Source organism: Tursiops truncatus, chromosome 13, assembly GCF_011762595.2.
Source record: "Tursiops truncatus isolate mTurTru1 chromosome 13, mTurTru1.mat.Y, whole genome shotgun sequence".
Taxonomy (NCBI): Eukaryota; Metazoa; Chordata; class Mammalia; order Artiodactyla; family Delphinidae; genus Tursiops; species Tursiops truncatus.
In genome coordinates, this window is record NC_047046.1 from 13,871,696 (window position 1) to 13,942,268 (window position 70,573).

The 70,573-nt window shown below is 49.9% G+C and overlaps 1 protein-coding gene and 1 long non-coding RNA gene across 3 annotated transcripts; one reads left to right on the forward strand and one right to left on the reverse strand.

Annotated features, from left to right (window-relative positions):
- Positions 1 to 34,108: 34,108 nt before the first annotated feature.
- On the reverse strand, positions 34,109 to 34,899 carry LOC141276145 (uncharacterized). Its single transcript, XR_012325191.1, has 2 exons — positions 34,768 to 34,899; positions 34,109 to 34,195 (listed from the first exon to the last, which is right to left on the reverse strand). It is a non-coding gene; the product is annotated as an uncharacterized lncRNA (long non-coding RNA).
- TBX3 (T-box transcription factor 3) lies at positions 34,191 to 47,936 on the forward strand. 2 transcript variants are annotated; one of them, XM_033836956.2, is made up of 8 exons: positions 34,191 to 35,092; positions 36,760 to 37,027; positions 37,939 to 37,998; positions 38,261 to 38,407; positions 40,362 to 40,438; positions 41,771 to 41,928; positions 43,375 to 44,051; positions 45,891 to 47,936. In XM_033836956.2, the coding sequence occupies exons 1-8, from the start codon at positions 34,704 to 34,706 to the stop codon at positions 46,350 to 46,352; spliced, it is 2,238 nt and encodes a 745-aa protein (XP_033692847.1). In that variant the 5' UTR covers positions 34,191 to 34,703; the 3' UTR covers positions 46,353 to 47,936. The 2 variants fall into 2 exon arrangements, with proteins under 2 accessions (XP_033692847.1, XP_033692848.1); XM_033836957.2 differs by lacking the exon at positions 37,939 to 37,998.
- Positions 47,937 to 70,573: the final 22,637 nt, after the last annotated feature.

Genomic DNA, 70,573 nt, shown 5'->3' on the forward strand with positions numbered 1-70,573 from the left:
TGTGCCTAATAGGCGTCTGGCATTGTTCTAAGTGCTATACATGGACATTCTATTCGATTCTCATTATAATCCCCCATTTTACAGATGATAAGACTGAGACCCAGAGAGGTCACAGGACATCCTCAAAGTCACACAGCTGGGAAATAATAAAATCAACAGATTAAGCAAATAAATACTACCTTTAAAATAAGACTCCCATTAAAGGGGGACTGGAGAGTGGCTGGAAGACACACACGCTCCAAATTCCTCTCCAAGTGCGACAGCGACACACTTGAGCCTATCTGGGCGCTGACAGGTGGAGAGAGTGTTTTGTGCAGCGCTTGGGGAGCACGCAGCGGTTCCAGGAAATTCCCAGCGCATCTACTAAAAGGCACCCAAGAGTCCCCTTTCTTTGAGGAAAACAGTCTCAAGGTCACTGGATGTGTTTGTCCCAATCGGAGGGTCAAAGAGGACAGGTGTGGGGTCAAGTCTGTGCTGCTTATTCTCTGCCCCCTGCCCCTCCACACACACAGATCCACACTCCATCTTCTCTGCTCTGCCCGGTACCCAGGGAGTGACCCCTGCAGACACATTACCAGCTCCTTGCCCTCTCACTTTTGGTTACACTCAGCTTCTGGGCAGCCCTGGCAGCAGCTAGGAGGGAGAGTGGATTAAGAGGTCCTATCGGGGTATCTATTCCCTACCCCTCCCTGAAAGTGACCCGCTGTGACTGGGGCTCACTCTGGAAAGCCCAGCTCCACATTCCAGCCCTCGCTGGTTCCATACACCTCAGCCTGGTCCCTGCAACCCTAAGCGGGGTGACGGTTCCCACTATTGCTGGCCCCAGAGAACTTTAACATCCTTTGTTCGTTTCCTTAACCCTGCTCACCACCACCACCACCCCCTGCCATAAATAGCCCTTGTATCAAACTCCTCCTGGTTGAATTGTCTGGAATGAATTCTGTTTCCTACGAGGACCTTGCCTAATCTAAAGTCAGGGGTGGAACGAATCAGAAGAGAAATCCTGGTTTCTAATGGTCTCTCCAAAACCCATCGCAGGTGAAGTTAAAGTAGAAGAAGTCAAAAGATCTTTCATGGCCTCAGACACCGCTTCTCTCCAGCTTTCTTCAGACAAGCTCAGGCCAGTGTAAAGAACAGGCTAAATCTGGTTGCTGTATCCAGAAGGACCTTAGATCAAATCTTGCCTCTATCACAGCCTGGCTATGAGGCCTTGGACATGCCACTTAACTTCCCTGAGCCTCAATTTGCTCATCTGTACAATGGGAATAATGTCTACCTCATAGGCTTGTTGAATGGACAGGATAGCAGATGGAAAGTAAATCACATAGTACCTAGAACCATCATAGGTGCTCAGTAAATTTCTGGTCTCCTTCTCATCTCCTTTCTCTAACTTCCCTCTTCCTTTACCTAAATTCCTCTCCTTGACCCAATCAGTAAGGAGGCTAGGAAAAAAATAAACAACCATCATCACATCAACACCTTAGGACTGCGTCATGGCTCATGAAGAACTTCCAGGGCTGCTGTTTCATTCCTTCAGGCAAGGTGAAACTCTTAAGAGGTGAAAGGACGCAGCTTACAAGTGTCTCCAGCCCACTGGCTCAAGAACATGCTCGAAGACATCAGCATTTAGATCAAAAAGCCAGAAAAATTAGGATTTCTAGAACCCAGAAAAACCTCAGTGACCCACTCTGATCAGTTACTCGTTGCTCTGAAATAAACCACCCCAAATGCAAAGGCTTCAAAGGATCACGGCATATTATTTCTGGTGGGTGGGCTGGGGCTGAAGAGTCTGAGGGGTGAGGTTCCCCAAGAGGCAACCTCACCATACCTCCTCCATACCTCTGGAGCTCGACGGCAACAGCCAAAGACTGAGACCTGTCTCCTTCACACGTGTTCTCAAAAGTCAGGAGTCCAGTTGTAACTTCTTTCCCTGGCACCTGGACCACGACATGGTGAGAACAGAACTCTTTGAAGGCCCACCCTCAGATGCATGTGGCATCATGTTTACCACATCCTATTGGTCAAAGCAAATCACAGCATCAGCCCAGGTCCAAGGGGATTGGGAGGAGTGGCAAAAACAGTGCAAAGGACTGTGGGAGGAATTTTTGCGAACGTCCTTGAAATCCACCAATCCATCTTCCGGTCCTCCAACAAGGCTGGGATCCCAGCTTTGCTGTCCCTCACTGGTAGCTTCAGTTCACTGGAAAGTCTCATCTCAAATTTTTGCACCTCTGAAGGCCGTGAGGAATTCATCACTGTGACTCATATGGGCAACGCAGCAGTTCAGCCTACAGGCTAATCTCAGTCCACCCTCATCATCACACGACAAACTCGGTGCTTCTCCGTAACTCAGGGGGAGGTTAAACTTCCAGGCAAACAGGTTTTTGAGTCAGAAACCACATAGCTCTCTCCATTTGTAGATGAGGAAACTACAGCCCGGAGAGGTTGAGTGACTTCCCTCAGATGACACAGAGAAAAAGAGAAATTGAACCCAGGGCAGCTCCAGTGTCTAATCTCTTTCTCTCCTCCATTTAAACACTTGAGAATCAGGAAATCACAGTTCTAACTCTGCTCCTCCCATGGGGAGGGAGCCTCGCTTTCCCCCATCTGGCTGGTGAAGTTGGTCCTCACCTCCCCACACCTTTCTCCCAGGTGTGCTGTGAGCACTAATGAGTTCATGTGTCTAAGAGCCTACGGAACCTCGCATGAGATATAATTACAGAGAATTACCATCCACGGTCTTCTGGGAAGGATTCTGTCATGGAGTAGGTAAATAAATTATATCCTGTGGTTCTCCCTTCCCACGGGCTGATTAACTCTTCCAGAGAACGTTCCCCAGTGGTTGAGGTGATGAGCCCCTTTGCCAGCCCAACCTCCCACAACTTGGGGCTCCCTTCTGTCTCCGAAGACACCCTGGGCGGCCCTCAGCCTAGAAACACATCTCCTCTCCCATCTGATTCTTCTCAGGGTGAATCCAAACCCCTTGTAGGAAGCCCACGTGGGTCCCTCCAGCTCCAGCCCCAGGTGAGCAGGGTTCTAAGAGTTAACCATCCTCTGCAGAATTCCTGGGTAAATACCATCCAGGCTGCCAGATTTATTGCCTTTTAATGTCTCCCGTGTGGTTCCATTAGCCCTTCCTTCTGATACCTCTATCTTTTCCATCTGACTTCTCTCCACCCATACTCCATAACCCTGGGTTATGGATTTTCCCATTAACTCCTGCACTGAGGTCTGGGCATAAAAAAATCAATGGGTTCCCCCCCTTACCCATACCCTTCCCCCCCCACCCCGGCATCCAAATATTTACTTAGATCCTCCTTAGCTTTTCCCGAGCATCTCACTGCTTCTCTCATTTTCTCCCACAAGCTGCCACTCTCTCCTCTCCCACTTCTGAGGACTTCTCAGGAGAGCCACGACCACTTGTTAAATTGACCTCTAACTAGGCTGAGTCATCAGCCGCTGCCCTGAACCCCTTCTTTTTGTTTGTTTCAGTTTAGCCAATGCATGCCCTGAGCTACTGTCCCTAACCTAGTTCCCACCGGTTCCACGGCCGGCCACTGACCTCCGTTATGTATAACCTTCCATGATTTGCCTTCGCTGGAGAACACCGCCCTAACTGCTAAGCCCAGAGTTCCACAGCACTAACCTGTCACTTCCTCCCCTTGTGACCTTGGGTAAGTTACTCGACCTCTCTGTGCTTTAGTTTCCCGATCTGTAAACCAGGTGGATGACAGTACCAACTTCCTTGATGGTGGAGGTGGGTGAGGCTAGGTGGGTGATGGTGGAGGTGGGTGTGCTATGCGTCCAGTGTTTGACACAGCACAGGGTAAGTCCTCGACTTACCTTAAGGCTCAATAAATGTTAATCCTCATTATTTGCCAACCAGCCAGGCACTCACGCCCTCACCCTTCCTGGTTCGCACCATCAAACAATTTGCCGTCCTCTAAACACTTTCATACCCCTATGAAATAACACAGAAACACCTTTCTGTGTGCTATTCCCTCCATCTTGAATATATTGCTTTGCCTCCAATCTGACCTGGAGAATTCAGCTCACCTATATGGTCCAGTTCAAAAGTGTCCTCCAAGCAAAGCATTCCTCAATGACCCCAGAGTTCATCATTCCCTCCTTCAAATCTCCACAGCTTTTCATGTTCTGACACTAGAATCTTCAAGACTCAGCCCAAGGATCGCTCACTCTAGAAGTCTTCCCTGGCACTGTGTAGCAGACTCCAAGGGCCTGGCATGTACTTGAATGAATGAATGGTGAATGCAGCCAACTCGCTCTTATTTTCAGTCACCTTTTGTGCTGTTATGTACGTATTTTTCTTTGTTTGTTTCATGTCTTTATTCTTTCCTTCTATACTGGTCTTTTAGACCATTAAGCTGTTTGTCTTAGACTTAAAATATTTTTAACCTGGAGAAATTGTGTTCAACCCCTTCGTTCATTGATTCATTGAACAAAATGTACTGAGTGTCTACTACATGCCTGGAAAGGTTCTGTGCTAGGAACTGGGGATACAATGTGAATCAAACAAAAGGGTTCCTGCGCTCACAGAGCCTTAGGGAGGAAGACAGATAACGACTGAATCATCCCATAAAGGTACAACTCTGATAAGTGCCATGAAGGGTATAGAATAGAGGGTTTATACCTAACCTGCAGGGTCAGAAAAGGCTTCTCAAGAGAAGTGAGCTTTGAGCTGAGATCTGAAGGATGAGTAAGAGTTACTCAGGTGATGAGGGGAACACCCAGAGCCTGTGGAAGAGAAAGTATGGCAAGAAGAAGTGGTGGAAGTCAGAGTATCTTGTATCAGTCAGCTACTGCTGTGAAACGAGCAACCACAAAAACCTCAGTGGCATCACCAAGAAGCATTGGTTTCTCATGTGTTTTCAGATTGGCTGATCTTGGTTGGACTCACCTAGGCTTCTCAGCTTCAAGCTGCCAGTTTGACAGGGCTTAGCTCCCAAACATAGGTTGTGGTCCAGTTGGCTCCATTCATGTGTGTTCACTCTGGGTGGGAGCCAGGCTGAAGGGGCAACAGCTATTCAGGGAAAGGTCTTCAATCAGCGGTAACTGACATACAAGAGGACAAGTGGAAACATACAATGCCTCTTAAGCCCTGGGGTCAGAATTGCCCACTGTCATTTCTGCCCACTTTTTTTTTTATTATTCATTTTTTTTGGAGTATAGTTGCTTTACAATGTTGTGTTAGTTTCAACTGTACAGTGAAGCGAATCAGCTGTACATATACATATATCCCCTCTCTTTTGGATTTCCTTCCCATTTAGGTCACCACAGAGCATTGAGTTCCCTGTGCTATACAGTTGGTTCTCATCAGTTATCTGTTTTATACATAGTAGTGTATGTATGTCAATTCCAATCTCCCAGTTCATCGCACCCTCCCCCCACACCTTGGTATCCATATGTTTGTTCTCTACATCTATGTCTCTATTCCTGCTTTGCAAATAAGTTCATCTGTACCATTTTTCTAGATTCCACATATAAGCAATATTATACAATATTCGTTTTTCTTTTTCTGACCTACTTCACTCTGTTTGACAGTCTCTAGGTCTATCCATGTCTCTGCAAATGGCACAATTTCATTCCTTTTTATCATTTCTACCTGCTTTTGATTGGTTGAGGCAGGTCACATGACCAAGCCCAAGAACCAAGGTCAGGGAAGTTACCTTAATCTTAGATGAGTGAAACCACCAAGACACAAGGCAAAGAGCATGGATACAGGGGCGTGAAGGTTTGGGGTTCAATAATTCAATCTACCACAAGGCAAGAGCAGAAAATAATGACTGAGAACTTGAGACAAATTGAGGTGGAGAAGACCTCGCAGGTCTATTGAGAATTTTTGGTCTTTCTCGTAAGAACAATGGAAAGCTATTGGAAATATATGTAGCGTGACAATGATTTGGACTCTGAAGTCATCCTCTGGCTGCTGTAAGGAAGCAGATTGGACAAGGACACGAAATGATAAAAATTCCACATGTCTGATAGCTTTCAATCCTGCGTGTGTTTGAATGTGTGTGAGCGTGTGTTTATGCCGTTACATTTACACACCCAGTTCTTTCTCGGAGAGGTGATGCCCTAGGATTTATCATTGTACGCATCTGAAGAGCAGCTTATCTGTACATTCACTGGTACAGCAATCCTACTGCTCCATCTCTCAAGCTCCCTGAGATTCACACTTTTACGGCACGGAGAGCCGGAAGATTCCCACGTGTTTTACAAGTGTCGATCTATTTCACTCCCGAGAGGTGTCTCCCTTATTGTTGTGATCACCATCATAACAATACCAGTTTCCAAACATTCTGTACTTTACGTTTGCAGAGGATTTTATCCACGGGCTCCAGGAGATAGGACAGGAAGCTTCAGCCCCGTTTGATAGATGCTGAGGGTCGGAGAGGTTGTCTGGCTGACTTGTTCACCATATCAAGAAGAGATGAATCTGAAGCCAGTTATTTGCACTCAAAACCCATAGCTAGCTTTTCAGCCAGTTCCCCTGTCTGACCTGGTCATGACATTCTGATCAGTAAGTCCAGCCAATGCTGTTTTTCTAAGACTGTTTGACCAGATGGGGCGGCGACTACCCTAAGAGGTAGGTTCAGAAACGGGTCTATACCCAAGTCCCGGGGTTCCTCCAAACAACTACAAACATTCCTGAAAGGCCCTGGCTTCCCTCAGTCAAGAGAAACATCCATCTGAAGGGTAATCAGCCAGAAAAACCTGTTTGCCAGCAAAAGTTCACCATTTTCACAAAGACAGAAAGAGAGGGACTGTGTGATTTGAACAGCCATCAGCCCGAGTGGCAAGGAATCCAGTCTGACTTTCTTGCATCGCTACAGAACCACACTTCAGACTCGATGGCTTAAGTCTGCACTCGGCCCACCCTAGGGAAGAACCATGGTGGGGAGAAAGGATCACACATTGTCGAACACAGAAAACAAGCGTGCACAGCAGGACGGCAAGTTTGCAAGGCTGGGGTGAAGACTCAAGCTGCTTCCCTCTTGTCAGCCTTTTTGAATGGGAGGGCAAGATTTACTGCTAGCATCGGAAGGTGGCTTTTTACAGCCATCGCAAATGGATTGGAGACGGCAGAGCAGTAGACTGCCCTGACCACGGAGGGACTGTAGAAGGCTCGTTTAAAGACCTATCCAGCATCATGGGCACAGTAAAGCAGCGCTCCTTGCCAGCGAAAAGCATGGAGGATTCGGCTGGAACCTTTGGGGGCCAACACCCTTAAACACATAGCCAAATTGCTGAGGGTTTCAAGATGTCAATGTTTTCAGTACAGTTGCTCAGCCTGGCAATTTCTGTCCATTTAGCAAGATCTGTCTGCAGTGTAGGCAAAAGTCTTGAGGTCCAGTTGATGGGGGACTGCATTTATTATTGATAAAGGTGAAGGGAAAATGGCTTGTGTCTGGGTAACACCTGGCCCAACAGATTTACTGTTTACATAGCAGATATTTGTCATTTACCCCGAGCTACCACATGCTACTGTTTCCCTGTGGATTGCCCATTTTTGTCGGGCTTAGTCTCTCTTTTTTGATAGGCTGGTTCCTTACATGTTGAATGAAATATAAATTATTCAAAGACATTCCATGTATATTAATTTATTTAAAAAGGAATCCTGAAAAAATATATTCTGGCATGAATATATTTCACAAAACAAAAGAAAGTGATGCATCAGTCAAAACTATACATACACTTATATATATATATGTATGTATACACACACGTATATTAATATAACTAGGATACATGTCGTTACCATGGTGACTCATGAGGAGAGGAAGTAGGAGAGAGTTATAGGAGAGAGAATTACTTTTCACCCTACCATTTTGTACTTCTTCCATTTGATACCCTGTACATATACACACAACCTACTCAAAAGGAAATAATACTTTTATTTATTTTAACGATATGTATAACATATCGTTATACATATCGGGAACAAAAGGAAAGTGATTATTATTAGAGTTGTTATTAAGCTTTTCTCTAGATTTCAGATTTATCCCATGAGCATTTTTTTTTAAATGTGCTTCTTTATTAATGGGTAATACATCCCTAAATGACACACTTCCAAATAGTTTACAGTTGAAAGTAGGTTCACCTCCAGTTCTGGTTTCCAAGTTCAACTCCCCATAGGACACCAGTGTCTCTAGATAAATATTTATGTGAAAATAATAGTGAAGGTTTTATTTGGAACATGGGTCCCGTGTCAGCTTGGGAAATATGGTGATGAGAATAGGTACGAAAAGGGGTATATGTGTGTGAGGAGGTGAGGGTGAGATGTGTAAATACTTAAAGGTAGTTCGGGCCTGCGGATCGGTACACCCGGGGCAGCCCCACCGTCACCGCTGACGCACCATCAGGCTCAGCTCTGCAGGGGACCAACCCCCATTGCTCTGGAACCCAGGACAAAGGAAAGCTGAGCTGGTCCCCAGCATATGGAGGGCGGGTGGGTGTGAGAGGGTTTGCCTGACAGGGAACCCAAGACTGAACAGCTTCCACTGTCTTCCTTCTGGTTTCTTTTTTTTCCTTCCCCCTCTATAAACAAGTGATTAAAGCCTTGCAAAAGGGCACAGACACACCTTCCCCTCAGCAAGGGAGCCCCTGCCAGATTCCCTAGCCTTAATTCTGCTGTGAACACTCATGGGGGGGAGGGGTGAAGAGTAAATCCCCTCCTTCGAGAAGCAGACCTGAGGGCAATGTGGTTTGTTCAAAATCTCCCGTTGGCTCTGATGGAGTGAGTACTTTAAAATGAAAAGTGAAAAAAACAAAAACAAAAACAATTCGCCTTTCCCTGAGGCAGCTTCCAGTTTGTAAACCTCTCTGCACAGGACCCTCCCAAATGGACACAGCTGTGGCAGAATCTTCCTTTCCTTCTCCCAGCACCGGTGAACAGTTGGGAGGTGGGGGGGGTAGGGGGGAGAGAGACGGGGTCCGATGGATCAACATTTTCAGAGAGTTTCACAGGCTCCTTTTTCATTTGGTTCGCAAGGGGCTTCCTGACTGAATTAAGAAATAAATTCCTTATACCTGAAGCTAACACAATATTGTAAGTCAACTATACTCCCATAAAATTTTTTTAAAAAGAAAGAGAAGGAAGAAATTCCCGATGATGTTGTGCACACCCCTGGATTAGAAACGGGCTGACCACTGAGTACAGGAAGAAATTCCCGGCACATTTGTTTGTAAACGTTATCGCTTTTAATTTCCAGTTGAGTGCAGTTCAATTATATGTCATATGTCAAATTCAACAGAAGAGATATATCATTTGGAAGCGTGAAAATTTAGATAGTGGACGGTGTCTACTCAAACCTTAGCGTTTAGTGATGTGGTGTCCTCTCGAGAAATTTGGGAGTATTTCACATAATAAATGAAGACGAAATGAAAGAAATGAAATATCACTGTTGTGCAAACCCCTAATGAAATAATGGGTCCATCCTACAAACAGTCATCAGCAGCTACTCATAAACCAAGAAGAAAGACAAGTGGGACTTCCCTGGTGGTGCAGTGGTTAAGAATCCACCTGCCAACACAGGGGACATAGGTTCAAGCCCTGGTCCGGGAAGCTCCCACATGCCGTGGAGCACCTAAGCCCATGCGCCACAACTACTGAGCCTGCGCTCTGGAGCCAACGAGTCACAACTAGTGAGCCCATGTGCCACAACTACTGAAGCCTGCACGCCTAGAGCCAGTGCTCTGCAACGAGAAGTCACTGAATAAGAAGCTAGTGCACCACAACTGAGAGTAGACCCCGCTCGCTGCAACTAGAGAAAGCCCGTGTGCAGCAACAAAGACCCAACACAGCCAAAAATAAAAATAAAATAAATAAAATTAAAAAAAAAAAAAGAAAAACAAGTGACATCACAAGTCTTTTGATGCAAGTACACACCACCAGGAATTCCCTGGCTTCCCAGTGGTTAGGACTCTACGCTTCCACTGCAGGGGGCACGGGTTCCATCCCTGGTCAGGGAGATCCCACAAGCCGCACAGTGCGGCCAAAAATAAATAAATAAATAAATAATAAAAGTGAAAAGAATAAAAAGTACATACCACCATCCATGAAGGCGATTTGCCAAAAGAATCGACTCTGAAGCTCATCAAACACCTCTTTCTAACCACTGGTCTATAGGAAATACAGGGGACAGAGAAACACAATAAATGACACTACAGGGATGCAAATGGCAACAGCCAGAATGATTCCATTATTTCTATTGACAATTTTTTCAGGGAAAAGAAATGGGAAGTGGATGTAAGAGATATATAATCAAAAACAATGTAGACACATTGCCTGTAACCTAACTGGAACGAACCAACTGTGATAAAATAAGAAGAATGGAGACAACTGGGAACTACTGAGTACGAACTGGGTATTTCATAAGATTACCCAGTCATTGCTTTTGGGGGGTGTGTGTGTGATAACAGTCTTGTAGTTGTTTTTTAAAATTTTTATTCTTATTTTTTGGAGATACACACCAAAGTATTTACAAATGAAATGATATGGTGTCTGCGTTTGCATTAAAACAATCCAGTGAGGGTACGTAAATGAAACAAGATGGGCCATGAGTTGATAATTATTGAAGTGGTGGTGGGTATACGGGAATTCCTTCTACCAGTTGCTGTACTCTTTTACGTTGGAAATGTTTCAGTAAAAAAAAGTTTGGAGGGAATTCCCTGGTGGTCCAGTGTTTAGGACTCTTCTCTTCCACTGCAGGGGGCGTGGGTTCTATCCCTGGTCGGGGAACTAAGAGCCCACAAGCTGAGCAGCATGGCCAAATTAAAAAGAAAAAAAAAAAATTTGGAGACCGCTAGCCCAGACCATGAAAACCAACAGACATATGACCCTTACTCTGACCAAATGGTGCCAAGGAGAAGGTTGGCTGAGGAAGAGTGAAGAAATCTAATATTTATTGGGTACAAATTCTGTGCCAAGCATTAGAATAAATTCTCTCTCCTGAGTGATTCTGTTTTTCCTTTTCATCCATTGTGGGCAACTGATCTGCTTGGCTCCATTTTATAGATGAGGAAACTGAGGCCCAGAGACCCAAAGTGACTTGCCATACGATGCCAAGACAAGACTAGGTGCTGATGAGCTAGGACATCTAGCCATTAGGATTTTTTTTTTCTTTGTGACCTTGGACAATTACTTTTCCTCTCTGGGCCTCAGTTTCCCCAGTCTTAGAAGACTGAGCTAATGATTCATAGGGTAAAGTTTACTCTTTGGTGTTCTTCTGCCACTCCTCCATGACCTTCCTGTTTCTTCCTTTCTTCTGTCTTCCCAGAAATGTGTCAGAGGCAGCCTGGTATGGAAGAAAGAGAAATTGAGTCCTGGGTTCAAATTCTAATTCTGCCTTATGCAGACCTTGGTAAGTCACTTAACCTCTCTGAGCCTCACCTTCCCCAACAATAAAATAGGGACGAAAATAAGAACTACCTAGAATGATGGAGACGGTGGACAAAGGGTGCCCAGCTCAGAATCCAGGATTGTGTTCAAGTAAATGTGGGTCTCCTGCAGCTGTCTTCTCTCTCACACTTCCTTTAAAAATGAAGCCCCCAGGAATTCCCTGGCGGTGCAGTGGTTAGGACTCCAAGCTTCCACTGCAGGGGGCACGGGTTCGATCCCTGTTTGGGGAACTAAGATCCCGCATGCTGCGTGTGCAGTGTGGCCAAAAAAATAAATAAAAATAAAATAAAAAAATAAAATAAAAATGAAGCCCCCCCATCTTCCATTCACAACTCCCTTTTCTGATTTATTTTTTTCCATATGACTCATCACCACTAAACATTTATTTTTCCTCTTTATTTTGTTTCTCATTATTCTCTCCCACATTAGAAGGTCCTTGGGGACAATTATTTTTATGTGCTAGGCTCGCTGCTATATCCTTAGACCGAGATGCATATGGGCCCTTGGTAAACATTTGCTAAGGAATGAATGAGTTGAGTGAATGGATATTAGAGCCTGTAATGGGACCTTTAGATAAGGTCCACTGTAAGTCAGGAACAGGGCACAGGTCTTGCACAGAGTAGCTGGTCCACAAATACTTTTGTTCTCCTTTTACTGGGACCCCAGAATCTGCTGAGGTCACCTTAGTCAATGTTAAGCTACACTCCATTTACCTGAGGGTGTTCTGACAGTTTCCAGTTTTCGTGTTTCTGGTTATCCCCTAAACAAGCCTCCAAGTGCCTGTCCCAGTAGCTCAGAGTTCTTTGCACTGTATTTCACCGAGGACAGTGGCAGCTACTGTCCTGGGGCCATTTGCAACTTCCCTGATCACAGAGGTTTGACTGAGTGCTTTGTTTAAAGGCAAAAAATGCATCAGCTCAGTGTCTTCACCCTTACGAAGGGGTTACCCAATGCTAAGGTCGGACTTGTCCACAGACCCTTCGGGGCAAAAGAGCTGTGCAGGAGTTATGGTGTTGGTGGAGGGGAAGGGGCAGCGATCTTTTGTCTAGGTGGGAAAGCTGAGGTGTTAGAGGGGGCAGAGCTGCCTAGAACATCACCCCAGAGGTGGGTGTGTAGGATGGAGGCATTGCTGAACACTCTGGGGAGAAAATTCCCTTCTCTGAGCCAAACCGTCCCAAGCCAGACCTCGCTCCCCTCTGGGCCTATTGAGAAATATTCCCTGAGATGTTGATAATGTCTTTCCTTTCTGCCTGAGCTCGTGGGATCTGTAGATTGTGCAGGCTTTCAAAGCCATGGCTCTTTCCCAGGAGAACCTTCCTAAGAGACCAAGAGCCCAATTCATTCCCTCTACACTTCAGCGGTTCTTACCCTGCTGTCCTCCAATGAACTCTTACAGGGGTGTCCCCGAATAGGATTCAGGCATCTATGAACTTGGATGACTCGCAGTGAAATCAGTATTTTCTTCCATTATGAATACAGGTGACCACCCACGGGAACACTCGCACTGGCTATGACTCGGTCACCAAAAGAATCAGAGGTATTTTCATAATCGCGTTACAGGCGTAACTGAGATCCCCAAATGTTGTTTTGCTCATCCCGACTTCAAAGGTACAACATTAGAGCCATGGCTGGATTGTGTGATTTAATGCGTTCCTAAGGAGCATATACGTTACTATATATATTTATTTAGTAACTATGTTACTATTATATTTTTAATATTGCTTTTATTTAAAATTGTAATCCTGTAAAAAGAGAATTCCAAGGTGGTATCCACAGGCTTCACGAGATTGCCCAAGGGCTCTGTGGCCCAAAAAGGTGGTGAAGCCGCTCTTGGTGATGGAGAAAACAAAGGGACGGTTTGAGCCATGATTCTGAGGCTCAGGGAAGAGCAGAGCCTAGAAACCCCAAATCAGAGCACAGGATGCTTGATGCTGCCGTAGCATTAAAAAGCTCTAGGAAAGCATGCTGAGAAGTGCTCCCCAAAGCATCCAAAGGGGTACGAGGGGCTTCCCTGGTGGCGCAGGGGTTGAGAGTCCGCCTGCCGATGCTGGGGACGCGGGTTCGTGCCCCGGTCCGGGAAGATCCCACATGCCGCGGAGCGGCTGGGCCCGTGAGCCACGGCCGCGGAGCCTGTGCGTCCGGAGCCTGTGCTCCGCAACGGGAGAGGCCGCAACAGTGAGAGGCCCGCGTACCGCAAAAAAAAAAAAAAAAGGGGGGGGGGTACGAGGGTGGCAGCTGAACACAGCTTTATATGGAACTAAATCCCCGAGGAAGAGAACCATTCCCCTTTCAATTCTTTTTCGGACCTTCGGACTAAGTCCAGGCTCAGATGAGCGCCCACCTACCTGTCTCGATCACCCTTCTAACAATCACTGCAGCATTAGCAAAGCGAGAGCGAACCTCCAGCTCAGAGCCTTGTAACGTTGCTTTCTATCCACTGCTCGCCATTTTCTGGGTTCCTTCTACTGCTGGGAAGTGAGACACAAGTTTGATTTACGGTATCCAGCTAAAGATTTAATTTTCAACAAGTTAGGTGTTTTGAAAAAGTGAGTAGATGTGGACTTCCCTGGCGGTCCAGGAGTTAAGACTCCGTACTTCCACCGCAGGGGGCACAGGTTCGATCCCTGATCAAGGAACCAAGATCCCGTATGCCACACAGTGCGGCCAAAAAAAAAAAAAAAAGTGAGTAGATGACTGAAAAATATGTTAAGGAAATCACTGTGAAGGTGAAACCAAGGTATATAAAAAGATCTGCCTCCCCAGCCACTCCCAATTTTACCAGTAATGGAATGGAGGCCAGATACTTGCCCAGTGCCTGCTAATTCTCAGGCAAAGTGCTTGGCTTTCCCCTGTGGCTTCTCCGGCAGCCCGTGGTCTGCAGTCTGCTCCCTCCCAGACTCCTAGACCTCTGTGGGGCTGAGGGGAGAAAGTCGGAGACTCAAAGTTCCCAGCAAGGGTGTCAAACATGCCTTCTGAGTGCCCTGGCTCCAGGGTCCCCCGTCCTGAAGGACCCAGCTGAGTGGGCCTTTCATCGGCCTCTGAGAGGTGGCAACAAGTGTTGGGGCAGAATGCCTGCTGCCCACTGCCCCCACTTCTGCGGACCTGGCCAAGCGCTGGGAGGACTGGAAGCAAGATTCCAGAGGCATCTGGATATTATCAGTCACTCAACTGTCTGGCCAGTAGGCTGTGGTGGGGCTGGTGGCAGGGGGCAGAACCTGGCTGGAGGGTAGAGTTAGGAATCCCACACAGATTCCTGGGGCCAGACCCAGCTCCTGCGGGAGGGAGGAGGGTGGCTGTGATGGACCCGCTGCAAACCCTGCACCCTGCCCAGCCCTCATTAGGCGGTAGCACCAAAGGGATCAGACATTCAAATGATGACGTTTGTCTGATAGAGGAAACAGACAAGGCGGGAGGGGGTTGTCAGGTGGTGGGGAGGGAGCGGCACTTGAGGACAGCAACAGGGAAGGGGGGTGCGAGGGGGTGGGCAGAGCTTGCCCTCTGGTCCACTTGAAGATTCCTGCTTCAAAACTAACCCTGATGGCTTCCAGACAAGTCGGCACCGAGGGTCATTTCTGGAGGCTGTAAGTGTTGCCAGTGGCAGCTGTAAGCACAGGTGTAAATCTGTCTGTGCATTCCTCCCCCTCCCCCCTCCCAGCTCTCTGCACCTGAAGCAGGTCCCCTCTATAACCACAAGCCCACTCAGGAGGCCTAAACACACACACACACACACACACACACACACACACACATCCACATGAGCACGCATGCCCACGGTTAATGCTTGGCCTGCCTTGGGGTGTACAAATTTTTTTTTTTTTTTTAGTGCTCCTTTAAAGCAAACTCTATCAGCTGTTTGTTAAAGCGAAGCAAACACAAGCCTTGCAAGAAGACCAAGAAGCAGCAGCAGGAAGAGGAGGAAGAAAAAGGACAAGAAATCCTTTTATTTGCTACCATGAAAATGTCCTTTTAAAATACCTTTCTCAGCAGACCGGGAGGCCAGTAAGGGAAGAAGCAGGGCCAGAGGGAAGATGAGTCCTGGTTTATTTGAACTAGTTGGAGTGATGCTTCGGGGAGGCGGGAAACGTCACCTTAACCAGGCTCCTCTCTAGTATCTAACCCCCTCCTCATCGCTCACCACCCTCCCCTGGTTAAACAAAGATCTGCTTTCCCAGGAGTGGCTGGGGACGTTCCCCATCCCCCCCCACCATCCTCCTCCAGAGGGAGCAGCTGAGAAATTGCATGCACAGCCCCTCTCCATCTCGCCCAGTGCACTCTTGAGAATCTGGAGGACTCTGGCGGAATGTTTCCTCTTCTCGGCCAACTGGACCCTACCAACCAAACCTTCCTTGTGGAGTTGAGGGACTATGTGCTGGGGGGAGGAGAGAGGCTTCCGTGCCTAGCCGACGGCAAAGAGAGAGACACATTGTCTTTTTGCACACTGACTCGGAAGCTCTCAGCCACACATTCCCCCGCCCCTACCCCAAAGGCCTGGTAGGGGGCCCCTGGAAACCCCTAATGAATGATAACTTATCTCCTAAATTGCTGGTATCTGACGCTTCGTATGGTGTGAAAAACATATTCCCTTAAGGCTGGAGGCTACTTCGGGAATTGGTCAGTTGGAGTAGCTCAGTCATGATTGAATGGAGGCATTTATACTGGGCTAGATAATCTTCTAGCAAGTTAAGGCATGTGTCGGGAGAGGGGGCCAGGGCGTGTGGCTGGGCTGCCCCAGACCTCCCTGGGCTATCATTTCCCCACCGTCTCTCTTCTCTCTACTTTGGGGCATTCCTCTTCCATGCCCTTTCCTTCTGTCCCACATTTTCCTCTGTCGTTCGTTCTCTGTGCTTCTAGTTGTTTTTCTCTTTGTCTCCTGAGTTTATCTCTCTGCCTCTCTGCGGGTGGGTAAGGGTCTCTGTCTATCTCTCGGTGTCTGTCTGTCTCCCTCCGTTTTCTCCTTCCTCCCTTCTCCCCAAGTGTCCCCTTTCTCTCTTGCTTTCACTCTCTCCACACTCCCTTTCGTCATCCTTCTCCGTCTCTCCAACTTTCCTTTCTCATCACTCCCCTCCCCCACCCGCTCTCAGGCTTGGAAGGAGTGGTCCCAGTGTCCTCGAGGATTGAGGAAAGGGATGGTGGACTCCTGCTGCTGACTACAAATTGGGCAGCTGCAGTCTGGGCCTCAGAGTCTGGGGTCATCAGCCATACACAGCTGCGCTGAGAGCCACGAGGCATCCAGGACCCCTCCCAGGGGGTCACAGGCAGCCCCCTCCCCATTTACAGAGCTCCTTGCCCCGGGGGCTCTGCCCAAGGACGTTCCAGGCACCCAATCACGTTCCTTCATTTTCCACAAGTGCCATTCCCTCAATAGATCTGACAAACTTTTTTTCTCAGTTCGGGAGATGGAAATGGCCTGGGGCAGATGCGGGGGGCGGGGGTGGGGGTGGAAAAGGCATTGGACCCCAAGTCAGGACACCTGGTCTCCAAGCCCTACTGGGACCTGAACTCCAATGCAAGGGAAGGAAGAGAGCACTGTCTCTCTGGGATCACTTGCGGTTTTGAGATCCTGAGATTTGGGAAAGGAGCCCACAGCGGCACTAAACCTGGATTGGGAGGCTTGAGGAAGGCTCTCACTGTAGGATCAACTTGGGAGGAGGCCAAGGAGCTTTAGGCTGAGCTGGAAACGGAACTGGGTAAGAGAGCAATGCTTATAGAGAGAGGGCTTAATATATGCTAGGTAGTCTTCTAAGAAAAAGAATATGTTCTTAAGGATACTCTAAATATATATAGTATATATTTTTAGTATATATGTGATGTACTAAGTATATATACACTGAGTCAATACTTTTAGTAAATACATATATAATATGTACTAAGTATATACTGATTGTATCTATTATATATAGATAGTTATAGAGAGAGAGAGAGAGAGATTGTTATCTGATAGCTAGAGAGACGGACAGAGAGATTAGGGCGCCCAAACAGCTAACGCTTAACGAGCACTTACTATGTGCCAGGGGTTAGACTGAGTGCTGTACACACGTGATCTCATTTGCTCCTTGCCTTGGTCCTCCTCTATGGCAGGACCTATCATCCCCAGTTTTCAGAGGGGGCAACTGAAACTCAGAAGAGTTAAGGGACTCCTCCAAAGCTCCAGGGCTCTAACAGGCCCCCTTTTAAAGCGCAGTAGCAGGTGTGCCAACACTGTGCTGGAACGCACCTTGTCTGAAGCCGCAAATGTACCAAGGCCAGCAGCAATTACAGCGGAGCGGGCAGCGCCACAGGCAACCAGTCTTCCCCGCACCGGAGCGCGCACCTACTGGCTAGGACCTGGATTGTCCTCGCCTCCAGGTAGCCGGGCACACCCATGCGGCCAGCTGAGCCCCACCAGTCTGTAGGTCGCGCCTGGGGGAGACTGGGGTCGTGGAAGTGGATAACAGTCCTCGGAGAGGGGGAGAGGGAGAGGGCGGGCGGCCGTGGTTCCAGTCTTGACTCCCCTCCACACACGGGAACCGCGGTCCCGCCACCCCCAATCCGTTGGCCATTCCTCCTCTCCCAACTGTTTCGTCTGTCGCTTCTCTGATCCGAAAGGGGCGGAGAAACTGAGGCCCAAAGCAGTTTGCGCCAAACGCGTGCGCCAAGCTCGCCAAGCTCTTGCGTGCGCGCCTGGCAGGGACTTGGCGAGCGGAAACCACAGTCCCTGGCCTCCCGCGAGGGGCAGAAAGCGAATGCCAAGCGCAGCGCGGGCACCTCGGGGCCTTGAGCGAAGCCAAAGTCGGTGAAGCGGGCAAAAGAAGAAAGAAAAAACGCGGTTCCGGACTGCTGTTTGGAACGCAGGCATTCATCGAATCATCCACTGGGGTCTGCTCCTAGGACCCCGTGGATGCGGCTTGGGGAGGGGCTGGGCGGGCGGGCGACGGAGCAGGGAGGGCATGGAATCGGATCGAGTTTGTTTCTGTAGCTCGGATCCTGGCAGTTGGTGGCAGCTGGATGTCAACCCGGCTCCAAGCCTCGAGATGTGAACAGCTACCTGGACAAGTGGAAGAATGTGGGAGAGACTCTGGCCTCAACTTCCGAGTCCGGATTCGAGGGGGAGGAGGAGAGAAACAGAAAGACTGGTGGGTGGGAGACCAAAGTGGAGACTGAGCTCGAAAGACCAAGAAAGAGGGAAAGAAGCAGTCCGAGAGAGATTCGGGCCTTAGCTCTAAGCTGGAGGAGGCAACGCGATTCTGGCGACCCTCTTCCTGTACATAAATATTCGGTGCCAGGCCAGCAGGACCTCTGAAGACCCCCTGAGCTCTTGGCGGGATCAAGGGGCAGGCACCGAACGCCTGGTTCAGGGTGAAACCCTTAGCCGTGCATCCCCTTTGCTGTGCGACTCTAGGAAAATTACTCCACTTCTCTGAGCCCCCAGTTCCACCCCTCTAGTTCAGAAAAAAGCACTGGCACGTGGCACAAAAAGACCTTGAAATAAGTGAGTTTACGATTGGTGTCTCCCCTTCCTTCCCTCCAACAGAGCTGCTTTGGACGGAAACACCGGGATCTTCGCTGCCTGGGTTACCGCAGCGTGACCGGAGGAGGTGCTGGAGGAACAAAGTAAGGCAGGCACACCGCAGGCGCTCAATAGTTGCTTGTGTGTCACAGGCCTGCCTCAGTCCTAAGTCCTCATCGCATGGGGACACGGGTCACGGGTTACCGAAGCCTTTCAAAGCCGTGCATTATCTCAGTGTTTTAACCGCAGCCGGGAGCCCGGATCCTAGGTGACCCAAGGATGAAGAGTCGTGTACCCAGGAACACATAGCAGGCCAAGGGCTCCAAAGCCCGTGTTCATTTCCACCCTGTCTCCCCAAGTCAGCGCTTCTTGGCATCCCCAGCGCCGTTCCCAGACCACCCAGCCCCAGATCTGCTAGGCGGAGGCTGAGGCTTTGGAGGGAGACGTCCCAGACGAAGAACTTGGAGAGAGACGAAGCTGGGAGAGGGGTGGGAAACCCCGAGCAAAGCTCAGGAGAGGGGGCGACGGCAAAGACCGAAAAGGGAAGAGAGAAGCGGAAGGAGGGAGACAGAAAAAGGGAGAGAGACGCGGAAAGCTAGAGCCCGAGGGAGAGCGGGAGCGCGCGAGCCCGCTCCGGGGCGCGGGGTGCTGGGCGCCGGGTGCAGGACAGCCCGAGGCGCCCAAGCCGGGTTCCCCGCCGCGCCCCACCCGGCCCAAAGGGGAGCGCCCCACCGACCAATTTGGCTTGCACAAAACCCGCGCCCCAGGGGTCTTTGCCAGGCCGCTGGGGCTTGATTCATTTCTTGACTAATTAACTGGAAGCTACGTCGCCCCTTCTTTCAGGGCCCAATTAATTCGCCGCGGGCGGTGGGGCGGGGGTCTTGCGGCCGAGGCGCCCGCCTGGAGCCCCTTTGTGAAGGGCTGTCTGGACCATATTGATTCTACATACACACACGTCCCCCTCCTTCCTTCGTACAAAAAAAAAAAAAAAAAAAGTCTTGAAAGCTCTGGATTTCGCAGTTTAAGAAGGTTTGTCAGACTCGGAAACCGCCCTCCCCCCCTCCCCCCCTCCCCCGCCATTGCATTTGCTTCCAGAAGGAAGGGACCAAAGGATCAAAGCAGCTGCAGATCTGCCTGGGAAAGGTTTAAATGGAATGTCTCCTCCCAAAAGGGCAAAGAAGTACAGGAAACAGATCACCCCTCTGTACCTACCGTATGTATGCGCGGTGCACCTACGACCTTGTCGTTAAAAGCCAGACAAGAAGTTAGACCATCCCCAGGTTGAATCTCAGCTCCACGAGGGACTAACTAGCTGTAGGAGCTCGGGCAAATCTGTATGTCTCTGCATGACTCAGTTTCCTCATCTGGGAAATGGACATCATTGAGAAGGCGCCTGCCTCCTCGGATTGCTGTATTTGGTGGGCTGATGTGTGGGAAAGCTCTTAGAACATTATCTTCCTCGTGGGTATTTCACAAATCTTATCTCCAATAAATAGGATTTTTTTAAACAAACCCATTTCGCAGATGAGGAACAAAGGGCTAAGGAGAGCGGACCGGCTGAAAAAAGATGCGGGTGTCTGATTCCAAGGCCGAGAAACTCCAGAACGAAATTTACCAGAGCTTCGAGAGTGCTTGGCGGGCTGGCTGGGTGTGGAGAGCACTCTCCCGACCTAGCGTTCCCAGAGGCTCCCTCGTGTGAGGCTTGAGGCTTCTTCCCGTCCACCTACCCCCATCCTCGCTCCAGTTCGGTAACTTAAGCGGGGGAGCGGGAAACCCTAAATCCCGAAACCTTTTGGGTGCAGCAACGCGGCACCCAGCGCGCAGCAACGAGGGCGATTTCCGAGCGGTCGTCGAAATCGTCGAATCGATTGTATTGACCTCGCCGTGGGTCAGCTTGTCTCTTCTATCGATCAACCCAACGAAGTCTAGGACAAAAATATAGACGGAAGGAAATCACAGCCGTCTTTGGAAAGCTGGTGGGAAGTGGGCTTGCCGTTGTGCGAGGGCGCGTGGGTGACTCAAGGCTGTCCCACCCCCTCGCAGCGAGTCGGGGGAATGAGCTTCTCACCCCACTGCCCTTTATTCGATCACTGATTCATTTTTTAGTTTGTTCTATTTTTAAAACATAGAAACCAAACAAGAATTAAGTTTATTCAATCAAACAACATTTGATGAACACACCGCACGTGCCAGACTGCGCCGGGCACTGGGGTACTGAGGGGAGGAGTCTGCACAGAAACATAAAACCCTGGTGGGGGGCGGTTGTAGAATCTTCTCTGCGGTCACTTTTTAGCAATGCGACCTTGGAGGAGACTCCCTAGCTCTCTGTCCCACAACTTCTGGTCTGTAGAGAGCAGCCATGCTGCTCAGTCCTAGGCTAGGTGTACCTGCTGAAAGGAAAAAAAACGGATCGGAGAGTCTAGAGGTTAGATCCCTCATCACAGCCCCAAGGCAAGGTCGGAGCTGGGACGAGCAGATCTGGGGATGGCCTTTGCAACCTCAGTGGGTATAAACTTCTGCTCCCCCTAAGCCGGCCCAGGATGACCACGCCCGGCCAGGTCAGTAGCGCCACCAGGATTTCCAGGGCTCCCAGACTCTGCCTCTTCCTGGGAGCGAAAATTCACCCAGCCTTCCCTCTCCCCAGAGCGCAGAAGAGCTGGGGGCTGACTTTAGTTCAGCCTTCCTGCCCTAAGACCTGGAGCTTAAGCCCTCTCCCACACCACCCTTCCTGGGCCTTGACTTTCCTCATCTTTAAAATGGGAATTCTCTCTTTTTTTAAAACTGCAGTGAACAAAGCTCAGGACCGTAAGCATCAAGCTGGCGAGGACCCATCTCTTCACCCACGTGTCTCCGGTGTTCAGCAGAGGACGGGGGCAAATAAGCCTCTCGGTCAGTATTTTGTGGGATGACCAAGTGGATGTTTCTATCCACTACACCAAATTTCTCTTCCCACTACCAACTTTGCACTGTCTCGTGTCAGAATCTGTCTGGGGGAGCAGCTAACAAATTTCATGCCGTTTTTTAAAAAGTACTCTTTGGAAGTGGTCACTTGTTTTTTCATGTGCACAGAGAATCCCCTGTAGTTTGATGCCTTCTTTCCCTTTCTTCACTGACTTTCATTCCTATATCAAAAGATTATTTACTGAGCACCTACTAAGTGCCAAGCAGTGGGATCAGAGCTGGAGATGTGATGAGTCCCATCCCTCCAGGAGCTTACAAGGTGGAGAACTAATACTAGACTCTCCTACCCAGGCCATGTAGCCGATTAACTTCTTTGGTTAAGGTTGATTATTTTTGTCTCCTTTCTAGCTCTATAAGAAACTTTGGACAAGATGGCAATGTCTAACACAGTGCCTGGCACACAGAAAGCACTCAGTAAGTGTGGCGTGAATTTATTCTTCCCCAAATTGTAGCCCACAGCTCCTCCTTTGGCTGTGCAAGGGCCAGCCTGAGGTCTTAAGTGCCTTCAGAGAGACACTCCCAAATGAGGACTCTGGCAATGTGCAGTGCCCCAAGTCCCCAAGGAGCCAGAGATCATCCCAGCCCTGAGATTCCCAATTCCAGATGCAATTCTGGTTGGTAAGGCCAGCCACTCAGATTAGACGGAGCATACCTGGGCCGGGGGACCACTAGATTGGCCTTTGCAAAAAGGGACATTGGACGGTGAGGTTCTGCAAACCGTGTACCCTTTCTGCATCTCCATTACCTATCTGGCTGTCCTCCTTTCCAGACCACTCCCCCCAAATGCGAGCGCGCGCGCACACACACACACGCACGCACGCACGCACACACACACCCCTTTCCCAGTAAACAGGAGCTAGTGCAGGTGACACCTAAGAAACGAGGCACTAGTTTGCCCCGAGAACCATCTTTCCCCACATCCCCGTTCTTGTCCAGCCTCTCTTGGTCCAGCTCCCTGATCTGGCGGGGCTCTGGGTGACCCTCTCCCGCTCCAGACTCCAGGAACAGCTCCGGTCTCCTGGTGCATCGGGACTGCCACTGTGATCGCTCAAAACCGAGGTCCCAATCCCGCGCGTCGGCGGAGATTCGCTCAGGCCTTGCGGGGTACAGGAGGACAACTGTCCGCCAGCCTCGTCTCCCCCCAGCGCCATCCAGCGGGCGAGACGGCAAGGGCACCCTGGGCAGAGGTTCCTGGCGAGTCCCTCCCGAAACGAGGTACGGAGGTTTCCAAGCGGGAAGCGGTCCCTTCCTCCAGCCACCCCCCACCTCCAACTTAGGGCACATCTATCTCCTACCCTCCCCAAGTACTCCCCGCATTGCTTAAGGCTGATTCGGGTTCACCCAGCGTTCAATCCCCTCCCACCCCCTTTTATTTATGCCCAACATATGCACTGGACAGGGAAGTTTTTAAAGGAAGGGGGAAAAGGAAAAGAAAGAAAAGTGGGGAAAATAGTGTTTGCTCCGCTGCTTAGAAACTTTCCTGTGGCAGCTCGGAGGTTTCATCCCAGGCTGGGTTGACGCTTTGCCTCTTTTTGTTGCGGACATGTTAAATCCTGCCTTCCTAATTCTACACCCATGACCTGATACTGGCTGGAGTCAGGCGCCTTGATTCCCTGCCCTTGCATGCAACCTGGGCTGGAAAGCCTCCTCCCCCGTGATCCCCGTAGGTGCCAACCCCCCGGTGATGGGTCTCCAGAGTGGCAACTCATATGCGGACAGAGCGCTACACGCAGAGGGTGAAAAACACCCCTCTTGATACACCCGGAATGTTATCGCTAATTTTTTGGAAAAGTGCCTGTGTACACACATTTTACATATATTATTGAGCGGGCTATAGCTCAAGACTGAAAACAGCGAACAACGCTTGGGGTGGGGTGGGGGCGTATTCTCCAATTCCCTGCTAATTTGTAACAGACAGACTTTATTGCTCCGAGAGAAAAGGAGTAACTGCGGTGCGGCAAAACAAATTTCACTCTGTCTATATTGATCAAATGGGAGTCAGCCCCGTGAGGTGTGATTACAATGCACTTTTAAATCTGAGATTTAATTTCATATTTGGGGCTACTTGCAAGTCCATATATACACACTTGTACCCACATAGAACATCTTAGAAACACACATGCATATTCTATTATGTTTAAATAACGCAGTGAAGTATAGCCTTGAAGTTGGGCCCATAAACCGCTCAGCTAGCTCTCCAAACATTAGGAAGATCTAAACTGAAGCTCAAAAAGCATCTGGCTCTACTCTCTGAAAGCCCACCTCTTCTCCAGATTCAGCTGGGGGCAATGTTCTGATACCCCAACTAAAGGGAATTTACTTTTTTTTTTTCTTATCCCTCTCTCACCCAATCTCTACAACTCAAAAACTTTATACTGATTCAACTCCAATATCCCTGTTATATAGAAATCTGTCCCATTCCCTTAAAAGAAGAATTCATAACCCACACTCAAAAGGGCTTTCATGGACTCCAGCAATTCTCAGTTCTAGACGGAGGAATGAAATAGAGGAGCCTGTCCTGGTTATCCATGGCATTGATACAGGGACATAAAAGTGAGTGCAACATCATATATTTACTTGTCTAATAGAAAAATCCTAACTCTGCTGCACCGTCCTCCCCCCAACACCCCAAAAGAATTAGGGTCCAGCCGTGGATGGGTGGGTGGGGTAGAAGGGGGGATTGAAATGAAGCCGCTTGGAATGGAAAAAAAAAAAGCAAGGCATTATTTACACCTGCAAACTCTGGACGGTTGTATTCGGCCCCAATTGGCTTAATTGTAAATCTTTTCCGCATGGCCCCAACTCCTGGACGGAGCGTCTGGGTTTAATAATGCGCCCGGGTACCCCAGCAGCGCTGAGCTGCAAAGACAGAATCCCCCGCCCCACGCCCACTCAGCTCAGAGGTCATTATAGCAGACCCCTTCCCCGCCTCCCAACCCAAACCCTGCTTGAGGTACCAGAAGACCAGACTCAGACTTGTGGGGAACTCGTATTTTACCGTCTGAAGACAAGAGAAGTTATTTCAAAAGCAAATATACCCTCCAAGTCAGAAGTGGGAGGTGGCGCTCTCCCCCCTCCCGCACCCTCACCCCCATCTCCTGAGCGTTTGACTTGCACCGGGGCCGAGTGGGGAAAGAGAGGCGTCTACACTGGAAGCCAGAAATAGCCTCAGACTCCCCAGGCTGGCAGCGTAAGGCTGACCTGTTCGTAGAACTTGCTGCTAAGAAAACATGTAAAAACACACCCCCGCGGTGGGAGAGGAGATGGCTTCCTCCACCCCACCCTCTCTCTGCACGCAGAAAACCTCCCCGGGCTCAGCCTGGTTCCCTCGGAGAATGGCAATTGCAATTCCTTGCAATTATTTTTCCACCACTTTGAGAGACAGAGGGTGCTACATGACTCTTTTCTGTTGGGTACCCCCCTCCCCAAGGTCTTTACTATCCCCCCCACTCCCCCGCCCAGCCCCCGCCCCATTAGTCCTTTGCCACCGGAGTGGGGCGGGAGTTAGGAATCGAGGCTGCAGAAAGACACATCGGACGTCCGGGGGAGGTCAGGAGCTCCTAACTCAATCCCCCCCGTGATCCCAGTTTTAGGGAAAAGACGTGAGTTCCGCGGGCAGGGCCGACCGCGCTCCCACCCGGGATGCCCGTCTCGCCCCGCCCCGGCAGCCGCAGACGGAAGGCAGGTAACCCGCGCAGGGAGCCAGTGCCCGCGGTCGCGGGTTCCCGGGCCTGGAGGGACCTTGTCGCGACTGAGAGCCGGGGCAGGCCAGCCTGTCCGAGACCCCTTTGCTTCCCTGCGGGCCAGTGCGGACGTTGGGCCGGTGGGGGGGGGGTCCCCGATCCGAGCACCGGTCCCCTCCACCCCCGGGTGCGGGTGTAATCCGAGGCCGCGAGCGTCTTCTCTGGTTCCGCGCTGGGCCAGGCCTGGAGCCGCACTGAGGCACGTCCAGCTTCCGTACTGGGAACCGGGGGAGGGGGAGAGGGCAGCGGTAGGTGAAGCCGCCCCCCGCTCCCCCGCCCCGGGCGGAAACCTTCGCCAAAAGGACCTTAGGAGGAGTACAGGGCTGTCGCTGTCTCCCACTCCTTCCGGGGCCTGAAGTTTTCCTTTCCCAAGTGAAAGGAGGAAAGGGCATTAGGAGGGAACGCAGGGGGCAGGTTGGTTCCGAGATCCGTAAGGCCGCTCCTCTCTGTCCTCCCGCCCGCCCACCAGAAGGATTTTTAATATTTGGCTTGGAGATGAAATGAACTGAGGCCTGGGCGCCAGCTCTCAGGAGAGGCTCTCTCACAATTCCAAACAGTCCCTCTTTCTATGTCAGTGTGTGTCTCTGCCTCCCTCTCTCTTCTTCCTCTAAAACATAAATACAAATTTAAAAAGAAAGGAAACTTCTCGAGCCCTCCTGTATTCCAAGCCCAAGCTGGAGACTTTTTAAAAGGCTTCTGGGATCTCTAAGGCCAAAACTTTCACCCAAGCCTTCAGCTGGCTTGTACCAATCACTCCCTGGATATCCCACAAGACTCCAACAGGATTTATGTATTATTTGCAGACAAGGACGATTGGGTCGGGAGCAAGGCATCTCTGACTTAAAATGAAATCACATTGTTGAGGCCTCTCATTTCTTTCACTGACACAGAGGAAGAGGCTCCCCAGGTTGCCAGGTAATTAACACACAGAGGTGCAGCGACCCCTGTGCAGTTATCTGAGTGGCCGTGGTAGAGGCTCAGTGATCACAGAACGCAGAGCGAGTAAAGGAGCTGGTGCCTGATTCCAAATTGTGAGAGGTGTGTTTGGCCGGAGAGCTGGCAGCCGTTCGGTGACAGACAGGCTAGGCCTGGAGTCAGGATCCTGCATCTGCAACCCAGATCCTGGCCTTGGAAGCAGGTCTGTAAGCCCCCTACCTGCCAAGCCTGCCAGAGGAGCAGGTGAAACCACCTTCCAAACACCCCGTGTCTTAGAACCACAAAAGGGTATATTGTCTATAAGATTGTACAAGGGAGGAGGAATTTGATCAGTTTCCAATATGACAGTAAAGCCTGGAACACGAAATGCCCACACCCCTCCAATCCCCAAAACCCCTTGACTACACAGGCAAGACAAATTCCTCCCCAAAGCCATTGCTCCCCGAGAGACAGCTATATCTCTTGCGGGCTTCAGTGGATATGAAAGAATCTCTGTCAGGGTTACCTCCTTTCCTATCTCTTCGCCCTACTGGATTTGGGAGACATGAAAACATTAACTTTGGGAACACAGGAAGATTGTCTGGCTGGCAAGGAGCAGTGGCGAGGCTACAAAAAAGAAATGAAAAGAAGAGAGGAAACACACACACACACACAACTTCGGTGCTCACTGGTCCCTTTCATTTATCTCCTGTCTTCCCTCTCTGCTCTCACCCTTTTTAATTGAAACCCAGTAGGGGAAACAGTAATGGATATTGTGCTCAAATTGAGAAAACGTGTCTGTGGCTACCGGGGGACAGTTAGTTCAGCAGATTTGGAGGAGCTGATCTTTCTTTGCCCTGTCAACCTCCCTGACAGTAGCGGTCATCTGATTTGCTATGGCCTCTCACTTACAGATCACCCTGTTCCCTCCGCCCCGTCAGCTCTCACAGGGCAAGACCCCACTGCCCCGGTGCCCCGGCACCTAACAACACCAGAAATAATGGATAGAAGCAAAAGCAGGAAGTCACAGAATTAAGGGCTCCTGTACAGTTGACACCCTCAATCTGCAGTTGGGGACTGGAGAATATATTTCCCTTCACCCTTTTTAAAGTATTCTGTCCCAGAGATCTCCACCACACCCCCAGGCCACATTCTTGGGACACATCGCTGAAGGGCCATTTATACCCTTACCTGTCTCGACTGAAAATCTGGAACAGGACATTGAAGGAAGAAAGATTTTGGGTGGTGAACGGTGCCTGGTGCCTGAGGCCAAAGTCAGCTCTGCCTCTGTGTCTTGCAGATTCTGGGTCAGATAAGATGAGAGGAAAAATTCCCGGCCTCTTCCTAGTGAATTCATTTCTGCTGGACTAAGAAATGTCCATTGCATTATCTTGGGTTTTTTTTCTTTAAAGTAATTGGGTAAAACACACAAAGAGAGCATTGAAGATGTAGATTGGTTTGAAATTAGGAACCCACAATTAGTTCCTTTTCCTGACAGAGAGAGAGAGGGGTAAAAAACCTTCACAGATGTATAAGAGGCGTGCTCCCCAGACACACACACACTTCCTGCATCCTTGCCTCCCTGCTTCCCTTCCAACTTCTCTAAATCACTAGCCGTTTACAAATTTGCCATTTTGCAGAGTGATCGGCTTTGATGAAAGGTGGGTGCTAATAAGAATAATGCAGAGGGTGAAATCTTTTCATTTTGCCTCTGCCAAAAACATATTTACATTAAAGGGAGGTATGATAAGCATGGATTAAGTGGATAACGAATGATGCTCTAGAAACAGCATAAACCAACTGGCGCCAAAGTGAGCCTCTGTACTAAAAATACTGCTTACCCAAGCTAGACAACTTTGACAATCTTCTCTCTCTCTCCCTCTCTCTCTCTCTCTCTCTCTCTCTCTCTCTCTCACACACACACACACACACACACACACACACACACTTCAGACTCTTGTACTGAATCGCCCTAATCAATAATTTAGAGGGCTGTCAGAGGACAGGGAAACGTGCCTTACAGGAAAGCCCTGTGCTGCTGGGGCGAGACAGAGGCTAGAAGCTGGGGTTTAGAACCCAACATGCTGCCCTTCACCCTGGGCTCCTGCCTTGGAAAGGAGGGAGAGAGAGAAAGAGAGAGAGAGAATGGGAGATCAGAGCATTGGAACAGGGGTGAGAGCCAGCTCTGGGGAAAAGGGTGACTTTGGGGATACCAAAAGCAGAAAGTGATACTTCCAACCTACACAAATGGGCCCAGTGCCCTTCTATCTCTTAGGACACATTATCTTCCCAGCCAGGGGTGTGAGGGGAAGGTGTTTACTTGAATCCCGGGAAGAGGTATCACCAGCCTGTCATGGTTCCTGGAGACGAGGAGGGAGGGAGAGAGGGAGGAAATACAGAGGCAACCCAGAAATCCAGAAAGGTAGGAGAGAATTCAGAGAGGACCAAGAAAGCCAGAGAAAATAGAAAGGGAGAAGAAGAAAGAATAGAAAAGAGTAAATCAAAAACAGAAAGAATAAGAGAAGTAAAGGCTGGGAGGTAGCGACTGAGGAGACATATAGAAGCCAAGAACAGGATAGATGCCAGGCAGGGAAGAGAAAGTAAAAGAAAACACAGGAAAGACCACAGATCTGCAGTCACAGAATCTTGAAAGACAGAGAGACAGGAGAGCCAAAAGAAAAAAAAAGGAAGGGAAACAGAAATGGGTGCCCTGTCTGATGTAACCAAGAGGATTGTGCCTACCCCCGGAGGGAAGAAAGATGGGGAAACTGACCAAAGAGATTGATTCTGAAGCCTCCAGACCTGAGAAGAACTAGGCTCTTAAAGCAAGTTGGGGGCGGGGGGCGGGCAGGGCGCGCCGAGGGAAGATGCGAAACTCCAGGAGGAAGGTCAAGCCTCCCAGGTCTGTGAAGTCCTCCTTTGGCTTCAGAGCTGCGTGTGGGAGAGTCAGGGTTTGGGGTAGCAGAGGAGTGCTAATGTGGGGAGGAGGGGGCTAGCGGCGATTTGCGAGAGGAAACAAGAGCAGTAACCTAGGCACTCCCAAGGGAGCTGCCTCCCTGAGGTCCGCGATAAGAAAATCAGGTCCCGGCTTAGGGGAATTGAGCGCAAAGGAGGATGGGAGTCCTGTAGCGGGCACCTAGTCAGTTTCAACGCTTGTCAATATTAAAAAAAAAAAAAAAAGCCTGGTATCCCATGAGCGAGGGGCACTGGGCAAAAACAAGGAACCGTCTCTACCCAGAAAGCCCCTCCCCAGAAAAAGTTTACGTCTTGACCGACTCCCGTAGTAAACTTCTTAATTAAGCCTGAGACCTCCGGAGAAACCCCTGGATGTCCTTATGTCAACAGAGTTCCCCGTTTAGGGACACCTCGGACCGAAGAAAAGCTCCGCGGCAAACGGTGGGTGAAAGTTTAAGAGGGAATAAGCGTGTAATAGTCCCTCGCCAGACCTCACACATGCTGAAGAGAATATTTACAGCAAACTTGCCAAAGTAAACGACCCCGCCTACCCACCATCCTTTCCCCTTCCACCGCCCCCCCCTCCTTTTGTAAACTTCAGATAAACACCATTCGGTCACAAAAGGGTCGATTTGCCCCCTTATAGTTTGAGGCAGGCTGTGTCATAGGGAAAAGTGGGATCAGCAGAGGCTTCCCAGGGAATTCTTTGGCAAGACTAAGCATTCTCTGCCGCATCCTTGGCCTGGTCTGAGGATAGGTGACATGGTTGCGCGCGCGCGCGCGTGCACATACGCCATTTATTCTGAGGCTCCTCCTGCCCTTCCACTTTAAAATCCGCACTCATACTACTTCACTTTAAACTCTGCAGACGTCACAGATTTGGAGAGGTGTGTGTTGGTTTTTTTTGTTAATTAAAAAAAATTCAGGCCTACAATTATGTGAATACTCTTTGCAAAAGATGGAGGAATGCTGGGGGGACACCAGAAGTTCCGCGCGTCCTCTCGGATTCAAAATTTGGCCCCCTTCTCCCGCTCTTTTAAAGCACCGTTTCTCAGGCTCTGCCCAGGGGCAGGCTCCTTCAGTGTTTCCCGTCTGCCTTTTTTTGAACGTGAGGCGGGGAGAAGATCGAGGGGGTCTGCGTGGAGAAAAAAAAAAAAAGACCGTGTAGAGCCCGCGGCTAGAGCCTAAAAGCCCGGGCCCAGGGCGCGCTGGCCTGCGAGTTCTCCCGGCCGCCAGGCCTGGCACAAGTCTTCGGAACGCGCTAGCCAATGTTTAACCCGAATGCGGTGGCCACCAGGCCGCTTTTGTTTGTTCGCAAATTAATCACCCAGCGCACGGCCGGCGCCAGAGTGGGTTTATCACCCACCGGGAGGGGGGCGCGGCGGCCCCGCAGAGACAAAGAGGAGTTCGCACCTTCCCGCTTTTGATCCCAAGTTACTGCGGCCTCCCTGCAAAATACGAGCCTCCTGGGGCCGAGTCTGGGAGGTCAGTCATAATTGGCGGAAGTTTGCAGACCATTAGCAAGATGTCGACATTTTCGATTCAGAACCCCGCAAACTTTCCTCTCCCCCCTCCTCCCTTGCGCGCTGGAGTGGGAGTGGGGGTCAGGAGTGGCAACTGGGGTGACCTCAGGGTTAAGTTAGAGCTACGGGCAAAAATAGGCACGTGAGGGAGAGGGCCGTATGAGAGGCTGAAATCAAGGCTAGGTCCACCTCCGCCGTTGAGGCCAAAGGCAAGTCGAGAATTTACAAGTGGAATCAGCAAGCTCCCCTCCCACGTCCAAACCTAAGGGAGGCCAGAATGCGGAGGACCGAGTAAAATGTCTCTCTCCTGGGCATCTGGACGCTTGGGGCACCGAGCTAGGGGGTGGGTCAGTCATCTCGTGGCTGCAGAATTACTTTCCTTCTAGTCGGAGCGTCGGGGCAGAGATTGGCCGGCGAGTGCAGGCAAAACCAGACCGGGGGTTTGGGGCCGCTCCTGAAAGCGCAGCGGTGAGGCCCCGGGCTCTGGCGGCCAGCAGTGTGGGGGAGGGGCGGGTTTCAGCCTCCAGAGATTCTTGAAACCCAGTGGTGACCTCCGTGGTCGGTGTAAGAAGGGGGAAGGCCTGGCTTCTCGCACTCTTCGGGATCGGGCCGCCAGGGACGCGGGAGGGGGGCGTTGTGAGCCGACACCCTGGCCCCCGCCGCCTCTTGCTCCACCACTGCAGAGAGAGGCCGAGAGGACGCCAGAGAAAGACCGAAAGGGAAAGAAAGGGGCGAGGTGGCGAGCCAGACGGAGTTCGCAGAACCACTCTATTCTCTCTGGTGACTTCAGGGAATTCTTAGCGCTGGCGCCAAGCGCTCTTAACCATGTGCGTCAAAAATGCGAGGCTGGAAAATCTTGTCGCCTCAAAAGTTCCGCCCCTATCTCGGCGCGGTTGGCCCACAACGGAACTGCATTTTCACCCCCCACTTGCTCTCGCTTCGGAGTCTGGGAGCTGGGGGCTTAGGGGGTACACGAGGCAAAATGTAAGAGAGGACGGTACTGGCTGTCGACACACACACACACATATCCCAAGCCTGGGGTTTCTTAACCCCCTAGGCCGCGCAATCAACCGTTCCTTCGTTCCACTGGAGGAAGCTCCCAACTCACGAAGGGTAAAAGAATATTGTCCCCAAGATTTCCCTCCATCCAAGCAGGGACGGCCCAACTCATTGGCCCCCAGAAATGGGAAATGTGGATCTGGGGAATCCTCTGACCCGGACAGGGACCTGCGGTAACAGTTACCAATTCGGCGACAGGTCTGATAGCTAAGATCCGGTTACCTCCCTCCCCTTCACCCTTGCTGAGGCCCCCCACCCTACCTGAATTGGAGCCGGTCACCTCGCCTCTGGGATGGGGGCGTTTCACGATTTGTTTTACAAATTCACCCCCCGACTTCTGGCGAGATAAGTCCCCGGGTGGAGAAAGAACTGAGGCACCGAGAGATAAGTGCGATGCCTGGAGAAGATACAGGGCTGGCGCACCTCCCCCTACCAGCTCCTCACCGAGCCGGCCGCCGAAGGGAGGGAGGCGGCTGGATGGGGACAGGCCCAGAACCTAGTCCCTTGCTGCGCTCACTTTGTTCAGAACTCCCCTCTCCCCTCTGCACTCACACACACATTCAGGTGGAAAACCGGGAGCCCGATTCCAAATGGAAGACGAGATCTAAAAGGACTGGTAAATGTATTTCAGAAAAGCCCGAGTCCGCCTCCCGGAGTCAGTTGAGCGCAGACCCGGGCAGCCGCGCAGGCTAAGTGTTTGCGTGTACGTTGTTTTCGCGGGTGGCTGGGTCCCAGTGGGCCGGCGCGTATTCGCGTACAGATGTGCTAGGAGTGTTTGGGTCTCCGCGCATAGTTTCGGGTGGGGCACGGTGGAGCGCGAGCCCCCACCAGCGCGGGCTGAGATCTGCCCGCATCCGTGTGCTCGGGAGCCCTTGAGCCCTGCTGCCAGGGAGACCGGCACCGAGAGACACCCGAGCTCGGGAGCCCTTTAGTGGCGGCCGGGAGGAGCTTGGCTCCACGTGGGGCTGGAGGGTGTGCAAGCCTGGAGACTCGGCGGCGCTCGCCTCTCCGCGGCGGTCGGCTTTTGTTGCGCCCGGCGGTCGGCTTTTGTTGCGCCCGGCGGCCGGAGGACAGCTCGCGGGAGCCTGGGCCGTCCGCTCGGCTCGCCCGGGGCCGGGCTAAGAGGGTGAGCGGGAGAGAGAAACGGCCGCGGCGGCCAGAGGCGAGCCGAGCGCGCGAGAGGCGAGCGCCCCTGCCCGGCGCCGGGCGCGCTCTCCGCCTTCCTGGCCCGGCTCGCTCGCTCCCGCCTCCCTCCCCCGTGCTCCTTGCCCGGCCTCCTCCCTCTATCCCGGGCTGGATGACTGGGGCATTTCAGACGTGGGCTGAGCCAGAGCGGGCGAGCTCTGAGGCTGCAGCGATCTCTCGATAAGCCACCTAGAGGCGACTCGGTGCGCGCGCTCCCCAGTGGCTCCCCGCCCTCCCTCTGATCATGTTGACATATTCACAGGACAGGCAGTAGTACCGATGCGGCGCTGCGACGTTACAGTTTCCGACACCTTCTTTTTATAACTCGGCTCTATCCCCCAGCACTCGACCTGTGAAAACCACGCCTATGCAGCAACACAATTGGTCCGAAAGCGTCAAAGAGCCAATCAAGAGGCCTCCGGCTCTCCGCAGCCCACAGCAGAGCCCGACCTTCTAGACCGCCGAGCAGACGCCCGGGGAATTCTAGAGGCGGAGGAGGGTGGCGAGGAGCTCTCTCTGGCTTTCTCTCGCTCCCTCCCTCTCCTCGCGCTCCCTCTCCCACTCTGTCTCTCTCTCCTCTCTCTCTCTCTCTCTCTCTCCCTCTCTCTCTCTCTCCCTTCTTTTCATTCCCCTCCTCCCCCCTAAATCCTCCCTGCCCTGCGCGTCTGGACGCAGATTTAGGAAGCGAATTCGCTCACGTTTTAGGACAAGGAAGAGAGGCGCGGGAGAAGAGCACACCAAGATTCGGATTGAAACCCAGACACCAGGCTCGGAGCGGAGGAAGGAGGAGGAGGGCGAACGGAAGCCCGTTTGCAGTTCAAGTTTTGATAGCGCTGGTAGAAGAGGGCTTCAATCAGAGTTGTTGTTTTTTTTTTTTAAAGGAGGGAGACTTTTTCCGCTCTCTCGCTCGCAGTTCAAGCCGGTCTAGCGCAACTGCAGACGCCTCCTGCGAGCCAGAGGGAGAGGCAGAGAGATAGGGGGGCGGGGGAAGAAGAAGGAGAAGAAAAGGTAAAAAGTCTCCTAGGAGAACTGTTCGCATTTACAACAAAGAACTGGGGGCTGGAGGGGGACTGCCGGGACCGAGGGCTGGCGTGTCTATTTCGAGCCAAGCAGCAGGGCTCCGGCACGAGTCCAGACCCTGCTCGTTCCTCTCGCCTCGTCAACCGACTTCCAGGAGCGGCTTTTTGAAAACGCAAGACACAAGGACAGTCATCCGAGCGACTATGTCTCCTGATTTCTCGCCTTGCCCTCTTTAAAAGCGGCATTCCCCTCCCGAAAAGACACTTCCCCCTCCCCTCACTTTGAGGTGCTTTAGTTGTGATCCCCCCCTTTTTTGTTCTTTCGGTTTTTTTCCCCCCCTCCAAACTATGCGCTGCTGTTAAAAAACAAAAACAAAACAGAACAGCAGCTGCGGACTCGTCCCCGGCTGGAGCCCAGCGCCCCGCCTGGAGTGGATGAGCCTCTCCATGAGAGATCCGGTCATCCCTGGGACAAGCATGGCCTACCATCCGTTCCTACCTCACCGGGCGCCGGACTTCGCCATGAGCGCGGTGCTGGGTCACCAGCCGCCCTTCTTCCCCGCGCTGACTCTGCCGCCCAACGGCGCGGCGGCGCTCTCGCTGCCCGGCGCCCTGGCCAAGCCGATCATGGATCAATTGGTGGGGGCGGCCGAGACCGGCATCCCTTTCTCGTCCCTGGGGCCGCAGACACATCTGAGGCCTCTGAAGACCATGGAGCCGGAAGAAGAAGTGGAGGATGACCCCAAGGTGCACCTCGAGGCCAAAGAACTTTGGGATCAGTTCCACAAGCGGGGCACGGAGATGGTCATTACCAAGTCGGGAAGGTAAGCAAGCGGCGGGCCCCCTCCCCCCAACTACTGAAGGTTTCTTTCCTCCTTTTCTCTCTCGCCTCCCAGAACGGTCGGTTTGCCAGTTATTCCGGCTTAGAGGCAAACACAGTTCCCCCGGAACTGTGTACCAGGACTGTGTACAGAGACCTCCCCGGGCCCTGCCCCTGTGGTAGGAGATTTCAGCTTACCTGGGCGTCTGCAGCCGGCCGTTTTTCCTACCTGGGTCTGCATCCCGGGTTCCGTACAGGATAGGTAGAATTTTTTCAGTGCTGCCCAGACATCTCTGCAGGAAGAAAGAAAAGCACCCCACTGCAGGCAGTTGAGTGTTTCAAACCTTTCTGGAACATCCTTGTGTCTTTGTAGATGTTGTATTTTTGTCTGGTTCATTTTGCTGTCGGAGAGAAACACTTACAGCCCTTTTTGTTTGTGTGGTAGCAGGAGGCCTGGAAGGAGCTGCCCTGCCTTTTCTGCCCTCCAGCCTAGCCTCTGGGTCTGCAGGGGGCCTGAGCCTGCCCCTGCCAGCGTCAGAGAGAAACCGAAGGGCATTTGGGGTTTGTCCATACTGCTTCGTGTGTCTGTAATCGAGGGAGAGTTCAATAGGCAATTTTGACTAATTAAGATTATGTTTGCAGACCCAAGGAGCCAGTAGGAAGCCCCATACTGCTGTTTCATGTGTGAATATTATCAACCACATTTTACATAACGTTTAGAGGTCCTTGCCTGACCAATACGTGCCTGTCACTTAAAATCACTGATTTTTTTTAAAATGGCATCGAAGTCTACCAAGGCATAAAGTTGAAGGAATAAAAAGAAAATCCCTCTCTTCAGGTCTTTAGTTTTCTGTGTCTTTCCAAGCCAAATGAGGCCAAAGTTTGCCATAAAATCCTCCCAGAAGACACACAGGCAGTTTCACAGCGACCCGCTCTCTGCTCCCTTTTAAGTCAAAAGTACAGAATGCCAACGCCTCTGGAAAGTAAAAAGCAATTTGGTGGTGGAGTCTTGCCGTTTTGGACTGGCCCCGAGCAGTGGGGAGAATGTGGTTAGCGGCGCGATAGTCAGGCTGGTGATCAGGCCTGGGCGTCCACCCCAATCTACAGAATTCGTTTTGAGAACTCACCAAAGTACAGTTTCATTTCGCCAGCAGCGGGACTGCTGTTCCACAGCAGGGAGGGGTGCAACTTGACATTTCTTTTCTTGATACGTTTAACATTTTCTCATCAATGGGTAGTGGAAAATTCTACCTCGACTGACTGAACTTGACTAAAATCCTACCCAAACTGTTTACAAATAGACACCCAGAAAAAAAGGCAGAGGAAAAGGCAGAGGCAGGAATTTCCCTCTCAGGAGGGCAATCTATGAAGTCATACAAGAGACCACAAAAATTACAAAGAAATTATTAGATGATGTGGAGAAATCCAGTGCCACAATTCATTCGTTTTGAATCTTGGGACATTTAAAATAGAGCCATTTGAGCATATTTAATCCTTCTGTTGTGGAAGGAAACAACTTTGCATCCAGTCGCCCTACTCTGAATGGCACAAGCTCATCAAATGTAATCGAAAGTTTTAAATTTGATTTAAATATTTTAGGTAGAAGCTCAAACCCGGGAAACTGAGTGATATTTTTTTTCTTTTTTTCCTCTCTCTTCTCTCCCCTCGTAGGCGAATGTTTCCTCCATTTAAAGTAAGGTGTTCAGGGCTGGATAAAAAAGCCAAATATATTTTGTTGATGGACATTATCGCTGCAGATGACTGTCGGTATAAATTTCACAATTCTCGGTGGATGGTGGCGGGAAAGGCTGACCCTGAAATGCCAAAGAGAATGTACATTCACCCGGACAGCCCTGCCACCGGGGAACAGTGGATGTCCAAAGTTGTCACTTTCCACAAACTGAAACTCACCAACAACATTTCGGACAAACACGGATTTGTAAGTTTCACTGCTTCCCTTGGACAAAATTTTCTCTTTCTTCTCTCTAGCAAAGGCAGTGCTTCCACCTTCCATGTAAAATCAAAGAGTTTCTCCCTCGCTCTCAGTTGCCAAGCATAGCAAACTTGCTCGATCCGCAAACAGAGATGGAGAGAGAATTCCAGGGTGTTTCTCTTCAGATAATGGAAGGCCTGGCATTCTGAAAGAAGTGAGGCTCACGTTCTGTGGCAAGTCCAGGTCTCGGTAACTGTTTGACCTGACAGGGAAGTTAAAAAGCAATCGTGAAGACGTAAAATCAGTGTCAAAGGTAGACGTTCGTAAGGGATTTGTTTTACGATATCAAACTTCTGTTTTGAAACCAGCCATATTGTTGCTTAGGGGAGTTTTAAGGTTCGAAGTCTTGACTCTGTTGGTGAGAGGGTGTGAATACAGATTTTGAAAGATGTTCTTCCCTTGGACTAAAAAAGAACTGGGCTTAGGTGAAAGTCAGGTTTACTGGAAATGAGACAGAGATTTCCCAGTACAAAAATTGCATGTGTGTTGGGAGTATATGTATGGATTCAGGGAGGGAGTTCCTAGAAACTTTCAGGAGACTTAGATTGCTTGTAAAAGTCAAGCAAAGGACCTTTTGCCCCCTGCCCCTACGCCTCCCCAACATTTCAATAAAATAAACAGAGTGATAAGTGAGGAATAAGCAGAAAGATTAGGCCCAGGAAGACGTGAATGGCGCGGAAATATCTTCAGGGGGCAGGAATTGCATTTGAAGCCCTTGATTTGATTAAGACATAAATATTCCTCTCTAGAGTTCAGCCTTTCAGGGCTTTAAGTGGATTGGGCTCATCAATTAGTGGGCACTTAAAAGACTGAATCATTTTGTAAATTAAAATGCATGTTTTTCTCTATCTTTTAAGACTTTGGCCTTCCCAAGTGATCAAGCAACGTGGCAGGGGAATTATAGTTTTGGTACTCAGGTAGGCTAGGGTTCAAGGTACGAATCAACCTTAGATGGTGAGGGTGGGGGAGGACCCTTTGGAAATTGAGGAGCAATTTGGATTCTCCAGAAGATTACGTGGGGAGCTGAATGTTCCCACAGAGGTACTCCAAGGAGGTGGGCTCGGTACAAGCGTGGTGCCCTTCGGTGGGGTAGACGTCGGCCTGACAGGGGTCCTAGGGTCCTGTTCTTCCCACTAAATCCTCTTGTGATGTGTGTCTCTCCTCTTCCGGCCCCTGCAGACTATACTGAACTCCATGCATAAATACCAGCCTCGCTTCCACATTGTGAGGGCCAATGACATCTTAAAACTTCCTTATAGTACTTTTCGGACGTACTTGTTCCCGGAAACCGAATTCATCGCTGTGACCGCATACCAGAATGATAAGGTAACCGAAGTCGCTTTTCTTTTTAATCGTGATATTAACACCCACTTCCCCTCCCCCCTGTAAGCTGCTCTGGGGAGAGGATAAGAAAGTTACAAGAGCATTGGGATGGGACTCTGATTTTTCTTTTGTGATTTGACCTTCACTGGAGTTTTGCGGGGAAGGGGCACTGGCACACTGCAGAGGCAGAAGGAAAAAAAAAAAAAAAAAAACTTGACCAGCTAGGAATCCAATGCTGAGTGGAAAAAAATGCCACACTAACTTTGCCATTGAGAAGCTCCTGTAACCACCCGTCCTTACCGTTGCCTGCCCCACCCGACCCAGGGCTTTCTCCTGTTGGTTTCAAGGTTCATCCTCTTCCCCTTCGGGAAGAAGGGTCGAGAAATCAGGTTCGAAAGGAACCAGCTAAAATTGAAGGCAAAAGCCATTCGGGATCTTGGGAGGAGAGTCCCAGCAGAGACCAGATTTTCTCCCCTAGCCAGAAATCCCGAGTAGCTGGTCTGGTTTTTATTACCTTTTACGCTGCTGTGTTTTTTATGGTGTGTGTGTGTGTGTGTGTGTGTGTGTTTGGAAAAACCTACTCTGATCACAGGGTCATGCTAATTGAGTTGTCTGAGGCTTTTGAGATGAGATGACCAAAGTCACCACTTCATTTGAAGGGTTTTTTTCTCCCTGGGCCTGAGGCCGGGGATTACGAGTACCCCCAAATGGAACAGCAGGCAGCACCTGGTATGTAACGCTATGGTGGCCCGAAGGTCATGGGCGTGTGCACAGAGAGACACAGAGAAAAGTGAGTCTTGCTGCGGGTTCACCAGGCGCCAGCTTGGCTGTTAGCAGGCAGTTAAGGGGGGCGGGGGGTAGGGGGGTGGGGGGCACCTGAGGACCTCTGCCCTTCAACTTCTGAACCCTGGACCTCAGTGCCAGGCCAGCTCACTAGACGACGCCGCCCTACATTTTGAATTCACTCTCACTATGGGTGGGTCCTCTGTGGCCCGCTGATGGGGGTGTTCCAGGTCTGCTTCCTTGGTCTGGAGACTAGGACATCAGGACCTCCTCTCCCTGCAAGAAGTGCAGGCAGGATTTATTCCAAGAACAAGAATCCGTCCAAGGGGCCCTTTTCCCACCTCTAGCGAACTCTGTATACATCATCCCCATCCCCGACCCCACCGCAGGGAAGGGATTTGAAAGATTCCATACTATTTTTCCTCAGCGTGTAAAAATGCACGCACCCTCTAGACCCAGAATGCTGTGAATCTAAGTTGTTAACGGAATAATAAAAGATAGCATTTTTGATCAAAGCGGCCATGGGCCTTCGCCACCTAATGGCGGTGGCAGGGCATATAAATGAAAACAAATGTTTCCAGTGGTCATTCGGTCCTTCTAAATCTATAATTGTCAATATCGTAATTCCTGAAACACGCTCCCCCGACACCCAGCAAAAAAAATCAAGTCCACTCCAGCACAAGGGTAGTGAAACCCCATAAATGATTTTATTAGATTTACAGAAAAGGTTGGAGGATGTGCTGTGTGTATGTTTGTGCGTGTGTTTGGGGGCAGGAAATCTACCATAACATATTTTATGATCATTGCACTGTATAAAAAATCTAAAGGAAAGCATAATTTTTAGATCTACAGGTTGCCCCTTGACAGCCTTTCCATTTCTAAGGCCAGGCTGTTGGCTGCCCAGGCAGGATCATTTCAGCCTGGAATCCCTGGTTTGGCCTCCAATGGGAGATGCCAGCCATGACACAGTTTGCTTTGGTTTTCCTCCTGGCCCCCTCCAAACTTCTTCTGTGTTCCCCTCTCTCTTTCTCTTCAACCTGGCCTATCCAAATGACTTCTCCTCCGGTGGTTGGAAGTCAGATTTCTAGTAGATTAATGAGTTGGGGGAGACACTCCCAGAACATTCTAGAAAATGAAGCCAGTGTCTCTTTCTTGCTTGTGTCTCCTTCTCTAGATAACTCAGTTAAAAATAGACAACAACCCTTTTGCAAAAGGTTTCCGGGACACTGGAAATGGCAGGAGAGAAAAAAGGTGAGCTGAGACGGTTGTTTCTCAGATAATTTAGAAGATCGCTTGTCTAGGTCCCGACACTCAACTGTTAGAAGTGGAATGCAGACACTTACCTTGAGAAGGGTGGGGGAAGGGCGGGGGAAGGGTGGAAAACAGTCTGATGCCCCTCGACCAAGAGCTTACCGATGTCGGTACACCACTTTCTCTGCCTCTTCCATGTTACCTTAAAGGAAGTTACCTAGGCCACCCCATAGAAAGATGTCTCTGCAAGAAAAGTATCAGGAATACAGATTATATGCAGATGCCTATTAATTTCTAATTAGTTTAAGTTCATCCTGGGCAGGTCCCAGGAAAGGACTGAGCCATTCACAAAATGCCTTGGAATTTTTGCAGTCTTGTCTGGCAAATACCCTCAGACAGAACTGAAGCCCCTGGAGACATCTATGGCCCCCTCCTTCTGTGGGGACATGTATCATTCTGTATTAAGCAGACAGCTGGCTGGTATATAAAAGAAGCTCTCCCCTCCCCCACCCGCATTCAAAGAATTTCGAAAATCCAGAAAATCAGCCCCAATTTTTAACCTATCCCCTGGGGGAGGGACTGGGCATTAAGAAATAATTTCTCACATCAAAATAGATTTTTTTAAGTCCAATTAATGTGTTGGTGAACCGATTACAGTAAAGTGCACCATGAAATAACCACTTCTTCCCAATCTTAGCAACCCGTGCGGAGTTGGTCCGCCCTTTGTGTTCACTGCTTTGAGTCCTCTGTTCCCCTCAGTCTGTGAGGCAGGCTGCTCAGCTGTCTCTGGCTGGCTCCAATCTCCCGTCTTGCTCTTTACTTTTTTTTTTTTCATATCATGGTTTATTTCATAAGATGACATCATAATTCATGTCTAATTCACAAGAACAAAGACTCAAACCCCTCCTGCCTTCCCGTTGAACTCTGAGGGTAGGGAAATCCAGGTACAAATGCATGATCATGAGATGGCCCAACCTGATATCTAGTGGCTCAGGGTCACCAGGTACGGTCCTGCCCCTCATGAAGACATTATCTTGCCATCACCTGGACCTGCAGCTCCCAAAGGAGCAATCGGTAACTCCTGGGGAGGTGTGAGAACTGGAACCAGTGAGGCCCGAAGTTGCTCTTTACTTTTAAACAAGATTTCACTGCCCCAGCCAATACCCCTTCCCTAATGAATCCCTCTGGTCTTGAATAAATACACCCAGAGCCTTCTTTCCCCCTCCCGTCCCCCTGGGCGGTGTGTGCGCCTCTTTGGAGAGGGTGAGGCCGCCCGAGGGGAAAATCCTGTTCTGATGTGTAACGCTGGGTGTGTGTGGGCTTCTGCCACAGAAAGCAGCTCACCCTGCAGTCCATGAGGGTGTTCGACGACAGACACAAAAAGGAGAACGGCACCTCCGACGAGTCCTCCAGTGAGCAGGCTTCCTTCAGCTGCTTCGCTCAGTCCTCCTCTCCGGCCGTCTCCACCGTAGGGACATCCAACCTCAAAGGTAAGTCTGGCCACCTCTGATTTCTCAGATTTCTCCAGCTCTTGGAAGCCTGAAGAGTTGGGGGCTGGGGGCGCCCACCAGGGAACCTGACCCCTCCGAAGCTTCAGATCCTTCTAGAAGTTTGTAAACAGGAGCCAGATCTCACAAAGGGTGATCAGGTGTGTCCCCCTTCCCTAAGTTCCTCTGAGAGCTCAGACCCCTTTCGCCCAGACACTGAGTTGGCAGGGAGGAAGGAGTGGTCCCAGCTCCTGTATTCCCTCTGGGTGGGCGCCTGGAGCATCCCTCTCTCTCTCTTTCTTTTTCCCACACTCCCCCACCCCACCCCTCCAACCAAGCAGCAGCTGACTTTTTTTCACTCTATCTTCAAACTCTAGGTTAAAATGTGTTAGGCTGGGGGTGGGAGGAGTCAGGGGATTTTCTGCCACCTGGAACAGGGAAGGTGACCAAGAGAAATCCAGCGGTAGGGCCACCATGGACCTGTGAGAGAAGATGAAGCACTGAGAATCTGGGTTGGGGAGGGCAGGGGTGGGAGAGGAGGAGCTGTTCAAATCCCCAGTTGGTTTCCTGTGTTTAAAGAGCAAGAACTATTTATTTGGAAAGACACACATGCTCTCAATAGGAAGAGACCTGTTTTTTAAGTGAAATAAAATGAGAGTTCTTTATGTCTTCAATCCATTCAAGCTTTAAACACAAAACGGGATCCCTTTTTCTTTTTTTTTTTTTTTCTGGTAGGACACCCACAGAGGGTGTGGTGAGAGCAAAAGAGAATCCGTGATTGTCTTCAGGCAGTGAGTGGGCCGCTTATCACCCATCTCTGTCTGCAGAGACAGGAGAAACAGAGAAGGCTCAGTGGAGTGTGTGTGTGTGTGTGTGCACGCGTGTTGGGGGAGGAGTGTTCAATTCTGCCACTACCAATTCAAATGTCAGGGTTCTCTCCAAACAAATCCTTCTGAGAGAAATCCACAAATTTGTGGAAGGGGCTGCTCTCAATCACTCAGGGAACAAAGAGAGGGTAACTGGAAGGTGTTCCCGCAGTGAGTTTTATTGTAAGTCAGTTTTGATTTTTAAAAACTGAATGTGCAATCGAATGGGGGAAAAGGCCAGTAAAGGCTTTGTCTGACCTGGTAGGAGCTCAGTCCTCACTTGTGTAAAATAGTAAAATTCACTACCCATTTGGGGAAGGATCCATGGACGGAGGGGTGCCGCTCTATCTACATACTGGAAATTCGTTCCTAGCTTGTTGCATCCTTCCACTAAAATTTGCGGTATCATCACTCCCACTTTGCAGATGAGAAAACTGAGGCGCAGAGAGGTTAAGGGGCTTCCTGGGGTTACACAGCTGCGAAGTGGCTGAGCTGGGATTCAAAGTGGGGAACTGGAATTCTGCTGGCCCGGGTTTCAGAGCTAACGCCCTTCTGCTTGGCTTTTGTTTCCCTCCTATGGCAGATCTGTGTCCCAGCGAGGGTGAGAGCGATGCCGAGGCCGAGAGCAAAGAGGAGCACGGCCCGGAGGCCTGCGACGCGGCCAAAATCTCCACCACCACGTCGGAGGATCCGTGCCGGGACAAGGGCAGCCCGGCGGTCAAGGCGCACCTCTTCGTAGCCGAGCCCGGCGGCCGGCCCCGGGACAGCGGGCGGCTGGACAAGGCGTCGCCCGACTCGCGCCACAGCCCGGCCACCATCTCGTCCAGCACCCGCGGCCTGGGAGCCGAGGAGCGCCGGAGCCCGGGCCGCGAGGGCGCAGCCCCTTCCAAGGCCGAGGAGGCGCGCGCGCTGCCGGGCAAGGAGGCCTTCGCGCCGCTCACCGTGCAGACGGACGCGGCCGCCGCGCACCTGGGCCAGGGCCCCCTGCCCGGCCTCGGCTTCGCCCCCGGCCTGGCCGGCCAGCAGTTCTTCAACGGGCACCCGCTCTTCCTGCACCCCGGCCAGTTCGCCATGGGGGGTGCCTTCTCCAGCATGGCCGCCGGCATGGGGCCCCTGCTGGCCACCGTGTCCGGGGCCTCCACTGGCGTCTCGGGCCTGGATTCTACGGCCATGGCCTCGGCTGCCGCGGCGCAGGGACTGTCGGGGGCGTCCGCGGCCACCCTGCCCTTCCACCTCCAGCAGCACGTCCTGGCCTCTCAGGTATTTATCAACCGCCTCTCCGGCCCCTCGTTGACTCTCGTTTGCCTGTCCTTAGATTCCAGACACTCACCCAGTCCCCCTGCCTAGAAGCTTTCAATAATAATAATTATTATTATCATCATCATTATTATTACTAGGTGTAAGACTTATTGATTCATCATAACCTCACACTCCCCACCAAAACTTAAAAAAATTTTTTTCTAAGTTAAGGGCTATTTCTAGCAGAGTAACTAGATGGTAATAACAGATAATAACTCTACACAGCGCTTACTTTGTGCCGGGTGCTCTTCTAAGTACTCGATCTATTCTGACTTAAGTGATCCTATGATCACCTCCACCTTCTAGATGAAAGGACAGAGATCAGAGATGTTGAGTAACTTATCCGAGGACACACAGCTGGTAGGTGGTGGACCTGAGACTCTACCCCAGGCAGTCAGTCAGATTCCAGGGCCTTTTCCAGAGGCTATGATTTTAGCTTCAGAGTTGAAATGTCTCTTAAATGTTTCACAGCCAACCCTCCCCCAAGACTTAGAGGAGGGAGAGACCATGACCTGGTAAGGGAAGTGACTCCCTGGGGAAGAGTTGATTCTTGAACCTCCAATATGAAGCTATTTTCCTGCTCCCCCACCCCTTGCAGGCCAGCCTGTTCCCCAAAGGGTTAATGGCTTGTGCACACGTGGGAAATGTCAGAGAAGGACAGGCTGGGTCTGTGGCAGGCTTAGCGGCCTGTGTATGGATCAGACAGCTGTGTTGGGGCTCCAGCAGCTGGGGAGAAGTCTCAGGCTGCTGAAAGTGCTCTGAACCCCGGTGAAAAGGTTCTATGGGGTTTTCTGCATGCCCTTGCCTTTTGTTTTGTCTGAGCGCATTCATCTCCCTTCCCTGAGCCAAGAGGCAGGCCTGGCCTCCCCCTCTGGAAAGAGGAGGGGACTGAGAAAAGGGCTGGCTTCTGCCCTTCCTCCATCCCTCCCATCTCCTGTGCTAGCCCTTTCTGGAGACCCTCCTGTCATTGGTGGGCAGGTGATAGGCGGGCGAGGACCTGCCTGGGCAGACAGGTACTAATAGTATCCAAGGCAGTGGGTCAGAGAGAACTAACCCGGGCCAGGGTCCCCGGATTTTTATTCTGCTTCTGCCACTTGCTAGCTGAGTGAATTCCTGCACCCGGGGCCTACCTTAACTCGGTCTCTCCACCTGTAACACCAGCGTATCTGGGGCTATGTGATTTCTTGGTTCATAGCAAACACCCTTTACTCTTTCCCCCTCCATCCTGCCCACCCCCGTTTTCCTTTTGCTTAAGGATCTTCCCTAGATTTTTTTTTTTAAAACTTCTAGACTGGAGTAGGAGGACGGAGGGGTGGAGCGACAAGAATGAAAAAAAATTCATGTCCAATATTTTATGCCCTCTGGTTTTCACCCAGCTACTTTTGTGGGGTAGACTGTCTGTAGCCCCATTTAACAGGTGGAACAACTGACTCTGATGGGAGAATTTCCAACCGTCCTATTGGCCAGGCACCCTGTGTGAAGTGTATTGCAGGCAGCAGCTCATTTCATACCCACAAAGTCCCCCAGAAGTATGCGAATTACTAAACTTTTCCCTGGTTTTGCCATATAAGAAAGCTGAGGCACAGGGAGGGAATACTTTGGCCTAGGTTGACACAGCTCAGATTTAGACCTAGACACATAAGCTTGAGTGTCCTGCTCTCTACCCCCCAGGGAGAGAGGTGAAGGACTCACCCAAGGTGGGGACGGGTGGGGGAGGGGTGGGGGATGAGGTTGGCTCCTCCCCACTGCGCAGAGCCTGGGCCCTGACTCTTCTGCCCCTGCCTTCTCTTCCTCGCCCAGGGCCTGGCCATGTCGCCTTTCGGAAGCCTGTTCCCTTATCCCTACACGTACATGGCCGCGGCGGCGGCCGCCTCCTCGGCAGCGGCCTCCAGTTCCGTGCACCGCCACCCGTTCCTGAACCTGAACACCATGCGCCCGCGGCTGCGCTACAGCCCCTACTCCATCCCCGTGCCGGTGCCGGACAGCAGCAGCCTGCTCACCACCGCCCTGCCGTCCATGGCCGCAGCCCCGGGGCCCCTCGATGGCAAGGCCGCCGCCCTGGCCGCCAGCCCGGCCTCGGTGGCCGTGGACTCAGGCTCGGAACTCAACAGCCGCTCCTCCACGCTCTCCTCCAGCTCCGTGTCCTTGTCGCCCAAACTCTGCCCGGAGAAGGAGGCGGCCACCAGCGAACTGCAGAACATACAGCGGCTGGTCAGCGGCTTGGAAGCCAAGCCCGACAGGTCCCGCAGCGCATCCCCGTAAACCCCTCCCCAGAAAAGTCTCTTCATTCCAGTCCAGTCCAGTCCAGTCTGCAGTGCACTTTGTTGGATGTCAAATAAACCACGGGCGTGCAGTGAGGTCAGCCCTTCTTTGTGAAGCCCTGTCTGGGCAGGGGTGCCGGACTCCCTGGAGAGAATGCGCTAGAAACAAGCCCTTTCTTCTTGGCGTGGTTTATACATCCGGGATCTGGCTCAGAAACGTCGGTTGCACTGAGCTCTTGGGGGTGGGAGTCAATGCCTTGGCGGCCGGAGCACCTCCTTCGAGGCTGGTCTGGAAGCTGTGGGAAGATCGAGGTAGCCAGGCCCCAGGAGGGGAGGGGTTGAAAAGCTCCCCCAGTGCAGATTTATATATATATATTTTTTTCCTTCACCGTGTCAAGTGGAAACAAATAAAATTGAAAAAAAAAGTACCGGGGACAAATGGATACATTAATATGATTCTGTTTGTGAAGATTAAAAACTTTCTAGTGACCTGCGTATCAGTTCTAAATAAATTACTGGGTAGCATTGTTTGGGGAGGGAAGTCCCTGCCATCCTTGTTTAGTCTCTATTAAGGAAATCTGTGTCTTTTTAATATTCTTGTGATGTTTTAAGAGCTATAGGTCTCTTTTTGCATGTTCCACAGTAATGTATTTGTGGGTTTTATTTTTGAATGCTTGCTTTTAGAGAGAAAAGGACATTACCCCTTACCCTTTTCCTCGATTCTCGACAACCCCAAGGGGGATGATTTAAAGGGAAGGGGGTGGGGAAAACACCAAAAATGAATTTATTTTATCTAAGCTCTGTAGCAGGATTCATGTCGTCCCTCTGACAGTTCTTTCTCTTTCCTGTATATGCAATAACAAGGTTTTAAAAAATAATAAAGAAGAAACGAGACTATTAGACAAAGTATTTATGTAATTATTTGATAACTCTTGTAAATAGGTGGAATATGAATGCTCGAAAAATTAAACTTTAATTTATTGACATTGTACATAGCTCTCTGTAAATAGGATTGCAGCTGTCAGGTTTTGTGGTTTTGTTTTCCTATAGTCAGTTTTATTTCAAGGTCACAGGATCGCTTTTAAAAGTAGAAAACACACTTTCTGCACCGACACCGACACACTTTTCAAAAGAGTCGTCTGCAAAGAAAAAAAAATTTTTTAATGTCCAAAAGTGGGGAAAAGTGCTATTGCCTATTTTACCAAAACTTGGGGCGGTGGGGCTGCTTCCCAGCCCCACCTGAAATCCCTAAGAGTGGTTCTGAGGTTGCTTGCGGGTGGGGTGGGGAGTGTGGAGGCTGTGGTTTGACTTCATGATTTTTCTTTTGTATTTGCTAGTCTGATTTCTTCAAAACAAAGTGGAATTGACTACTTACTGTCTTCAGTGTTGATGGTGTTTTGAATTGGTGCCTATAGAGATATATATTCACAGTTCAAAAGTCAGGTGCTGAGAGCTGGTTTAAAGACAAATATTCATGAAGGTATATTTTGTGTTATAATTGTTGATGAGTTCTTTGGTTTTCTGTATTTTTGCCCCCTCTCTTTAAAATATCATTGAAATTTCAATAAATTTTTATTGAAATGTCTTTGGGCCTCGTGTTAAGTGCTTTCTTTAGGGAACTTTACTGAAAGTGGAGAGTGGGCCTCTTTCTCTCCTGGCTTCCTTTAGCCCCTTCTCTTTGCCTTTAAATAATTAAGACCGCCCCCACTGAACCAAAATGAGATGTCACTCAAGTTACAAAACTAAAAACAAAAGTCCCTTACTCGGCGGTGGCGGCGGCGGCGGCGGCGAAGGGAGCGGTTTCAATCTGAAATTACTTTTCCTTTAAATTAGGAAGCAAAACGAGAGACGGAAGGGGGGCTGATTAGAATTGGATAGAATAGCAATTTCAGATACTTAAGTTTTAATGGAAAAAGAATGCTCGCTCCCTAAGTCAGTGTTGCCCGCACGAATCCGAACGTTTTCGTTTTAGGCTCGCTCTCCCTTTGCACGTCGATATGGGAAATTGAAGTCAATTTCTCCCTGCCCCAGTGTGCAAAAAACAACAAAACAAAAACGAACAAACAAACAAAAACTAGCAGAATCTCCTCGTGGCCAGCCCCGGCTTGGCAAGGCAGCAGCCCTCCAAGCTGCAGGAGAAGGGGACGAAATCGAACGCCCCCCTGTAGTCCCCGGTGTCTCAGATTGGACCAGGCTGACCCAAGACACCCCTCAGAGGCCTCAGCCCGAATTGTGCGTGCGAAGCGCGGCCAGCTCTGCGCAAACTTTGCGTCACGGGAGGGAGGAGGGCAGTTTTCCCCGCAAGGGAAAGGTAATTCCAGGGCGCATAGTTGACCCCCTCCGAGGGAAAAGTCACCCAGGAGGCTGACACCCTCCTCCAGTTCTTCCCTCCAACCAGCCTCCAGGCTGTTTGGGGAGTTGCCTTTTGAAGTTCGATTTATCTTTGAAACATTCAATAAAAAATGGTGAGGCCATGACAGTCTTTGGTCTCCTGCCCTCCCCACCCCAGCCTCGCCTCGGAGGTGTGTGTGTGTGTGTGTGTTGGGGGCGGGGGGGGATTTAGGGAGGACGGGAAGGTTCTCCAGGCCTTTGCTTGCCCCAGGGGCCTTGACTTGAGGACGCAGCCGGAGCCTGCCTGGCGGCTGCCGCCCTCCCTCCCCTTCCCTGGAGCCCGCCAGCCCGGCCCCAAGTCCCTGTCACCTTCGGGCCCCTTGAATAGCCGACAAGGAGGACCCCCCCCTCCCCGCCCTCATGCTGTACTTGGAAGGGGATAGAGGTCGAGACCTTTTGGAGAGGGGGGCATAGCCCCTTCCATCTCCAACCAGGCACGTGGGGAGCCCCATAGCCTCTCCTGCGCTGTCTCCCGGGGTGGGAGGGAAAACATTCAGGGTCGGAGGTGAGGGGTGGGGGGGAGCTTTGCAAGGCTTGGGGATCTTTGGGGCGCTAGCTCCCCGGAGGGTCCGAAGATTTCCCGGGCGTGCGCCCTACGCGCAGCGGCCGCAGCCGACTGGGACTGGTTGTTGGCCCAACGATTACGCGCGGTGCCTGCTCCCCGGGAAGGTGGCAGTCGGCTCGGGGTGCTCGGCAGCGCTCTCCCCGAGCCGGGGGGTGGGGGATGGGGGGGCGAAAACAGCCTCAACCTCAAGGAGGGCAGGAATGCTCTTCTTTCACGGTCCAGATTTGCTCACCTCCTCCCCACCTCACCCCCAAATTCTGGGACGGTGCTCAGACATGTATCTAGCCTCTCCCAGTGCTTGCCTTTTTTTTTTTTTTTAAATCTCCCGTGTATCTTATTTGTATATAGTGATGTTAATGAGTAACTCTGGTGGCGCTGATGGACTGGGGGTGAGCGGCTCGCAATCTCTCTGGATTTCGTTGCCTATTACTCACCTGGCGCCGGTCGCAATCTCGCCGCGGGCTTTATGGTGGCGGCGGCCGCCGCGGAGGCCACTTGGGGCCGGCGCCTTCGCCTTTTTTTTTCCCCGAGCTTCGAGTGCCACCTATCTGTCTGGCTCGCGAACGCGCCCCGGTGGCCGCCGCTTGCTCGGCTCCCCAGTGCCTCCCGGGTTCCGGAGCTGGGACGTCTCACCTTTGCCCCTTCTCATCCTCGCCAACCCCAGTCCAGGCTCCCCTCCTCCTCTGCCCCCCGCGCCACCCCCCACCTCTCACCCCAACGTCGGAAGAAGCCGCCGTCGTCTCTTTCCTGGATATCGCTTTCACTCCTGTTTGGGCCTCAGATGAGAAAAACAGTCCTTCCCGACTTCGGGTTTCCAAAGAGCCTTCGGAAATTCAATGAGGGGGATCCTCTCTCATAATTTTCTCCCAAGTACCTTGCCGCTCCGTGTAGAAACCTCTACCAGTTCCCCCGACCCTGTCGGGCAGGGGATAACCTGAGTTCATGCTGGGTAGATGGCGAGAGAAAGGATTCCCCCTCCCCAATATACACCACTGCGATTCGACCCTGGATGCAACTCCCCTTTGCCTGATTAGCTTTCTCTTTCTTTCTTTACAACTCTGTTTTGGTTTGGTTTGGTTTTTTTCGGTTTCTACCCTGGCCGCGTCTACAGGGACGAAGGGCACATGGCTCTCGTGAGCAGCGGTCCGTAAAGGGCCCGGGCCGGGGTCAGCTACCGCAGCCTGCAGGGCCGAGCGACTTAGTGATTTGTAGATTTAAGGTGACAAATGCGGGTGCCGGCCTGAGCCCTCCGGCCCCCGCCCTTTGGGAAGGTCGTCTCCAAGCCGGGCTGCGCCCAGGCGTCTGAGACCGGCGGAGCGGGGAGGGCGCGGGCTCGTTTTTTTTGCTGTGCTCAGAGCCGCGGGTGAAGGCGTCCGGGTTCCTGCTGACCTCCCGGCGCTAATTGCAGGGGCCGAAGGGCGCGCTCGGCAGAGGCCGGGGTCACGACCCTGCGCTCCCTCCTCCCAGGTCTCGACAAGCCCGAAGAAGCCGGGGGTGCGCACGCGGGGTTGCGAGTGCGAGTGCGCGTGTGTGCAGAGCCTCCCTCTGGATCTGCGCTGTACTGGAACCCACCCCTCCTTTGTGGGGCGAGTTCCCGGCGCGTAGGCCCTTACAGAAATTCCATCCACGAAGGAAAACCCTTGTCCTGACCTTTCCCCTAAGCCAGCAGACAGGCAGCCGCCTTTGGGCGCTGCAAGAGGCTTCAAACGCTTCGCGTCCGTGCGCTTTTCTGCCTCGCTGGTTTCCAAATTTGACCTCACGGCAACCAGCCAAGAGAGTGGCTATTCGAGTGTAGATGCGAGGCCGCGATCGCGACCTGGCTCTTATACACATAGCTCTAGAAAGTTCATACCTATGGGTAGCTCTTTGGGCGTTCTGGGGCCGGGAGCTACAGGTGTTAGAAGTAGATGCGTGTGCGCGCGCGTGTACGTACTTGTGCGTGCTCCACTAGTAGACGTCTCTTTCAATTTGTATTTCGAAGTTCCTGCGCAAGACAGTTCCGGATGTAGATGCCTTTGGTTGTTTTATAATCAAGATGCATATAATCAACATGTATATGTTGCAGATGTCGGCGTTCAAAGTACACGGAACAGCAATAATAAAATGAGCTGGCATACCAGCATACCAGGGGCCCGTGCACAAGCTAGGTACTCGGTTCAGGCACCCCACAAAAGAGATCTCCTTCAACACCGCCTCACAATTAACCCTATGGTGTGTGAGGACGACCTTTATGCCTTGTTTTACAAAGGAGGGAACTGAGGCTCAGAACAGTGAAATCACTAACCCAAGAGCACCCGGGACACTGTGTAGCCAGGATTCGAGACCAAGTGGGCCCCAGAATCCAGTGGAACCACTGTCTCTAGTTCAGGTGGAGATGTACATACCTGCGGTGTGTATATCCAAGACGTAGAGAAATCTACGGGCGTGTTCTGGATTTCGGTGTGCGTCTCACGCGCTTTTCATACGAGAACATTTTACATTTCTTCGGGCGTCTCTCGTGCAGTGAGAAAGTGCAGTTTCTATCTCGGCGTCCTTACAGAACATTTTACATTTCTCCGGCCCTCTCTCCCCCGTGCGGTACCGTCGAGGAGGAGACCGCACGCTCGGGACCCTGGTTCCCAGGCGGATGAAGCGAAGGTTGGCTGGTGACAAAACCCCACTTACAAATACTTGCGGCGGGGCCCGGAAGCTGATACAGTGTTCTCGTCCCGATCTGAGTCGCTAGGGACAGGGAGTTACAACCGCGCGGGCGCGCGCCAGGGCAGCAGGGAGACCACGCTAACTCCAGTTTCCCTCTCCCGCCGGGTGGGAGAGCGAGGCTCGGGCTTTGGGTGTCTCAGGCTTTTCACCACCGGCCTCCGATCCTCCCCTGCGTCCCTAGCACTTGCTGAGCTCCATCTGCCCGGGCGCGAAGGCCGGAGACTGCAGGTGGGGACCCTGCCGGCACAAGAATCGTTTATTCCTTCCTGGTTCGACCCTTCTCAGCTTCCAGGAACTTAAGCAAATTTGTTTCCTCGGCCCCTCGTTCTCTCAACTCTTTGGCCCCAGGTGGGAGCCGAGCGCTCGGCTAGTGGGGAGATAGATCCGCTAGAGGCGGGAGAAGGGATACGGAGGGCGCAGCCCCACGCAAGAAAGGGGGTGCCTGGTTATGAGACAGCGCGGCCCAGGTTCCCCAGCCTGGGCAACTGTAGGCCCCATGCACCCAAGGAGCCGAGGCCCGGGTCTGACTGCAGGCTGGGCGGGGAGGGCTGTGGGGTACGGGGAGGACACAACACATTGCTCGGGTAGGGAATAGGGACCCGTCTTCCTTGCGCCCAAGACGCAAGGCGCTTTCTGTCCCGCGGCTGGGCTGAAGTCAGGCGGCCTGTGCCGGTCCGATCGCGCAGCTTCGGGGCAGTCCCTGGCGGGGGGAGGGGGGGAGGGACTTAGAAAAGGGACATTGGTACCGTCCGAGCCGTCCGGCTCTCCACACCCCCCATCCCCCCATCCCCCCAGCCCAACGATCCGAGTCAGCCAGTCTATTTGAGCTTTTGAAATGCGATCCCCCGCGCCACTTCGGTCTCCCGCTAATGGCCCGGGCTCTGGTTTCGGGTTGGGGGATCGCACCCGGAGGAGAGGGGCTGCTTCCCCGGGGCCCGCGCCAGCCCGCCCCTGTCTAGGCGCTCTTCCCGCCGGCGCGGCGGGCCCAGGACGGTACGCCCCCTGCCCCTTCAAGGTCTCCAAAGCGTCAAGGACACCCAGGCACGGAACTGACACTCGTGCACTGACTTCCTTCTTGCCACTTTCGCTCCTTGCCGCCCACCCCAGTCCCCAGTGCGGGCGTCTTTGACGTCACTTTTTTTTCTTTTTGTGCCGGGACCAGGCACCCCTCACCTTCCCAGGAGCTCCAGGGGAGCACCCGCTGTCACGGCTCGTTACTTTAGTCGCCTCCACGCCCCAATCCTCCCAACCCGAGGTGTGAGCCTGTTACTGTTACGGAGCCAGCGTTACAGTGTGTCTGCCGGATGGTGTACCCACACCCCAACGCTGCCTTGTCCCAGGCGCCCCTCTCCCGAAGGCCTGCACCCTTTAGCTATGGACATTCTTTAGGGTGAAGGCTCTCAGCTGGAGGCCAGAGCACTTGGCTTCAGCGGATCCCCAGAAACCACAAAAGTTTGTTACTGTGCATATATGCAGATTTGGGGGGGAGGGAACCTGACAATTTTCCTCAGTTTCTCAGACATGTCTGAACCCAACCAAATTAAGGTGCACTCACTGCTCTGAGGACGAAAAGAAATGGGGGGAGAGTTTAGGGTGGGTCCTGGAAGCCCTTGTCTTGGCCAGGTCGAATTTAGGGTTAGGGACTAGCTCCAGCTCTCTCCTTACCCTTCTCACCTTCTCCAAGGACACAATTTCCTTGCTTATTTTGAAGCTAAGCTTCCAGATCCGGAAAGCCTCAAGCCTTGTCTAATTAGATGACTAATTAATGATATTAACTTATCAACCACATGATTATGAACAGTCATTATCACGCCCAATGACTTCTGTGTTAATTTCCTGTTGCTAAGGTCAACCCCACTCAACTAGCACAGGTAATCAAAGGAAACCACTTTTCATAAAACAAAATTGCTTTTTACTACACGTCCTCCTCCTCCTCAAGATCTAGGGCAAGGGGAAACACAGAGGAGTCTCCTTTGTGGAGAGACCATTGGGGTCTGGGTTAGGGGCTCCCCTGCATCACCAGCCATCCCCACGTACACCATGGGGATCTGGCAGCTTTCATCTTTGTTCACATCTTCTGAAGGACTTCGTTTGTAAAATTAAAACCACATCTGGTGGTATTGGGGACCTGAATTTTGGAAGATAGACGCGTATGTGTTGGCAGGGGGAACAGTTTGGGGTCTGAGGGTCACCTGAGCCTTTTCTCCAGGGCGGAAAAAAAAAAAAAAAAAGAACAAGGTGAAGGCTGGGATCTCTTCCAATGCAGAAATTTCCCTTTATCTTTACTGCCCAGCAGAGCCTAGAACAAAGTAGGCACCTACCCAAAGTGTGTGTGAGGCCAGCCTAAACATGCTTAGGAACCCCATTAACTTGGAAGGCTGAGGTTACAGTGGAAATGTTTTAAAACGTCGCCTGCGTTTTTCTCTGTCATGCTTCCCTCTTTTGTTTTATTTAAGCAAACACACCAACCACACATGAACATCTACTAGCACTTAAAGAAACGTCCTAAACAGGGCAGAATGTTTGAGGAAAGAGGGAAGGGTTCTCTTGTTTCCTCCTCTCTGATAAAGTAAGACCCCAGGGGAAGCCCCTCATCCCCCCAGGCCTTGCCTAAATGAACCCCTTTTGGTCGTACTTGGCCACTTCGAGATGGATTTCATCCTGGCATCAGGACAAGATGGATTTCATACGAGGTGATGTAAGCAGAGGCTCCCAACTTCTCTCCACCGCTGCCATCTCGGCCCCCCTAAATCCACAAATTCCCCACCGACCTCAAGTTCACTCCAAACTTTCCCCCAAGACTTTCCTGCAGATGTATCACAAGAAAAGCGTGGATGGTGAGACCAGCGTTTGGCGACAGCCTGGGCCTGCCTCAGGGAGCTGAGGACGCAGCGCGCTTCCCCCTCCCCCTCCCCATTTGTCGATAAACAGGCCATTTCTGCGCTGGTTTTATTTGACATAAAAGCCCCCCTGGTGTTACTTCCCCCGATTTCTTGACACATACTGGTCTCTGAGTTAGAACAGAGACCTAAGGTGAGAAAGCTCAAACAGGAAGGGGAGACTGCAGTCAATCAGCACTAACTCTTGGTTTCTCCCGGGAGAAAAAAAAAAAAACTCAAGCTACCTGTTTTGCAGAGCTCACGGGAGGGAGGATACAGAAAAAAAAAGCAGCTCAGTTCCAACCGCCCTCACTCGCCTTCGCTTGGCCGTTCCTTTGCCGCCATCTGCTGGTGCTATGGGGAACTGCAAGGGGGCTTTTTCAAGACTTGGCAAGACAGAGGGTCACTCATTCATTCATTCACTCACTCATTCATTGTTCATTTATTTATTCAGCAGGTAACTGTACCTGAGACACAGTCTCTGTTCTCATGAGATTTGCAGTCCAGTAAAGCCAGTTTCATGGCCATCCCCTGAAGGTAAGATACAGCGGGATCGAGGTGTCAGAGGAAAGCCAGGTTCAGCCTGCCACCTCTTTTCATGTGGCCTGTAAGCTAGAAATGGTTTTTACATTTTTAAATGGTTAAAAAAAGTCAAAAGAAGGATACTTAGTGCCGTGCAAAAAAGACTTGATACTCACATTTTAGTGTTCAGAAATCAAGTTGTATTGGAAATCCAGCCACACCCATTCACTTACATATTCTCCCCGGCTGCCAGAGTGAGTTGTTTTGACAGAGACGGTATGACTTGCAGAATCAGAAATCTTTGTTATGTGGTCTACTGCAGAAAAAGTTTGCCGGCCTCACATCTAAAGAAAAGAGTGGCTACTACACCCAATTTTTAAAAATCAGTTATTTATTTATTTGGTTACACTGGGTGGGTCTTAGTTGTGTCAGGCGGGCTCCTTAGTTGTGGCGTGCATGTGGGATCTAGTTCCCTGACCAGGGATCGAACCCGGGCCCCCTGCATCGGGAGTGCAGTCTTATCCACTGCGTCACCACGGAAGTCCCTACACCCCATTTTTCAAGATGGAAAACTGTGCTACAATTCCCGAGAAAGTCTGGAGGACTTTGGGAGAAGAAAAAAATGCAGACCAAATAAATAAAGCATAGAAATTGTCAAAGCTATTTTTAAAACAAACAAACAAAAAATGCAGGCCAGGGGCCCCGTTGCTTGAAGGTTGGACTCAGAATGGGTTAAATGAAGCTAAGGATAACAACTTCAAAGTTGCTTTGAAATGGAAATGAGCTACAGAGCGGTAAGACTCCCAGCACCTAGTAGTTTCTCAATAAAATAGCCATTCACAAAAGATCACCTCCGCAGGGCAGCAGCACAGGATCCTGCAGAAAAGGCACTGGTTGCAAGATGTAGACAGCTTCGGTTTAAAAAGACTCTGACTAAAATCAAAAATAACAGATTGTGGGAGTCTAAGGAAAGGGAATGGTGCGGGCTTGGGCAGACTCCAGGTGAAATCAGCTTTGTTTTAGATTCTTCACTCAGTGAAGGAAAAGCAGAATGCCCACAGCGGCAAGACAAAGGCTGAGGCTTGCCATGAATGACTTTTTTTGTGACTTGCTTTGCTTTGGGCTGAACGAAGGCGACAGAAGTTCATGTTTATTCCTTTCTGAGGCTTGCAGCGATTCCAAACACAAAAGAGGTTACAACCATTTCTCTCTCTCTCTTTTCTCACTCCTTCCTTCTTCCCTCCCTTCCTTCCTTCTTTCCCTCCTTCCCTCCTTCCTTCCTTCCTTCCACCTTATTCCAGATAATAGCCTTCACTCTGAGGGTCAGGGGAGGAAACTGAGGCTTTGAGAACTTCAGTGATTAGCCCAGGTTTCCGCATCCAAGGCGTGATTTCATCACAAAGCACGGGGCTTCTCTTCTGTGTTCTTTCTATGAGGACGCCTCGCCTCCCTCTCAGCTTTGGCCTACATGAGAGCCTCCTTATTTATCCTTTGGAAGCCCCAGGATGTACAGAACCCAAATCCAAGCTGAAATGAAGGCAATTACCCAGATAATTTAGGTAAACGTTGGGGTTGTGTTGTGAGTGTTTTAACATCCAGGTCTGAATTATTGGTGTAATTGTTTCCACTCCTCCCCCCTCACTGCTCTGTTCAAGAGGCAATTCTCCCGACAGCCCCTGTTTGTTTTGTCCGGGTTGAACAGGGCCCAGTAGCTAAGGAGAGCCGGCTAGAACAAAACCCGGCGGGGGGAAGGAGGCCGGCCTAGAGGGCCAAGCCAATTTGTGTTTGAGGTCAATAACCTTTGTGTTTCCATCAAAACCCCATGCATGAGGCACACTCCACCCCTAGCAATTCTACAGTGAAAAACTCTTGCTTCCAACGTTCAAACATCAAAGCAGCAACCGCACGTGCGCATCTCCGTGTGTGCCCGCCCGTTAGAAAAGAAAATTAAGCAAATAAAGGAGAATTTTTTAAAAACTGAAAATAAACCTTCTCTAATTTCTTAGAAGAAGAGAGTGAATCGTGAAGTCGTTTTGTCCCCTCCTTCTCTTCGCCCCCCAACACACACCCCCCAGGCTTCCAATCTGCTTAGGAGGAAAAAAAGCTTCAGCTCCTGGAAACTTCATTTCCCTCCCTTAAAACAGGGCCGATAATAACCCTTGCTTTCTGGGGTTGGTGGGAGATAATATAGATGCCACGGAGAACCCAGGACTGGCATATAGTAAGTCCGATGTCCGCCTGCTCTTATTATCGGGGATGAGGTCTGAGATAGTGTCTGCTAAAGTGGACATAATCCAGTACATTTCCAGAAACAAGGCAACTACTCCCAGACCTCCCAGCCAGTATCTTTCCCGGTCGGCTAGTACACACAGCGAAACAGGAAGGCTGGTGCCCCACGGACACCCGAACAATGGGAAATCCATGCATTAAAGTTTTATAGGCTGTGGTAGATTAGTTCAAAAGAAACAGAGTCTGGAGAAAAGCAAGCTTGGCCCAATGACATCAAGGAGAAGCAGGAGCTCCGAGTACATAAGCTTCTTGCCTCTGTTCTTATTTATTTATCGCTGCTGATCATGCCAGGCGGGGAAGCAGGAGGTTGGCAGGCTTACCCCTCGGTTAGAGATAAGGAAAGGAAGGCCCAGAAGGTCAAGGTTTTATGTTAGGACCTGAAGCCATTTCAGGGCCAGAGAACTCAGTGTTCAGTAAAAACAAGGCCAACTCAGCGAGCGAAAAGGAGGATAAAAGTGTTGAGTGTGGATCAGAACATTTGCAGGGACGATAAACATCAAACAGGTATATTATCTCCAGTCACTTCGTGTCTATGACAACCTTTCATTTGGAACAGCCGTTCTCGCCCCAAACACGCATCAGGTTTGTATCCAACCTCAGACTTGCTGAGTCAGAGTTTGGGGGACAAGCCCTGGCCTTGGTACTTCTTAAAAACTCCCTGACTGATTCCAAAGAACAACTAAACCACTGATAATGGAGCTCTTTTTTTTTTTAATAAATAAATTTATTTATGGCTGCATTGGGTCTTCGCTGCTGTGTGCGGTCTTTCTCTAGCTGCGGCGAGCGGGGGCTACTCTTCATTGCGGTGCGTGCTTCTCATTGCGGTGGCTTCTCTTGTTGCAGAGCACAGGCTCTAGAGTGCAGGCTCAGTAGTTGTGGCTCACGGGCTTAGGTGCTCCGCGGCATGTGGGCTCTTCCCAGACCAGGGCTCGAACCCGTGTCCCTTGCATTGGCAGGCGGATTCTTAACCACTGTGCCACCAGGGAAGTCCCTGATAAGGGAGCTATTGATAATCCCTCCAGGGTACTCAAATCTCATTCGTAAGTCGTGTTTAGCAGTGAAGAAAAGAACACTAATATTTTCTTCTTTTTGAGTCAAAAGAGGCTTTGAAAAGAACAAGAAGGAAGGCATTGAACCCCAGGCCTAAAGTTTGGGTTATTAGGTTTCTTCCCCAGGGTCTGGTTTCAGTGAATCCATGACCCCCAGGCATCGTAGGCAGAGCTGACGGATAACGCGTAGACGGGCATTTTTCGAGGGAGATGGTCCATCGTTTTCATCAAATTTTCAAAGCGGGTACCCCTGCCCTTCTTCCCAAATGTTTAAAAGTCACTGTTGCAATATTAAGTCACACTAAGTATATTCCAGGAAAGAGATCGTCGAGGGATCAAACTCCATCTCAGGCACTAAATCCGCTGCTGTCATGTTCAGACCTGGGTTAAAACTGCTCAAGGTCACGGCCTTATCTTCTTTGGTTCTCCTGGCTCCACTGACCCTGGTGACCATTCCTCCTCGATGTCTCTTTCTCCCCTCAGTTCCCATGACCCCACGGCCCTCTGGTTCTTCCCCTGCATCCCTGGCCGTCTTCCCATCAGCACCCTTGCAGTTTCCTGCTTTTTCCCCATTTGTATGTGATGCAGCCTTCGGTCCCCCTCACCCCTCTGTACATGCGTCTTCCTTGTTCCCTAACCATCACCATGTCGCCAATTTCAAAATCCGTCCTTCTCCAGGCAGACAACCAATTTTCTGTCTTGCCACTTAGAAGAGAGAAGCGCTATCCTCTTCTTGCAGGGTCATTGGGAAGATTAAGCCTGACATTATATGACAAGTGAGCCCAACACGGAAGGTCTTCATTTGCTCGGGCTGCCGTAGAAAGGACCGACTGGGGGGCTTCAACAGCATAAATGTATTATCTCTCAGCACTGGAGGCTGGAGGTCCAAGATCAAGGAGTTGGCAGGGGTAGTTTCTTCTGAGGCCTCTCTCCTCGGCTTGCAGGCGGCCTTCCAACCGGATGGATCGTCCCAACTCGCATGGTTACAAAGCAGATTCAAATCCCAGAGCTCTCCTCGGCATGCCTGGGTGTCACTGTAGAACAGAATTCCCTGTTTGTTCCGCACAGAAGATGTGACACGCAATAGAAAGCTCTGGGCAGGAGAAGCCTGTTGCGGAAGCAGATGTGCCTGAGGAACCCAGGGTCTACCAGGTGGTGAGCTCCAGGAAGGAGCTTCAGGTAAGTCCCTTCTTTTCCTCCGGACCTCCCTAGTCATCACTGTGAAATGGGCACAATGGACCAGTGGAATTCCCAAGGCCCTCGGCAACATATCACAGTCAGAATCAAGGCCGAACGTCTTGCCCACTTCAGTTCGCTTCTTTTTTTCTAAAAGACTCCTCATGTTTGGAACAAAAGTCCTGCCTCACCCAAGGAGCTACTGTGTTTCATTGGCTGAAGGCCATGAGACCTCAGAGAAAATAGGGAAGGCACACATTTATAGCCAAGGAACCCCATAACCATCATCATCTCTTTCCTCTCGACTTCAAAACCACCCCCGTTCCATTTCCTTTCGGTGCCGTATTCGTTGTTTTACAAGCTCAGAAGGGACTGCAAACATCCCCTCCCTCATCAGGAACGCCAGCTTTGTTGTCCAATGTCAGGATTGGCGCCCGCAGATGGGGGCGTCTTTGGCAAGAAGTTTAATGAGTTTTCCGTCTTCGGGGTGGCGGGTGCTTCCGTGATTCCACGCCCGCTCTCTCCCAGGCTTGGACCCGTGGGCTCTGCCGCCAGGCGGTCTCAGAGAACAATCCACTCTTTCTGGGACTGACATCAGTTCATGGGAGTGGGGAGGAAGTAGCCGAGAGTGGGGGCGGGGGCGGATCCTGCTGACACTGCGGGGAGGCCACAAAAGCTGGCATTACCATGTCAGTCCCTCCAGTAAGGGCCTTGTTTGTGGTCCCTTGTTTGAGGGTCATAGAGAGCCGGGCTGAGCGGAAATAAGGGAAGAATGCAGCCCCATTGTCCACGGCTGGGAGACTCAAGTGGGTCCCTGGTGAGGCGCTCCCTCCCGGGAGGCTCTCTTGACAACCACTTCAGACAGACCCCTGAGTCTTCAGGGAGTAACGAAAGGCAAGTGGGGAGTGGGTGGGAGCTTGCACACTCCCCCCTGGGGCTCCTGAGGGCTTAGGGCATGAGGTTTTAACTCAGAATCGAGAAGCATCCACACTGTTCACTCTTTTAAAAAAAATGCCCACTTTGTTTTTGGAAAACCTCCCCCGCTCCCCGATTCCACCCTTGAAATCTCAAAACATGAGGCATTGAGGAACGGACTCAGAAATAATAATTGGCCAGTATTAGGGACCGAGTCCTTTTTCTGGACAGAAATGGCTTAGTATGTATTCAGGATGGGACCTTTCGATGACCTGGGTCTGTATTTTGGAGGGGGACATGGCAACCACAATATCGACCACTCCCGCTCCCCTCAAGCCAGCCTAACACCATAAAGGAAGGCAGGGAGGCCCTGGCTGAGGGAGGGAGTTTACAGCAAACATTCTCAAGCGGGGCGAAGATTGATTGGAGGAGGGGGGCGAAAATCTTACTCTATGTCGAAAGCAAAGATGCACATGCATAGATGTGCGGTGTTTAATATCACAGTATCTGTGATATTAACATTTCCTGGGGTGGGGCCATTAGGAAAACAATGTCTAAAAAGTTTCCGTAAAGGGTGCAATAATAAAAAGTTTGAGAAACACTGGCCTAGAGAATATAGATTCTGTCAGAAGGTCTGCATTTAAAACCCAGCTTTCTTGCTGTGTGTCCTTGAGCCAGTTACTTAACCTCTCTGAGCTCAGCATTTTCACACTTAAAGCAGAGACTATGCTACAACCCTATCTACAGACTCGAGGCTTTAACACATTGAAAGTGGCTAGAAGAGCATCTAGCATCTAGTATTTGGTCACTGTTTGTTACTTTTATCATTAGGAAGGCACAGAATCAACTTTATCACGTTTTTGTCTTCCGGGATTTGCAGGTAATTATGCCGGCTAGATCTACTAAGTTGAAATCCTCAAATTTCAGGCCTCAACTAAGAGATGCAATTGTTAAACAACTGATTAATTCGGGTTTTAATATCAGACATGGTTTGCTCCAGGCACTGAGATGAGGACCACAGGGCCTGCCCTCAAGGGCTACAGGCTACCATTCTGACCCATCACATTTCCTTCATGCCTATTAAAAATGCGGTCCTGGAGAGGCCCTCCTGGGAACATGCAGTTCTATCTGTTATCAATCAATTTACTATCGTCACCATCATCCTTAGAGAATGGTGCCATGTTTCCACCCCGGGTTCTAGCAAAGCCCTTGGGCAGCTCCGTTGTGATGAGGACCTAACAGCACCTTCCTTTTAACTAAGAGCTGGTTACGAGCTGAGTCCTTTGGAAATTTTCTCGTAGAAACATCACCCCTTTCCATCAGGAGTAAGTAAACCCCACTTTGCAGATGAGGAAATAGACTTGGAGAAGGTATGTGACAACCCCAAGGTCACAGAGTGAGTCACAGCAAATGAGATTTGAGCCCAGATTCGCCTGATTCCAAAGATCTCTGAACAATGCTGTCTTCCACGGAGAGCCTCCAAGTTAAAGAGAATAACAAAAGTTTCACTGACGGCAGGGAGCTACTACAGACCCAGATGTGGCTTTGACAACCGCTTCAGACACTACGCTGTGGCCTGTGTTGTACTAAACGCTAATGGTCATTGAAGTATTTGATGATCCCGGAAACGCTTTTATTCCCATTCTTCAGTTGGAGAAACTGAGGCTAGGACAAATTAAAGTCATTCGCCTATGATCACACAGTAGGGGAGCGGGAAGGATGGAGTTTGGAGTCTGTGCTTCTAACCACTTCACCATGTCCCATTCATTCATTCATTCATTTTCCATTCTGTACTGAGGATTTTCTGGACTGATTGCTAGAGTCTCTTCCTATGGCTCCTTCTCCGAAGATTTTCTTTTTTGGTTCCTCTTTGTCCCTCTCCCCCTGGTAAATATGGTTGGAAAGGGAAAATCCTGTTGAGGGATTCACATGAGACACAGGCTGTGAAATGCAGTCCCTTCTCTCCCTCTGACCCGAGTACTCTGAACTAGAACAAACACATCACCTGTCTGGGTCTCAGTTTCCTCATCAGTTCAAACAGCGATAATAAGACTGGTCCCAAAGGGTTGTTGTGAAGCCAAAGGAAAGTTTGTGGACAAAACACCCATGAGGAAATTAACACAGGGGAGGGCTTCCCCTGGGAGTGGAGATGCACTTCTGTTGACACTCCTGGAACCTTGAGCAGGGTCGGCTGAAAGAGTGGAGGGGTTGGTGTGGGGCCTCCAGACTCCTGGGACACCCATGTGACTCTCCTGTTCTGGCCATCACGGTACACGGGGACCACGTTTGGGAGAGTCCCATGAAGCTGAGTCATGCACAGAGAAAATGCCTTGCACTAACGTCAAATTTCATTCGCACACTCACTCATTCATTCACTCATTCCTGCACTCATTCGGTCACTCATTCATTTGCTCTTTTACTCATTAACCCATTCATTCACTCACTCATTCATCAACTTGCTCACTTCCTCAACCACTTAATCATTTAGGCAGATATTCACTCACTCACTCATTCACTCACTCGTTTCTTTACTCCTTCATCCACTCACTCAATCATTCACTTGCTCATTTACTCACTCCCTCATTCATTCACTCCTACTCTCAGTCATCCATGTAATCATCTACTGATTTGTTCCTTCTACATTTAACACTTTGCCCCTCACGCTTTGCACATTACCAACAGTTGTTTGGGGCTTGCAGCTGTGAATAAAATGGTCAGGATCACTGCTCAAATTCTAAAGCGGGCAGGGAGATTAAAAATCAAGTAAAAAATGCACCTGATACATAAAAATGGTGATAAGTGCTCTGAAGACTGAACAGACTGATGTGAGAGAGGGGCCACTTAGGAAGAGGGGGACCAGAAGACCCTCTCTAAGAGATGACATTAGAAGCAAAACCTAAAAACAATAGACAACAAGGGGAAGAGCTGGTCTCAAAATCAGCACTTTTTCTGACCCCCTTCCCAATAACTTTGCTGCTTTGTTATTGAAATGTAGATAAGCCTCATTTTTTTTTTTTTTTTTAAAAGTGGGATCTTCCCGGACCGGGGCACGAACCCGTGTCCCCTGCATCGGCAGGCGGACTCTCAACCACTGCGCCACCAGGGAAGCCCCTCTTTTTTTTTTTTTTTTTTAAATCTAAAGATAAAAGATTTCTTGGAAGAATGCACTCCCAAAGTGCTTAGCACAAGCCTGGTGAATTTTATCTTTAGCAAAAATATTATTGTTTTGTAACTGAATTTATTTTTTTAGAATAGGAAGAACATTTTTTCAAGTCCCTACCCACAAGGCCCCTCTCCCGCCATCATTTTAATACTTGCAAAATCTGGAAAATATTATGTTTTAGGGCTATATCACCATTCTATCCAAACGAATAGATATTTCATTTGTGATTTTTGTTTTCCCTTAAACCTTTGTAACACTCACCTTAGCATCCCCATCTCCTAGATTTCCCCCAGGAGAAATTCCAAGAGTCGGAAGGGCAGAAGGAGAGATAAGTATATTCTTAAGTTTTATGATACATTTCACCAAACTGACCTTCACCGATTCACACTTGCACCAACTCAGAAGGAGAACATCCAAAGAGACATTTCTCTCTCCTTGGCAATCCCAGTTGGCCTGCTGGGGAGGACGGAATTAGGAAAAAAGATCGCTTGTCTTTGTGAGGACAGCTAGACGCCACCGGGTCCAGGACTCCCAGCCTGGGGAAGGGAGATTCATGATAGACATTGAAATGCAACCACCTCTCTTTGAAAACAAGGGTGGGTTGACTGTTTAACAGATTGGGGACCACAGCACCAGGGTCTCAGAAAAACCCCATCCAGGATCCACTAATTTATTCACGTACTGCCTCGTACCTTCCAGAATTTTAAAAGCAGAAAACAAATATTTGTTTATTCATCTTCTTGTCCCCTGAGATCTCAGACCACTTTAAGGTCTAGCGATCGGAGGAATGAACTCAATGAAATATTTCAAACTTTACTAAGTGGAAGGTCTTTTAGAGGGATGACTTGGCGATGAACTGGAATTCAAGGGTTGAGGGCTTCTTTACATAGATGTTTCGAGAAATCTGGAACTAGATCAAATATCCAAATGTAACGAACTCTCTTGTGCTTCTCATCTAGTTTCAACAATTACCAAACTTTCGGCGAGGACCTTGTCAACATTCTGACTTTCGGGGAGCCCTCACCCCATATCTTAAAACGCACCCACGTTACATAATAAATATAATTTCGTATAAATACAGTTTTGAGTTATGCTTTGGCAAGTTGACATAAAATTATATTTTGTCAACATTAAGCATTTATGAATTTTAATTTGGCAAGTTCACCCCCTCAACCACTCCCCTGGGCTCGTCTGAAGAAGGGTGGCCATTATGCCCAGTGGTTAGACTGGCCCTGCTTTAGATGTGCAAAATGACACCTGGATCAAGAGAAAGGAGCCATTCCACCTGTTAAAAGACCACCTTAAGGTCTAGTGATCTAGTGATTGTACTTATGACAGTTCTTATGACAATGGGCCTTTAGGTCCAGGGGGTCTGGAGGAAGAATTGTCAAAAATTTCCCTACCAATGGAAAAAAAAATCAAGAAGGTGAGATTCCCCCCCCAACCCCGTTTATTTTTGCCATCCTGTCTTGAGCATTCCCTGTGTGTCCCAGATTGTGGAAAGTCCTTGCCATTAACATTCAATCATCATAAAACATCATAGTGCTAGTAGGTGTTACTTTTCTTATTGTTTTTGCTGTTTTTATTGATGAGTCAATGTTACTCCTGTCACTGATTTTCTTTTTCTTTTCTTCAAAAATCAACTTAATTTCTATTAGCTACAAACAAATAATTGGAAAATGAAATTAAAATTTGACACAGCAACTTCAAAAACTAGAATATCATTTGAAATGAATTTAACAAAAGGTATGCAAGACTTCCACATTGAAAGTGCAAAATATGACTGAGAGAAATGAAAGGAGAGTAAATTAATGAGGAAACATGCCATGATTATAAACTGGCAGACTTAATATTGTTAAGATGTAAATTCTCCCTAAAATGACATATAGATTCAGAAAATCCCGATAAAAGTTGTCAGGAGGCTTTTGTGGGTTTTGTTTGCTTGTTTGTTTTTCTGTTTGTTTTTAAGATTCTTTTCCTGTATAGGCCATTACAGAGTACTGAGTAGAGTTCCCTGTGCTATACAGCAAGTTCTTATTAGTTACCTATTTTATGTATAGCAGTGTATATATGTCAGTCCCAATCTTCCAATTTATCCTCCCCACCCCCTTATCCCATGTTTGTTTTCTACATCCCTGATGTCACTGGTTTTCATAAGGAAACACAGGCTCAGAGAGGTAAAATAACTCACCTAAGGTAACACAGCACCTGCTGGAGTCTGAATTCAAGCTCTGGTCTTATCCAGTAGCTGATAAGATCTCTTGTGATCTCTGCTATCTAAAACCCAGCCCCTGGGTGCAGAATTTTGTCTCCTCTGCTTGCAGATAAATCTGTCATCCATTTCACCTTCTCCAAGTTTTAGTGTTCTTTTTGGTTGAACAAAGATAATAGTAAATATCTACTTACCCAGTGGTCACAGGCGTACATCAGGAAATACGTGACAAAGTCCCTTATAATGAGCAAAGTCTCCCTTAGCTGTGAGTTAATCCTCTCTCTCTACTGCTACTTTCACAAGGAAAGGCCAGAAATAGATAAAAAGGGGATTAACCAGGGACATGATCCTCTGTGAATGCTAGCAGGTGACATTTTAACCTTCACTACTGGGTCCCCAAGATTTGGCCCATTGTCCATTTGGTGTATAATAGGTGCTCAATCAATATTTATGGGAAAATAAAAAGGGATACATTCTTCAATGAAAGCATGGGTTCCTAACCTGTGAACCCCAGAGGCTCAAGGGATGGGTTACGAGACTGGCGATGTGTTCCCATGAATGAGAAGCCACCTACTCTCTGGGTTCTGGGTGTGTGCATTTCCCTGGGTGGAGAATAACAGGCATTCCTGGGATCTTCAAAGGGTCTGTGATTCATAGAAATGTGGGCTCAAGCCCTTCCAGCAGTATTTGCCCACAGAATTGGCCTCCCGGTAAAGTTTTCCTCAAAGTACAAAGTGATAAGAACAGGGTTTAAGAGATAAATAAATAAATAAATAAACAAATAAATGTAATGAGATAGGAATATATGTGCGTACGTATATCTCTCTATATTTATATAGAGATGTAATGAAATAGCTATATATGCAATTATATGTAATTAAATAACTATAGATGTATGTGTATATATGTTTGTTTCTCAAACCTTATTCAACGGCTCTTGTATATTTATAGATAAGTATTATATATAGAATTTTCATTTCTGGCAAAAACAATTATGTAACAGCAACCAAAGACATGTTGGACCATGCACAATTCCACCAGAAAATTGGCGTTCACTTCTCCGCTTTCTCTTCTCATCCTTGCGTTCAGGAATTTGAACGTTGGCTTAGAGCAGACAGTGTTTTGAAATTTACTTGTTTTTTTTTTTTTTGGCCACACCGTGGGGCTTGTGGGATCTTAGTTCCCCAACCAGGAATCAAACCCAGGCCCACGGCAGTAAAAGCATAGAGTCCCAACCACTGGATTGCCAGGGTTTACTTGTTAATTTGATTGTTATTACTCAACATAATGTGTCTCCCATGTTGCTAGATAGATTTCCTATAATCGTTTTAATCATTATGTACTAGTCCGCTCCCTTGTATAATAACTCGCTTAAGACATAGGTTATTGTGAGAGTTGAGCGAATGTGAAAAATGATCTTGGAACATGGTTCGGCACATACGAACTGTTCGACAGTGATAACATTATTTTCATTTCATCCTGACAACAAGTTTATGAGGTAGGTATTAGTATTACCCTCCTTTTGAGATGAGAAAACTAAGGCAGAGAGATGTTAATTAACTTATCCTGAGTCACACAGCTGGTCAGGAATGAAGTCCAAGAAATCAGTGAGTTAACCATTTCTGAACTCCTGGATCTTCTATCTGCCCCACCTCCTACCTTGGGGCGGGATTACTTACAGTACAGGGACCCAAGCCTTTGATGTGCTCATTCCATCTGTTTGTCTGGAGATCAGAAAGGAATACTTGGATTTATTTATGTAGTTTCTGACTCCAAAAGGCCTCTTGAGATTAAAGAGATGAGTTATTTAATTGCATTGTTGGGTTAGATGATTACCCTCCAATGGTCAAGACTTTCCTGCTCACCCTGCCGGTTTTATGACCTCAGGCAACACATTTCAATTTTCAGTTTAAATCTCAGTTTTTTCATCTCTAAAACTCTCTTCCCAGAGGGGGGCTTCACTGGCACCAGCACGATGCAATCTACCAGACTCTGGACCCCTGCCCCCTCTCACTCCATCCATCCAGCACCCCAAGTTCAAACTCATATCCCAGAATTCCCATTCCTGCTTCCCTTCCCACCCCCACCCCCCTCCTCTGCTGAGTAACCTATGGTGGCTTCCCAGTATCTCCAGGAGCAAATCTACTTTTCCTCATCTCTAAATTGAAGAGAATAACACTGACCAAGTCAGAAGTTTTTTTTATGAGGATTCAATAATAAAATACATTTCTTTAATTTATTTTTAAATTTTATTAACGTATAGTTGATTTACAATGTTGTGTTGATTTCTGCCGTACAGCAAAGTGATTCAGTTATACATATATATATATATATTCTTTTTCATATTCTTTTCCATGATGGTTTTTCACAGGATATTGAATATAGTTCCCTGTGCTGTCCAGTAGGACCTTGTTTATCCATCTTATATATACTAGTTTGCACCTGCTAATCCCAAACTCCCAGTCTATCCCTCCGCCACCTCCCCTTGGCAACCACAAGTCCATTCTCTATGTCTGTGAGTCTGTTTCTTTTATTTATTTATCTATTTATTTACTGGCTGCGTTGGGTCTTCATTGCCGCGTGTGGCTTTCTCTAGTTGTGGCGAGCGGGGGCTACTCTTTGTTGCGGTGCACGGGCTTCTGATTGCAGTGGCTTCTCTTGTTGTGGAGCACGGGCTCTAGGTGCGCAGGCTCAGTAGTTGTGGTGCGTGGGCTTAGTTGCTCCACGGCATGTGGCATCTTCCCGGAGCAGAACTCGAACCCGTGTCCCCTGTGTTGGCAGGTGGATTCTTAACCAGTGTGCCACCAGAGAAGTCCCCGTCAGTCTGTTTCTGTTTCCAATGTGCCGAACATAGTGACACCTCAGAATAAATGTATTATTACCTTCCTTATTTTTGTTGTCTTGAGAGAAGGGACGTGCCCAGCTGGTTAGAGAACTAGCGCTCATTGCATTGGTCTGTGGCAATTTCCAACACGCTGCCAACCTACACAATATTTACATCCAATTCCATTCTGGATCGGGATGAACTTTCTCTTTGAGAAGGAAAAAGCCGGTGGCGGTAGAGCTGAACAAGCCATCAGAAATATCAAATTCTAAAGGAGGCCACAGGCTGGTTCTCCCGAGAGGCCTGGCTCGAATAAAGAAAGCCCAGTGTGGTTCATGAATGCTTTTCCTCGCCTGAGAAATAGCATTCTCTTTGGGGTTCTGGGACCCCCTTAGCCTCTCAGTGGCTCTGCCCCTCAGGATTGGGAGCCTCTTGGGAAACGTTCCAGGTCCACTTTCTTTGTTTCTCTCGATTTCTCCCCGGACTCACATCTTCTGGGCACGGACTTCAGCTATCTGATTGGGGTTGTCTCAGGATTTTCCACCTGTGTGAATGCAAGGACAGAGCTCCAGACAGCTAATCTTGACCCTTCCTAACCCTTTCAAAGACATCAAGAGAAAATCCAGGAATCAGCTAGTCATCCCAGACCTCCAAAGCCGATTCAGCTGTGCTAGTGAAGGCAAGTCTCCACTAGCGCTCTTGTGGGTGTTCCCAGCATTCTGGCTGATAAGGCGTAGCCTCTGAGAAGCCTCAACGCGTGCCCAGGAGGCCAAGTGGGTGGAAGGTGTTAACAGTGATCACCTCTTACAAGAGCAGGTACCAGGCACCTTCCAGAGCTCTCTAGCTTCCATTCTCTCTATATACCTGTCCAACAGCCTGCCAGGACTGACATGCAATAAACCCCTCGGAACAGAGGAAGATACTGAGGTTCAGAGAGGTTAAGTAACACACCCAAGGTCACTTAAGTGGTGGAGCCAGGAAGTACACCCAGAACTTGCTACATGACAGATGGACTCTAACTTCTGGTCCTAAGTCTTCTGTGTGGCATCCCCTACCTCCAATTGTCCTACATTTAAAATCTGCTGCTGGAAAACATGACTTTCAGGAAAGAGCTGTTCTGCTTCTTGGAGTAAACAGGTTCCAAGCTCTTTGTGGATCAGCAGGCCTCTTTGGCCTTGGCACATACTCAGAGATTCTGGTGATCCTGGGGAGGTTTGCAAAATCAGGTCCCTGCTCATCCGTATGCATTGATGGTTGGCTTGCATTGGACAAATGCGACTCCAGAACCACCTAGAAGTAGTTTACTGAGGAAATACGGATGCACACTTCTCCTCTCTACCACCATATACATATCCAACATCTGGAACCGCGAGATTTTTTTTCTTAAATGGCAATCCAGTCAATTTTGCAATGGCCGAAACTTGTAAAAATGAACCATGGATTCAGTGCCCGAATCAACTTAGAGATTAATTTGTTTTACTGTTTGTATTTTCTTTGCAACGGATTTTATTTTATTTTTTGTTTTGTTTTGCCATTT

What these genes read in the sequence shown, in the direction of transcription:
- TBX3 (XM_033836956.2), top strand. Translation starts at nt 34,704, where the DNA reads ATGAGCCTCTCCATGAGAGATCCGGTCATCCCTGGGACAAGCATGGCC. An exon ending in TTTCGGACAAACACGGATTT is followed by an intron (nt 37,028 to 37,938) that starts GTAAGTTTCACT and finishes CTATCTTTTAAG; the next exon opens with ACTTTGGCCTTCCCAAGTGA. An exon ending in AATGGCAGGAGAGAAAAAAG is followed by an intron (nt 40,439 to 41,770) that starts GTGAGCTGAGAC and finishes CTTCTGCCACAG; the next exon opens with AAAGCAGCTCACCCTGCAGT.